Here is a 72,089-nt window from a genome sequence, read left to right as displayed (position 1 = left end):
ACGTGGACTTAGGATCTGATAACCGTAAAAATAGTAGAATCCTAAATATTAATGTTAACAACACTAATACGTAATCCTACCGTTCTTACGTTTAAATCAATTTTTCTTACTCTCAAAACATAATCATGCAATATAATGAGTAAGGATTCGTCCACTCTTAACTCTCTAGATTTAAATCGAATTCAACTAATCAAACCCAAAAGGAACAATGGTGAGAGTAATGATTTGATGTGAAATTTCTATACTACCATTCCCAACACAAGAACAATAATAACAATAAGACATAATTAAATTAAACTGAAATTAAAAGTAATTTAGAACTAAGATTGTGAATAACTAATTATGAATTTAAGACAACTAAATCTAAATAAGAATTTAAGCAATAATATAAATTGAAATGAAGAACTAATACTTTATTCTAAAAACTAAAATATGATTCTAAACTAACTGATTGAATGAATGTAAAAAAAAACTAGATCTAGATCTAGTTTTTTCTAACCCTAAACTCCATTAACATTAGCTTCCTAACCTAACTTCCCTTAACAAAGAGTCAAGCTTTTGTTTTTATACTTCCAGATCCAAAAATCGTGCATGGGCTTGGAGCCATGTTTTGGGCCGGAAAATCGAGCCCAAAACCCAATTTCTTTAGTCCAAAATGGGCTCTTCAACTGTAGTTGGCTTTGACAGATGTTTCGTCTACTTCTGCTCCTCTGATTGGACCAAGTCTTAGACCATTGGAAAGCTCTTTCCGAGCCGGTCGTTTTGACATAAGATACTCCCAATTCTGAGGTCTGAGTCCAAAGATACGCCTTCGAAGTTCTCACGACTTCGACAAGTTTTTACGCCCGTGTTGACTTTTCAGCTTTTGACCGGGCTTTACAAAGGCTTTGTCTCCTTGAATCTTGGCCTTTATTCACAGAACTCCTTAGCAACCGACCTTTGCTCCTTTATCTCGCTAAAGTGGCACATTTCTGCACATAATAGACTTTGAAGCCCGAAATGCATAAAACACGTGAATCGAGATTAACTCTTAATTATTACTCACATAATTGGTCTAAAAGTATGATTGTTAAGGGGTTAAAACTATAGTTTTGGGCTCTTATCAAACCACCCCCAAACAGCATTTTGCTTGTCCTCAAGCAAAGATGAGAAATTAGAATAAGTGACAAAAAATGGAGTTCTATCTACTCTCGTTTCGCTGAGTGCGATTGCATTGACCATATGCAACAAGGCCTTAAACCACTAGGAATTCCCTAGTGGACGAGTTATAGCCTCGTGAGAGTTTTCCAGTGAAGATACTCACAAACTTCATTTATACTACAACGACTAAGAAATAAAACTATTGTTTCCTCTTTTTTTTTTGCATGCAAGTAGGATGTTTTATTAATTGGTAAAAAAAGAATACAACTCAGTCAAAATGGATTTACAACAGACTCTAAAAATCAAATCTGTAGTAAGTCCGTGAGGACATTCTAGGGACCTAATGAAGGGGGGGGTCTATTGGGACTCCAATAGATCTCCTTTTGCAAAGTTGTTCCATGTTTTCTTTGCCGATCCGCCCGAAGTTTGCTTCTCCTCGAAAGTGTATGCAAGATTTTCCAACAAGATCTCCTTGATGCTCTATACCACCCGTGCTCTCAGCCACCATGGGACTTCTCCTTTTGGAATGCTAAGACAACCGCCATAGAGTCACTCTCTATCCAGATTTTTTCTGCCATCCTTTTTCACGCTAGTTAGTTTCGGCCGCCAAAACCAGCGCCAAACTTTCTACGCCTCATAGTTTGTAGTGACCCTAAACCTTGTACCAAAGTGCCTTAACTTCAGCCAGATAGCTCCTAAAATGACTCCCGCGACCCCATTTCCTGGATTTCCGATTGCCGACCCATCCGTGTTAGCCTTGACTACCCCTATATCGGGAGGGATCCAAGACACTTCCCTGATTTTACTCGCTGGTCGCACTCTTCGTTTGATATTCAGTTGGTGCAAAATTTGAAGATCTATGGCAGAATTGCTCATTGTCCCCGATAGAAGGATGCCAGCGGTGCTTACCCCTTTGAGGACTTCACATTTTATCCTTTGCTGGTTTAGCTTCCCATCATCCCAGAAAATGCTATTGCAAGCTTTCCATAGTTGGACTATGATATGGATAGCCGCAACATTCCGAATTTCTTTGCCAGATCCGGGCGTGTCCTCTTCCTGCCTCCATTATTGCTTTTAAGGTGAAGCCTGTGGGCTTTACTCCAAAGTAGGACGATGCCCATTGCCACAGTGTCGTAGCCTCTTCACACTCCCAGAGCATATGCTTCACGCTTTCTGATTCCTTCTCACAGAGCCTACATCGCGAAGCAAGATGGACTCCTTTTCTTTGCACTCTACCATCAGTTGGGACCACTCGATGAATCAGTTTCCAAGCTAGGCCAGCTTGTCTTGGGTGGATATGACGAGCCCACACCCACTTATACCAACTGATCTTGTTTTCTTTTTTTCTAATCATCTCGAACCCTTGTTTCACTGTGAACATCCCATCATGAGAGGGTTTCGATTCTCGTATCGTGGTTCTTCCGTTGGTGGGTTGAGATGATGCACGCCGATGCCGCTTTCACCAAAGACTTCTTGGATAGGTGCTGCGATATGCCATTTGTTGTTGATGATGAGGTCTGAAACCTTTGCCGAGAATTCCTTCCAGTTTATACCCTGAACCACTTCTGCCACTGCTGCTCCTGCCCAAGGTTCCTGCCACAAATCGATGTTTCTGCCCTGTCCCACAATCCATCCTAGGAAAGGCTTCATTTCCTTTAATGCCCATTTCAGCCCCTGCCATATTGATGAATGCTTGTGGTAGGTTAGGTAATTGCCATCTCTCATCATGCACTTTTGTTTCATGAATCTGCTCCACTCTGTCTCCCCATGCAGAAAGTTCCAGGCTAACTTCATAAGGAGAGCAAGGTTCAGTTCCTTGAGCCTTCTAATGCCGAGTCCCCCTTCATCGAGCGGCTTACATACCTTTTCCCATTTTAGAGTGACTGCCTTTCTCACCGTTGGATCCCCTGCCCGGATGAAATTTCTTATGGCGAAGTTCACATTCCTTTATGCATTTGTCCGCCATTTATACACCGACATGTTGTACACCGGAAGATCGCTTAATATTGGATCGTGCGGAACCACTTTCGCCCTTGGAAAGACAACATCCTACCAGCCCATCCGCTAGCTCTCCTCCTGATTTTGTCCACTAAAGCTTGAATTCTTGCACGAGTTACTTTGCCTTGGAAAATGGGTGCTCCAAGGTACCTCTCCGGCAATTGACCGATCTGGAATTCAAACAGAGGCTAACCCGAAGTCCTCTTGGATTCAGACATGGCTTCAAGTATAGCTTTGCTCTTTGATGGATTAAAAACTGCCTGGCCGAGAACTCGGTAAAGATAGAGCATCTCCTTAAGCAGTTTGAGGCCTCGTATATCTCCGTTCGCAAAGATAAATATATCATCGGCAAAAAGGATGTGCGTCGGGCTCGGACAATTTCCAGCTGCCGTCATATGCTTAATCTTTCCCATAAGGAAGAGCCAGTTTATGCCTCTGCTTAGAACATCTTCAGCTATGTCGAACAGTATAGGTGAGAGTGGATCACCTTGCCGCAGTCCTCGTCCAGCTCCAAAAAAGCCACAAGGACCCCCATTTATCATAACAGAGATGTGCGACTCTTTTAAAGTAGTAGAGATCCATGAGCACCAAGTATTATTGAAGCCAAAACGTGAGAGTACTTCGAGGAGGAACTCCCGGTGAGCTTAATCAAATGCTTGAGTAATATCCGTTTTCATTGCCAAATTTCCACCTCTTTTCTTTAGGCCCAGCTCATTCATCATCTCCGAGGCCAAAGCTATTCCTGTTGTGCCTGTTGTGCCTTTGATGAAAGCTAATTGCTCTCCACTTATAATGCGGTTTAGGATTTGCTTAATTCTTAGAGAGAGGATTTTGGTGATGATCTTGAAGAGGAAATTGGACAAGCATATCGGCCTGAAGTGGTTCACTGTCATGGAGTTTTCAATCTTCGGCACTAGGACGAGGAAGCTAGAATTCATTCCTTGAGGGAGTGTTGATAAACGTAAAAAGTATAGTCTACCTACGACATGAACGATGAATTCACAACGTAAGTAAACTAAACTAACTTTCGTGTCTATTATCAAATCTTCTACTCTCGATGCTAATTGCACTAAGTGGAGTAGGAAGTTCGTTCCACTCCTAGTTCCCTAGCATGGATTGTTTCCTAAGTCTAAGAAATCAGTCTTAAATCTAATGAGAGCTTTACGAAATGTTATACTAACAAGACGCGTTATTTTAAATAACTAGATATAATAAATAACAAGATAAAATATAAACTAAAGATAATCTACGAAGCTACGGAAATACGATTGTTGACTCTAGATAAAGAAATAGAGGGGAATTAAATCCACCTCGAATCCAACTTAATAACCTAGTATAGATTGTCGTATCTCGATTCTTACGTTTTAACGGCAAGAATTTCGAGTCTAATCCCTAGTGTTCATGGTATTCCTACCGGATACTAACTAGCATGTGAGGTCGTCCACCCATTCTCATGGCGAAACACGACCTTCTAGAGTGGAATAGATTCTACTACCAAATTCTATACTAACCACTAAGTTTTCATCAAGGCTTCATCAACCCCTCTAATGGAGGTTTAGCCTTGAGTCATCAAACCAACATTTCCCATTGAATCTAAACTAAACATAATGTAAGAAATTGAGATTTACTTAGTTAACAATAATGAATCTAATTTAATGGCTGGAATGGAATAATAACAAGAATTTAATTTAGATCTAGAATGGAAATGACAAAATTCAAGAATTGACAACTAACTATTTTATTAATCTAATCAATCAAGAACAATCATTCAAAGATTTAATCTAAAACAGGAATTGAAATGGAACTAAAACTTAATCTATTAATAAAACTAGATCTAGAATTCTATATATTAATTTAGGTCTAACTAGCTACCATTAACAAAGAATGAAGCTTTTGTTTTTATACATCCAGATCCAAAAATCGTGCATGGGCTTGGAGCCATGTTTTGGGCCAGAGAATCAGGCCCAAAACCCAATTCTTTCGGTCCAAAAAGGCCTCTTCAGCTGCAGTTCGCTTCCACAGACTTTTCGTCCACTTCTGCTCCTCTGATTGAGGCAAGGCTTGGACCATTGGAAAGCTCTTTCCGAGCCGGTCGTTTTGACATAAGGTAGGCCCAATTCCGAGGTCTGAGTCCAAAGATATGGCATTCGAAAGTTCTGCTGACTGTTGCTCCTTTATCTCGCTAAAGTGGCATAGTTCTGCACATAATGGACTTTGAAGCCTGAAATGCATAAAAACACGTAATCAGTATTAACTCTTACTTATTATTCACATAATTGGTCTAACAGTATGATTATTAAGGGGTTACAACTACAGTTTTGGGCTCTTATCAAGTGTGCTATCCCTGAAAAAGGAAATGATAGCATTGCCGACGTCTTCTCCAATAATACTCCAGAAAGAGTGATAAAAGCAGCCCTGAAATCCATCAGAACCTGGGGCACTGTTAGCTTCCATGGCAAACACAGCATCTTTGACTTCTACCATAGTGGGGATAACAGTGAGAGAAGCATTTTCCTCGTCCGTAACAATCTTGGGGATGAGATTTAGCAGGAAAGGATTGATGTTAACTTCTGAGTACTTATATTTTTCCTCGTATGCCTCCATAATGAATTTCTTAATTTTTGCCTGTTGCGTCAGCTTGTTTCCCTGGTTATCCCTGTATCTCCACAATTTGGGACTTAGCCAATCTCATCTTTGTTATGGCGTGGAAGTACTTTGAGTTTCTCTCCCCTTCCAGAGCATCAGTAACTCTAGCTTTCTGCCTCAGAGTCTGGATTTCCACATCTTTAAGAGCTTGAATCGCCATAGCCTTTTCTACTTCTTGGTTTCAGAGTTCGTGAGTTGAAAGGATCCTGCTCTTGCTCTTTTAGTATGGACTCAAGCTCTCCCTCTAGCTCCTTCAGATCTTTGTTTTTGTATTGCGAATACCCGCCAACTCCATTCCTTAAGAACGGTTTTGAGGTGCTTTTAGCTTTTTACCACTTTTCTTATGGGCTTATCATGCAAAGGTTCCTTCCAGCTCCTTTCAACCACCTCTCTCAGATTTTCATGTTGAACCCATGCTTGCTTAAATCTAAAGGGTATGTTGAAGGCTTTGGAATTTTGGTGTTCCAACCCACAATCGGACAAATGATCGAGTGTCTTCGTTTCAGAATCGCTTCTCTCCACCATCGCCGACGTCCAAACCACCTTTGGTTTACTAGCATTCTATCAATCTTTTGGTACATTCTTCTATGCCCCATTCTTTTATTGCACCAAGAATATTTGAAACCCATAGTTGTTGAGTCAGTCAGAGCATTTGAGTGAATAAAAGAGTTGAAATCGACATTCTTTGCTAAACAAGGGGTTCCTCCGCTTTTTTTCGCTTATTTCAGAGACTATATTAAAATCCCCTATCACAGCCCATGGCTCTACAGCCAATCCTAGTAGTGACAGCTCTGCCCAAAGTGCTCTTCTGATGCCATATGCGCTATTTGCGTGGACGAAGGACAAAAGAGATTACTGTTTTCATCGTGGATATCTTTGTTGTGAGAGAGCATACAATGTCACTACCTTGCCCTTCCTCCAACAGACCCAAATATTCCCCACTTTACTAGGAGAGTCATTATGCAAAAACATAGAGTCAAAACCCAATCTGCTAAAGCGCTGAGGTAGCCGAAAGAAGCGGTCTTATTAGCGGCTCCCAATACACACAAATTTGGTTGATATTCCGTGACAATATCCTCAAGGTACATCCAAGGATTTTGTCTTCTTATTCCCCTCATATTCGAATAGTGTATTCATGGGATGATGTTATTTGGAGTTCCCGGCCCTAGTAAAAGGTGGGGTAAGGACACGCGACCGCCACATAGGCTTGTATCCTTTCTTGTTCTTCGCTAACTCTTCTTCCTTTTCCATCTGTTCCCCCCAGTTACCTGACTCCAAAATCTTTTCTGCTTCTACTAGAGCCTGGAATCTGTTACCTTGTGGGCCTGTGTTACGTTCTGCAGGTGAGTTGTGCTGGCTCGTGCCGTCTACCTCCCCATTTCATTTCTCGCATTCTCATCCATTTCCATATTATGCTTCTCCTTTCCATCCTCTATATTTTGGACCTCATTCAACTCCATTTGCCCTTCAATCATCTCCTGTCTATGAACTTGCGATTCAGACCTCCCCAAAACCTCAAGAATAATCTCTAAGGTTATCCCTCGCTTTTGTTTCGCTTCGAAGCGGTTCCCAAAATCCTCTCGATCTTGTGAGCGAATACCCCCTTCGCTCTCCGAAACCTCCTGGCTTTGCCGGTCAGCCTCTTCTACTACCACAACCGTTTCACTTCTATTTACCTCTGCTCTTACGGCTTCTTGCTGCCTTTGCTCCTGCTCCTCCACCAACAAAGTTTGAGTTTCAGAATTTGGAGCTTCCTCATTCACAGTTATGTTCTTTTTCCGCCATTTCTTTTTCTGATTTCTCGTCATAGGTTTCTCCCTCAGCCCTTGCCCTTGGGAAGAGTTGCCCACCTCCGTTTCACCCAACGACTGAGCTACCACTGTTTTCCCTGTTTGAGCCAGGTCCTTTTTCAAGAATCGACATGAGCTGACCAAGTGACCAACTCCTTTGCAATGGGTGCAATAGTCCGGAAGTTTTCCCAGCCTCACTTCTTGCCAGAAGGCAACTCCATGCTTCTTTGATTCGACCCAAATTTTGTCGGGGATTTTTCTTGAGAGATCGATGTCTACCAATACACTCACAAAATACCCCAGCTTTCGCTTTGCTGTGGTTTCGTCAACTATTGTTTCCTCATTCATGTCTCAACTATCTATATATCTCACTAGCAATTGAATAAGAATAACCAAGTCAAAAACCTAAACTAATATATGCATAATAATCAATCATCTATGATACAAATATATATACTATGAGTAATACTATGAAATGCCTAGCGAGTGTTCTTTTTAAAAAACTTCGGAATAAGCGTCCCCTTAAGTAGGTCCTCACATAAATGTCAAGACAAAAACCACTCTGATTTTCCGCTCAAGTTTCGCTACTCCAGTGTGCAGTGGGCACACTTTACCTTACAATCTCAATGACAACAAGAAAGCCGGAGTTGATCAAACACATCTGTCACTTACTATCACACTAACCTATTCCTAATTGAGCTAGAGGTCTTTATTAGGTGTTGCGGGGATTAGGAGATGGTTTAAGAAGGAAGGTAATGGATATTCAAAAGGATAAGTCTGAGATAATAGAGTCTTCATAATATGTAACTTAGAGAAAACCTTGTTATTTTCTTTTGCTTCTATACTTTGTTTCCATCCTTAGCCATATTTTTCTTTTTCTTTTCTTTGGCTTTTGACTCCCTTTTATTCTATTTTTGGAGTTTTTAGTTATTTCTTTTTTTTTCTTTTCCTTGGATGGAAACTTCTTTTTTTTTTCTCAAGCAACTAACTAATTTTTGTTTACACGAGGTTTTTTCTTCTTCTTTCTTCACTCATTCTATTCGGACTTATTCTAGATTGGGTAAGTTGAATTTTTTATTTTGTTTTGTTTTGTAAATGGGTAAAGGAATTGTGGTTTATGGAAGGCTAAAGAAAGGCTCGAGGGGCTTACTAGCGGAAAATAATTCATAGGTTTGAATTTTTGGCTATATCGATCCAAAGAGGGCCTAAATTCTCGCTTTTAGGATATGGCATAGTGATCAAGCAAGTGGACGTGTGATTTCTCTATCCGGATTTTACTTCCCCCTTGTGTCATTTCTCAAATGTTTCGCTCATATAAGGCTTTAGGCTATATTCTCACAGGATTTGTAGAATAAGTACTCTAGCCTAGATTTCAGAAACTTACTACTAACAATCATAGATACTAATGTAATATATTTATAGATAGATGCAAAGATTATTACCTACATATTAACCTAAGTTTCTAACAATTATTCCGATGCAAAAGCTCATTGAGACTTCTAGATTGTTAAGAGCATAGAAAGAAAACAATACCAATATTCCTAAGTGTATAGCATAAACTTATTTATTTATATTTTTGAAATTTTTAACTTGAAAACAAATGCATATTATACATATCTATATCCTAACAGATGTCTTAATTACACGTATTTCTATGCCCCCAAACAAGAAGCATGCTTTGTCCTCAAAGCATTTAAATAAAGAGGGTAGAAAAATACCATGAAAATGAGTGAAATTCTGGAACATCTGCAAAACAAGGTTAGAACATACTAATATAGGAAATAAAAAAACTGATGCAACTCTATAAGAGTTCCACCCATTATGGGGTTAATGAATTAAATTGCTTGGGACATAAGCGCACACTAACTGAAACTAAAACTTACCTCCACTCCAAATTTTCGTCATCCTCCTCTTCTATAAAGAAGTGAGGTTCCTTCAAGATCCCCGCCATGCCATTATAATTTGCCAAGCTTGCCGCCATTTATCATCTACGGATGCTAACCTCGTTAAAGCCACTTGGTCGGATGGGGTGTAAGGTGCAACCCGATGAGGTTGTATCCTCCACCCTTGCCAAGTCATTGCATCTAAAAGATCGAATAATAGAATTGGTGGGTCTCACAATGTCGAAACCCAACCCAGTCCGTGAAACGGGCACAAAAAATAGGGAAGAAATATAGTATAATACGGCAAACTAATATAGGCATAAGAAGATACTTATGCCTCATGCTATGGGCTCGTGCTAAACTAGACATTAAGGTCTTAGGAAGGTCATATAGCAGGCGTTCCTCAGCTAAAGCAAGGAAAACATCGCAAGTGGCATCATTCGCAGAAGAAAAATGCCACTCCCCTAATATGTTTAGCATGATAAAGAACATTACCGTATCACATTAAGGGACAAGCTACTAAGGGCTACGTTATATGTCCCTTGGTCCTCTACACGGAAAATGTCGGACCCATAAGCCTCATGTAAAAAGTCATAAGTGTAGACATGCATATTATCTACCCAATAGCATCATGGGTCTTATATTTCAGTGGGCATGGCAAGTCCAAGAACAAATGCTAGCAAGAACCATAAGCGGTTCCCAAATTTCACGTGTGTGATCACCTCATCTAAAACCAAGCACCATAAGTAGTGCTTTGAAACAAATCTTTGAAAGACTGTTCCAGTATTATTGTAGGAGATGTCATCTCAAAACTACGCTCTGGAATAGCTGCGAATGACCGGACAACAACCCGCAGAAAACTGGAATTTTTCTGGTCCACGGAAGTCGTATGCCGAAAGGCCTCAAGATTTTGGAATTCCAGTGTTTGAGAGCGAAGTCGCCACCTTGGCTGAAAAGCGCTCTGCACAAAAAATTCTGAAAAATGTGTGGGGAGGCGAAGTGCGCTCCTCTAGTTGCAGCACGCCCGAGGTCTTGATTTGTGAAAATGGTGAAGAACAACGGAAACGTGGGAGTGAAAGGTGAGAGATGGAAGTTAGGTGTAGTGTGGGTTGTGAGTGTAGAATGAATGAAGTTTTTAGGTTTTTTGAATTGTTAAAACGAATCGGTGGGTTGCCAAAAAGCTTTAAGGCAATTTCCGGAAACAATAACATTTCCGAACCCGAAAACGGAAACAACTCATATTCTTGATTCTATAACAACCCTAATATCTTTTATACTGGATTTAGACTAGTAACTTCTAAACTCTCTTAGATTTCATCATACCACCACATCTAATCATAGGTATGCCAATTACGACAATATTCTCAACCTTCACTCCAAAACAAACTCTAAAATGGAGGATCTTCTACAAATCATGATAGAATAAATAATACCACCCCCAAACAATTCGGGAAGGTGGGATTAACAATAAAATCTATGCACAATTTGAAAAGAACAACATTATATTAAAATTGAAATTCAAACAACATTTAACTACCAAATTCAAAGTTAACTACGAATTTAACAACGTAACATCCTATCTACTAAAAAATAATAAAAGACAACATCAAAACAACAAACAAAGAGAAATCTAGCTACTCTTAAAGCGGAGCGAGGTGGGGATAAGAATAGGAAGTTTAGTGATCAAGCATGGAAAAACCAAACACATTCCCCAAACAAATTTTTGAAAACAGGTTTGTAAAAATTTGTTTTAAAACGGGTCTTTTAAAGTCGATTCCCTAGACTTAAAGTGATATATATGTATTTACATGCAGTTTCCCATATATCAATAATCTAAAAGTTGTGGGTCTTTCCACAAATAATTAACATGGAATGCACCATCAAAACGTAATTAAGCACCAAGATTTCCTATGACGAGCTTAGTGGAATGAGAGCAAAGCCTTATAGATCTAAAACCTAATCGAAAGCATACGGTTTCTTCTTTGTCCTCCTACGAAGGGATGCCAAGTAAATGACGCGGAGAAAATTGATGGTTGTGGAAGATAATGAGGATGTGGATAATTTTGAGAAGAAAAAATGGAAAAATGAAAAAGTGTCAAGTGGCTTGTCCTTAGGTGTTACTTCTTCACCAGTTGGTTTTAGATAGTTATGAAGCATAGGAGAAACACCAAGGTCAAGTACAAACTCAATGGTTCTTTGAAAAGGTAGAGGGCGGGGGACATGCGTGATGGAAGGTGAATGAGTGACATGAGGATGTGAGGTGGGTGAATGGTGTTCAACTAGTGTTTTAAGGTCTATATCATCAAAGGCCTTGAGATATGCAAGACATTCCTCAATAGGTGGGTAAGAAGATTCACTGGGATGAGGGCTTAAAAATTCTTCTTCCGTCATGAAGGCCAAGAGATGAATGGATGTCAATAGGAGAGAACTCGCGAGGCAAAGAAGGGTTGCAAAAGAGTTGAAGGAAATCCTCCTTGATGTTATCTACGCCTAGGGAGTAGAAATTCGCGGATCCTTGTCTTCCTTCATAAGAGGGTATCTACTAGTGTGGGGACTAAAGTGTCACCGCGACTAATGTGAGGTACAAAACTCTCAATGGACTTCACTTCCCTTCTACAGTGCAAACCTAGTTGTCCCCTGTGGTTTGTCTAAACATGTTAACTTCTACGTAAAGATTTCCAAAAGTAAGAGTCATTGAGCCATCCCGACAATTGATTTGGGCATTGGCGGTTGCCAAGAAAAGGATTTCAAAGATGATGGGAATGGAATCATGAGCAACTTCTCGGTCAAGAATAACAAAGTCGGTTTGGATAGTAAAAATCCTGAACTTTAACGAGAATATTTTCAACTACACCCTTGGGATACTTAATAGAACGATCGGCTAACCGCAAAGTCATTTTGGTTGGTTGAAGTTTTGTTAGACCTAGTTGTTTATATAAATAAAAAGGGAGTAAGTTAACACTCGCCCGTGTCTAATAAAGCAGTTGTTATGAAGGTATCACCTAAGGTGCATTGTACAAGAGGATCTACCGTGGTCCTTGTACTTAACAATTCCGTTATGTTCGGATAAAGAGGGATATTGTTGATTAAGAATGCTTCGTGGGGGGGTATGTTGGTTTTCCTCTTCTTGGTGCACAACTCTTTTAGAAACTTAGCGTGTCGGGTAAACTTTTTTATAGCTTCTAGAAAAGGTAGGTTTATAGTCAAATTTTTAAACACTTCCCTAATCTCATCAAAATTCTTGTCCTTTTTAAACACAACTAGTCTTTGGGGATATGGTGCTTTATCGCTATTTTTTAGCGTAAGGGATAAAAGTTTTATTATTCTTTGCTTTATCTCTAGCCGTTTTCCAACTAGGTGTCCATCTTGTAACCTCTACAGGTGTAGGGTCTTCACTTTCTATTATTGGGTCTTGTAATGTTTTCCCTTTTGGTTGTGGTTTAACCGGTACTTACGGTTGTGGTCTTCGGTTTCTATTATAGTATTTGGTATGGCATCATTTTTAGTTTGTGGGTAATCTTTAGGCATAGTCACTTGGTTATCAACTACATACGATGGAAGGGTAGTGATCGCCAGTAGGTCCCCCTTGGTTTATATTACCATTACAAGAAATACATTTTATTTCAAAAGCGGTGTTTGTTGACTTAGGATTAGGCACTGCTTGACTTGGAAACACGCCGGTTTGGTTATTATTTTTGTTAGAAGACATGTCAATAACCTTTTGGCACAAAGACTGCATCATTTGCATCGTTTGTTTCATCATATTAGAGTTTTGATCATGCTGGTTTTTCATCAAGTTGGAGTTTTGTTGCATAATTTGATTTTGTTTCTCCAACAAGGTCACTACTACTTTGTCTGTAGATGGTTGTATTGGAATTAAAGCTTGTTAAGAGTTCATGTCTTGATGTTGATAGTTCTGGGTTATGGGTACTAAACCTCTATTCTGGTCACCTAAGTTCCCTTGTCCTTGATGTTGAGTTAACTGGTTGAAGTGTGATGGTTGTGGTGGTGTTTGTGCGTAGACAAGAGGACAATAGAAGTCGGAATGCTCAAGACTACAAATGCATTATTACAAGTAGTAGAGTTAATGTTCATGACCGGAGTGGGTTGTTGTTGAACGAGATGGCATCTACTTTTTAGTGAGGGCATCGATAAGAGTTTTAAGCTTCGGGATTATGTTTAACCTCAAGAGAAGAAGGAGAGGCCGGGAGGAATCGTTACCTCCCCAATTGTTGTTCTTCTTAGATTGATCTTCTAAGAATTTATAAGCCTCCAAGGCTCCTTTACTAAGAAAACTACCCCCTACCATGATATCTAGAACATCCTTATGATAATGTGAAAGCCCCCTTTGAAGAAAGCACGAACAAGCGTGTCTTTCGCAAGATTATGATCTTGGGCATTCAATGAGAAGATCGATTGAAACGATTCCGTGCTTTAAAAAAGGATTCATGAGGATTTCGGGTCAAGAAATGAATCTTGTGAAGCATTTCATCTGTCTTTAGTGGTGGGTAAAATTGTTCCATGAACAATTGAACAAGTTGAGCCCATGAGTCCACAGAGTTTGGCGTTTGGGTAGTTAACCAAGACGCCGCCTTTGTCGGCTAGAGGGTGAAAGGAAATACCCTAAGTTTAACTTGATCGGACTTACGCTAGGATGATGGAATGTAGTGAGAACTTGGTCTATCCTACGATGTGTTGGTAAGGCTTCTCGTGGTCTAAACCATGAAAACCGGTAACAAGTTAAATATATTAGGGGATTCAAAATCCCCCACTAGGGTCCGCAAGAACGATGCACTCCACTTAGGGCCATCGTTTAGGGCTTTATAAAAATCGAGAGAGGAGTCTCTTGTTCTTTAGCCATTGATGCAAGTGTAGTGTGTGAAATTCTAGATAGGCGTGTTGTATTTATTTTAAAAAAAACAAGCCTGATTATACTAGAATTAAAACTCCTCTAACAGAAGAGGCGAGGAGTGGAAGAAGGAGTACCTGAATGCTTCCTTGCTACGCGTTTGAATAGCGTCTTGTATACGCGATCTCAGTGTATTTAACAAGTTAGAAACACTGAGTAACTTGAAGACATAAAAATTTGCATTTACGTATGAAAATTGGGCTGTTCACACTGAATTTTCCTTTGAGGGGCTGAAAGTGCCCTCGTTTGGCCTTGCGGGTGCCCTCTGTTTTGTCGAATGTCCAGTGTTTTGGGCGCGGTCGCGCTTGGTTTGGGCGCGGGTCGCGCTCCAGGGTTTTCAAGTTTTAGGCCTTTTATCGTACTCCAAAACATCTGAAATTTTTACAGTAATTTGCTAAGACGTCTATTAAGTAGGCTGTAAAATATCAGATCAATCGGAGCTGTGAAAGTCCCTCTACACCCCTTCAAAGTTTGCGAAACGGTTTTCAGACACAATACAAACAACCGAATGGTTAACCCATCAAAACAAATCCAAAAATTGCCAAATTTTTACTGGAGACTCCTGACAGATCCTAATTGTTCTTCTAAAAACTTTAGAGCAATTGGAGTTCTACAACCTCTCCTTATTGGCTGGTGTTCCAGATATTAAGTGTTTGTAACACTGCAGAAACACACTGGAAACACTCTACTATTTAGGAGGTCAAAACAAATCAAAAACTCATCAAATTTTTACTACAAACTACTGACTTAGGATAGATACTCCTGTAAAAATTATAGAATTTTTAGAACTCCCTAAGTAACCTTACTCGTCTGTTTTTCAAGAACATACGGTGTGAAAACTGAAATGCAGCACTGTAAAGATCGTATTTTTTTCACAAGGTAAACCAACTTTGAAAAATCTTAAAATATTCCAGTAAATCAACAACACATTAAATAATATGTATGAAAATTTTCAGAATTTTCGAAAATTTAGAAATACCTTCACCGCAGTGTTTTTCTCTGTGAATCCGCAGCTGCTATGCCTGAAACAGTGAACAGTTCCGAAAATTCAAGAAATAAGAATGAAAAATTAAAAGGGTGGGTAGGTAGAGAATGGGGGATTGCCCCTTGGATTCAAGCAATTGAATTCTTGTCATGAACGAGATTAAGATGGCAGCGGCGCCATTTGATAACAATGATTTTACGCATTCTAACTATCTATGCGTAAACACAAATAATCAATTTACGTAAATACGTGTTTATATCAATATTTCTACTCTCAATAACGAAGTAATATATTATAGTCAGGATTCGTTCCACTCTTAAACCCTCAAGACTTAATTAGAATTCAACTACTCGACACAAGGAACAATGGTGAGAGTAATGATTTGATATGAAATTTCTATACTACCATTCCCAACACAAGAACAATAATAACAATAAGACATAATTAAATTAAACTGAAATTAAAAGTAATTTAGAACTAAGATTGTGAATAACTAATTATGAATTTAAGACAACTAAATCTAAATAAGAATTTAAGCAATAATCTAAATTGAAATGAAGAACTAATACTTTATTCTAAAAACTAAAATATGATTCTAAACTAACTAATTGAATGAATGTAAAAAAAACTAGATCTAGATCTAGTTTTTTCTAACCCTAAACTCCATTAACATTAGCTTCCTAACCTAACTTCCCTTAACAAAGAGTCAAGCTTTTGTTTTTATACTTCCAGATCCAAAAATCGTGCATGGGCTTTGAGCCATGTTTTGGGCCGGAAAATCGGGCCCAAAACCCAATTTCTTTAGTCCAAAATGGGCTCTTCAGCTGTAGTTGGCTTCGACAGATGTTTCGTCCACCTCTGCTCCTCTGATTAGGCCAAGGCTTAGACCATTGGAAAGCTCTTTCCGAGCCGGTCGTTTTGACATAAGATACTCCCAATTCCGAGGTCTGAGTCCAAAGATACGGCCTTCGGATGTTCTCACCGACTTGTCTAATTGTTTACGCCTGTTGACTTTTTCAGCTTTTGACCGGCTTTACAAAGGCTTTGTCTTCTTGAATCTTGGCCTTTATTCACAGTAACTCCTTAGAAACCGACCTTTGCTCCTTTATCTCGCTAAAGTGGCACATTTACGCACATAATAGACTTTGAAGCCCGAAATGCATAAAACACGTAATCAGTATTAACTCTTAATTATTACTCACATAATTGGTCTAAAAGTATGATTGTTAAGGGGTTAAAACTACAGTTTTGGGCTCTTATCAGGATCCGATACTTACAGCCACACACTCCAAAGGGAGGGCCCGGTTACCTGAATGGTGCACTCACCAATATATGAAAATGAAAGGAAGTACACCAACAATAAAGGTCAGTCCTCATAGACAGGATCCTGTAAAAGGACATCCTCCGTACATCTAGGGATATTAACTCGTGGAAATGTTTTAATCATTGGCCATTAACTGAAAGGTATTGTTGTCCTTGGGATTTAACAAGGTGATTACCCTGAAAGGGGTGACTTCAGTAACCATAAAAGGACCAGACCAACGGGTTTTTAATTTTCCAGGAAAAATGTGCAAACAGGAGTTGTAAAGCAAGACCTTTTGACCAACCACAAACTCCTTATGCAAAATTTGTTTATCATGAACACATTCCATGTTAACTTTATAATCTTTCGCGAGATCATAAGAATCACTACGGATTTCTTCAAGCTCATTTAATTGCAATTTGCGCCTGACACCTGCCTCATCAATTGAAGTTAAGGCTTTTTATAGCCCACATAGCACTATGCTTTAATTCAACGGGCAAGTGACAAAGTTTTCCAAACACAAGTCTAAAGGGAGACATACCTATAGGAGTTTTAAAAGCAGTCCGATAGGCCCATAAGGCATCAGTAAGACGCTTAGACCAATCTTTCATATCAGGATTTACTGTTGTTTCTAATATTTTATTTATTTCCCTATTAGAGACTTCTACCTGGCCACTAGTTTGTGGATGATAAGGAGTTGCAACCTTATGGGTAACTCCGTACTTTTTAACTAAAAAAGCAACAACTCTGTTGCAAAAATGTGTTTCCCCATCACTGATGGCTTTAGGAATGCCAAAATGACAGAAAATGTATTCCTTAACAAAATAACCACTGTCGTATGGTCATTGCTACAGCAAGCCATGGCCTTTATCCATTTGGTAACGTAGTCCACGGCAACAAGAATATAAACAAAACCATGGGAAACAGGAAAAGGACCCATGAAATCAATGCCCCAGACATCAAAAATTTCTACCACCAAAATGGGATTTAAAGGCATCATATTATGTTTAGTAATATGCCTAAGTTGTTGGCAACGAACACATGTCTTGCAATGAACTTGGGCATCTTTAAAAAGGATAGGCCATTAAAAACCACATTGAAGAACCTTAGCAGCCGTTTTCATACCACTAAAATGGCCACCACACTCTTGTCATGGTAGAAGGATAAAACCTCATTATATTCCCACTAGGGAATACAACGATGAATAATCTGATCCACATAATACTTAAAAATGTAGGACTCATCCCAGTAGTATAGCTTAACCCTGGCCAAGAACTTCTTACGTTCATTTCTTGACCAATCATCAGGAAGAATATCAAAATCTAAATAATTCACAATGTTAGCATACTATAGTGCAGATAAAATAGCATAAAGATGTTCATCAGGAAAAGAATTAGGTATGGACTCAGAATTACTATCACTGTCATTAGTATGTATAGTTAAGTGATCTGCAACCACAATTTCTACCCCTAATTTATCCTTAATTTCTAGGGTAAACTCTTGTAGGAGAAGAATCCATCGGATCAATCTCTGTTTAACATCCTTCTTGGCGAGAAGGTACCTAAGAGCTGCATGGTCGGTGTAAACTAAGGTCTTAGAACCAACCAAATAAGGACAGAATTTATCTAAAGCATAAACCATAGCTAAAAATTCTTTTTCAGTAGTAGTGTAATTGCGTTGAGCATCATTTAAAGTTTTACTAGCATAATAAATTACAGTCGACTTATCATCTAGTTTTTTTCCTAACACAGCACCAACAACATAATCGCTAGCGTCGCACATAAGCTCGAAAGGTTTAGACCAATCAGGAGGCTGTATAATCGGTGCAGATGTTAAAGCAACTTTTAAAGTTGCAAAAGCCTGCTTGCAGTCAAAATTGAAATCGAAGATGGCATCCTTTAAAACCAGATTTGTTAAAGGCCTAGCTATTTTTGAAAAATCCTTGATAAAATGCCGATAGAAACCTACATGGCCTAAAAAGGCTCTAATGTCACGGGCAATCTGTGGTATAGGTAAAGACGCTATCTTATCCAATTTAGCCTTATCTACTTCTATGCCGTCACTAGATACAATATGACCTAGCACTATTCCTTTCTTTACCATAAAATGACACTTCTCCCAATTTAAAACCAGATTTTTCTTCTCACATCGTGTCAACACCTGGGAAAGGTTAGATAGGCATTCACTAAAAGAGTCTCCATAGATAGAAAAATCATCCATGAAAACTTCCATAAAGCGCTCAACCATGTCACTAAAGATATGAAACATACACCGCTGGAAGGTACCAGGAGCATTATAGAGACCAAAAGGCATCCGTATATACGCATATGTTTCAAAAAGACATGTGAAGATAGTCTTGTCTTGGTCATCAGGATCGATAATGATCTGAAAATAGCTAGAATAGCCATCTAAAAAACAATAATAAGCATAACCAGCTAGACGTTCGAGCATATGATCTATAAAGGGTAAAGAAAAGTGATCCTTTCGTGTCATGGCGTTTAAGCGTCTGTAATCAATATAGATACTCCATTTCATAGGAACACGAGTGGAAACATATTCACCCGCTATCACTCTCCAAATTTTGACAAAATAAAAAAAAAAACAATATTTGTTCCCGACTATTCGATTTTCGAGATGTGATGCACTCTCAACTTCCAAAAACCCATTATCCATTTAACTATTCCAATTATTGGAAACCAATAAAAAAAAATTATATAAACAAAAGTCTTCTTCATTACAAAAATTCACAAATATGATTAAGTTACAAATTTCTTTTCAACAACTCTTTAATTATAATTACAAATGAAAATACAAAAATATTGTCTCAACTGAAAATCTATTGCACCTCAAGGGAAAACAAAACATATCCTTTAATGCGACGCTAACGCAAACCACAAGCAGCAACCAACCATCTTCAACAATAATCCTGTCTAGACTTATCAACTAGGTTCATTTTATGAACACACCCGATAAGCAAACATGCAAATTGGGTCAGCATTATAAATAATGCTGGTATGAGTAGCCCTAAAATACAAATCATCCTTATACATATACATACACAATCAATAAGGCAGTTAGTTCCTCCATCGAGGCGCATTAACTTCCAACGAATAATACAACATTCTTAACTACACTAATTAAGGAAGGTAGTTCATCCACTGAGGCGCCTTAACTTCCTTTTCAACAATAATAAGGCATTTAGTTCCTCCACTGAGGTGCCTTAGCTTCAAACCGTACTAGATCAATTGCATCTAATAATAAAATAACAAAACTAAAACTTACTCTATACTTACACTGGAATAAGCCTAATCACAGAGTAGGTCACACTTGCATAAATAATCAATTCAACCCACCATTCGGCAGAACCATTGTGAATGCAACATAAATTACAATAAATTATTTATTAGAGATTTAACGTACACTTGGTTATATCACCACATTTATTGTTTAGAGTTTCTTCAAGTGTCTCTAGAATCACGTCGTCTCTATGTCTTATGATAAGAGCCCAAAACTGTAGTTTTAACCCTTTAACAATATTGCTTTTTGATCAATTATGTGATTAATAAGTAAGAGTTAGTACTGTTATCGTGTTCTTATGTATTTTAGGCATTGGAGTCGAATATATGTAGAAATGCACTCGTTTTGCGAGATAATGGAGCAAGGGTTGGCTGTTAAGAAGTTTTATGATTAAAGATCAAGATCCAAGGAGAAAAAACCCATTTAAAGCCTGATCAAAGCTAAAAGTCAAAGTCAACGCGGGCAGAAATAGCGCACAAAAGTCAGCAGAACTTCCTGAAGCCTTATCTTTGGACTTAGACCTCGGAATTGGGCCTACCTTATGTTAAAACAACCGTCTCGGAACGAGCTTTCTAATGGTCCAAGCCTTGACCTAATCAAAGGACCATAAGTAGACGAAAAGGCTGTTGAAGTCAAATCCAACTGAAAAGACCTCTGTGGACTGAAGAAATTGGGTTTTGGGCTCGATTTTTCGGCCCGAAACATGGCTCCTCAGCCCATGCACGAAAAAGTGGATCTTGTCTCCTCCATTTAAAGACAGAAGACTTAGCTCTTAAGCATCAATTAGGTTAGGTAGGAAGTAGCCATTAGAGAAGAATTCTAGATCTAGTTTTTACATGAAATTAATTAGATTTCTATTACATGAAAACTAAACTAGATTATTCTCTAATGGATACTTTCTACCCTAAGCTAATTATGCCTCAAGAGTTAAGTCTTGTTTGTTGAAATGGAGGAGACCAGATCCACATTTTCGTGCATGGGCTGAGGAGCCATGTTTCGGGCCGAAAATCGAGCCCAAAACCCAATTTCTTTAGTTCACATAGGCTTTTTCAGCTGGATTTGACTTCCACAGACTTTTCATCCTTTTCTACTCCTTTGATTGGGTCAAGGCTAAGACCATTGGAAAGATGATTCCAAGCCGGTCGTTTTGACATAAGGTAGGCCCAATTCTGAGGTCTGAGCCCAAAGATACGATCGTCGGAAGTTCTGCTTACTTTTGTGTGTTGTTTCTGCCCGTGTTGACTTTTGCCTTTTCAGCCTTGACCGAGCTTTACAAAGGCTTTTTCTCCTTGAATCTTGGCCTTTAATCACAAAACTTCTTAGCCTTTTTCTCCTTTTCAGCCTTGCTCCTTTATCTCGCCAAAGTGACACATTTCTGCACATAATTGACTTCAATTCCTGAAATACAAAAAAAAACACGTAATCAACATTAACTCTTATTTATTACTCGCATAATTGGTCTAAAAGTATTATTGTTAAGGGGTTAAAACTACAGTTTTGGGCTCTTATCATTTTACCATTTATAGATCAGATGCTCGAACGTCTAGCTGGTCATGCTTTTTATTGTTTTTTAGATGGCTATTCTGGCTATTTTCAAATTATTATTGATATTGATGACCAAGAAAGGACTACCTTCACATGTCCTTTTGGAACGTATGCCTATAAACGAATGCCTTTTGGTCTTTGTAATGCTCCTGGTACCTTCCAGCGGTGTATGCTTCATATATTTATTAACATGGTAGAGCGTCATGGAAGTTTTCATGGATGATTTTTCTATCTATGGAGACTCTTTCATTGACTGCCTGTCTAAAGTTTTGACACGGTGTGAGGAGAAGAGTCTGGTTTTAAATTGGGAAAAATGTCATTTCATAGTGAAGAAGGGAATTGTCCTAGGTCACATTATATCTAGTGATGGCATCGAAGTAGATAATTCCAAACTAGATAAGATTGCATCTCTACCCATACCATGGACTGTCCGTGATATTAGAGCATTTCTAGGCCATGCAGGTTTTTATAGGCGTTTTATCAAAGATTTTTCAAAAATAGCTAGGCTTTTAACTAATCTGCTTTTAAAGGATGCCATCTTTGATTTTAATTTTAACTGTAAACAGGCTTTTGAAAATTTAAAAGTCGCCTTAACATCTGCACCCATTATACAGCCTCCCAATTGGTCTAAACCTTTTGAACTCATGTGTGATACTAATGCTTATGCCATTGGTGCTGTCTTGGGACAGAAACTAGATAATAAGTCCACTGTCATTTATTATGCTAGTAAAACTTTCAACGATGCTCAAAGGAATTATACAACTACTGAAAAAGAATTCTTAGCTGTTGTTTATACTTTAGATAAGTTTCGTCCTTATTTAGTTGGTTCTAAGACTTTAGTTTACACGGACCATGCATCCCTTAGGTACCTTCTTGATAGGATTATATACTAAAAGCATTACTTTTGTAATAACTCTAATTCTTTATATTTTGAATGAGAATCATATGGGCAAATGTTATACATATTATATATGTTATTAGTTATATGCATGTGTATAATACTTTATGTTATAGATGATATGGTGTGTGGTGACACACAGAAGATCATATCATCAGTACCTTATAAAGTATAAGTAATCGTTCACAACCTAGATGGATTTGGACAAACCATTGGTACGGTTCTAGTATAATATGGTATTAGTCTATCTTGATTATAGGATTACACTAGTACACTTTGTGTGTATTGAACAGGACCAAGTGAGGTTGTTTCTCTTTATACTGACTATATAAGAGAACAAACGTCTCTGTTATTATGGATGTTTGTCCTCTTAATCCGGATATAATAACAGGCACATACGTGCATTGTACATTGCTTTAAATCATCAATGAGTGAGATTCATTTGTGAATCAACAAACTCGATGGATTGGGTAATGACATTGTATGGAAGGTGTGTTGTTGATTATAGAAGGAATCCGTGTCTCGTAAGAAGTTGGGCTGATGATGTTGAGGAGCTCATAAGGATTGTCATGTAAACCCTGTAGGTGGATTGGATCCGACATGACAATGAGTTTGAGTGGTACTACTCAAGAACATAAGAAGTTGATTAATGTAGTTGTCAGTAACTTTACTTAATCAATGGGCATTCGATATCTTAAACACGGGGAGATCAACGAGAATATAATATGGAGCCCATAAACGCTAACACGTAATTTGGGATTAGGGCGGTAGTGCAACAATGGCCTTTAGTGGAATAAGCCATTTGTTGATGGACTTGGGCTGTGTGTTCTGGGCGAACATGGGAAACCCAAGCCTATCAGGAGGCCTAACCCTAATTTCACCTCATGGTCCCTGTTGTAGCCTATAAAAAGAAACCTCTTTCTCTGTCCGTTTTTTACACTTAGATCTCAAGGTTTTACTCAAGCAAAAATAGATCCAAAATTCGGCTCTAAGGTTGTGTAAGAGAGAGAGAGGCCAAGAGAGAAAGAAGAGTTTGGAAGACCGTTGCCCACACAATGTCCACTCTGTGCATAGGAATACAACAGAATATCAAAAGGTTGTTGACTTCATAGCTATTGGATTCTCAGAGATATCAAGAAGCTGATTTAAAAGGTAAATTTCTAACCAAAATGTGACACCCCTTATTCCGCTACGCATGGGTGTTTCGCGGTTCGTAGTAAATCATTCGGCAAGACCATAACGGTTCCTACACTTCTCGCAAAGAATGATGCTAAGCAGAGATTAATCCGATGGATAATGATTCTAGACTAACAATAGTTCACATTAGAAATAAAAGACAAAAGAGTTTTCGACCACTTATCTAGACTAACAAATGACGATGATAATGATTCTGAGTCCATACCGGACTCTTTTCCTGATGAGCATCTGTATGCTATTTTTTATGTACCATGGTATGCTGACATTGTGAATTATTTAGATTCTGATATTCTTCCTGGATGATTGGTCAAGAAATGAACGTAAGAAGTTATTGGCTAGAGTTAACCTATACTACTGGGATGAGCCCTACCTTTTTAAGTATTGTGCGGATCAGATTATTCGTCGTTGTATTCCCCAGTGGGAATATAATGAGGTTCTCTCATTCTGCCATGACAAAGAGTGTGGTGGGCATTTTAGTGGTATGAAAACAGTTGTTAAAATTCTTCAATGTGGGTTTTATTGGCCTACTCTTTTTAAAGATGCCCAAGTGCATTTCAAGACGTGTGTTCGTTGCCAACAACTTGGGCGAATCACGAAGCGTAATATGATGCCATTAAATCCAATCATGGTGGTAGAAATTTTTGACATATGGGGCATTGATTTCATAGGTCCTTTTTCTATTTCCCACAGTTTTATATATATTCTAGTTGTCGTGGACTACGTGTCTAAATGGATAGAGGCCATGGTTTGCCGTAGCAATGACCATAAGACAGTTGCATTTTTTGTTAAGGAATATATTTTTTGTTGATTTGGCATTCCTAAAGCCATCATTAGTGATGGTGGAACATATTTTTGCAACATAGTTATTGCATCTCTAGTAAAAAAGTATGAAGTTACACATAAGGTAGCAACTCCTTATCATCCACAAACTAGAAGACAAGTAGAAGTTTCTAATAGGGATATCAAAAAATCTTAGAAACAACTGTAAATCCTGGTAGGAAAGATTGGTCGAAGCGTCTAACTGATGCCTTATGGGCGTATAGGACTGCTTTCAAAACTCCTATAGGTATGTCTCCCTTTAGACTTGTATTTGGGAAAACTTTGTCATTTGCTCGTTGAATTGGAGTACCGTGCTATGTGGGCTATAAAAAGCCTTAACTTCAATTTTGATGAGGCGGGTGTCAGGCGCAAGTTGCAATTGAATGAGCTTGAAGTACCGGATCCTAAGTCCACGTTTAAGCACAGCGCCGATTCCGAGTAGAGATTCTTGAAGGCATGCCACCCATGGGGGGTTCTTCCTCAGGGGAGTCTATGAGGCATGAGCGCTGTCGCAGAAGGACGGATGGCTCGGGCCCATCTTCATCCCAGCCCAATCTTTATCTCAGGGGCCATCTTCATCTCGTGGCTAGCTGTTTAGAAAAATTTGTTGTTTTGATGTTATTTTTTATTATTTTTATTAGTTTGGATGTTAAGTTGTAGAATTCAGTAGTTAAATTTGAATTTGGTAGTTAATTGTTATTTGAATTTCGATTTTAATTTAATTTGGTTCTTTTCAACGCATCAATGATTTTTGCGTTAATCCCACCTTCCCAAATTGTTTGGGGGTGGTATTATTTCTTTTAGCATTGTTGTTATATGATCCACCATTTTAGAAGTAATATTTCGATGATTGTTGGGAATGTTGCCGATCTTGGCATGGCTATGATTAGATATTGTGGTAGGATGAAATTTCAATGAGTTAGGAAGTTGCTATTCTAAATTCAATCTAAAAGATATTAGGTTTGTTTTAGAATAATGAATATGGGTTGTTTCCGTTTTAAGTTTTGGAAATATTTTGTTTCCGGCAATTGCCTTAAGTTTTTTTGGCAACTTGTCGATTCGTTTTTAAAACTAAAACCCTATATATATTTCCTTCATTCTACACTCAAAACCCACACATCTCACTTTCATCTCTCACCTTAAACCTCCAATTTTTCCTCTTGATTTTCACTGCACCCTGTTCTTCACACACGGAGCGCGACCGCGCCCTAGCAAGACCAATTCCGAGCGCGCCTAGCGCTGAAGCGCCTGTAACTCGATTTAGCCTTGAGCGCGACCCGCGCCCTGACCTTCGTAGCCCTGGAAATTTTTGTTTTTTTGTGAGTTGTTCCAGGGTTGTTTGCAGCTCTTATAGAGAGTAGTTATTGTGATGACATCTCCTACGGTCATACCTGAGCAGTCTTTCGAAGACTTGTTAGGAAGCGAGACCTACGGAGGTTGGTTCCGCGACAGGATCTTGCAGTGAGGATGGCGGCATCTACTGGTAAGTGACTACGACTTGTATTCACCTCAACTTACTGCTTATTTTTATAATAATGTTAAATTCTATTGTAACCAAGATGGAGAACAAAAATTCTCCGTCATAGTTAACGACACGACAATGGAATTCAGTAAGAATTTGGTAGCTTTGGTTTCGGGATTGCCTTTGTCTAATCCTACACACACGTGGGGATATATGACTGATAATGCATACCTCTATGACTATGCATATTTCCACGAGTATTATGGGGGAGGGGTGTTTCGTGTAATGGACCAAGGGCGATATAACATAGCCCTTGGTAGCCTGTCCCTGAATGTAGGCACCACCATGTTATTCATCCTGATGAATATTTTAGGGGAGTGGCAGTTTGCTTTTGCAAATAGTACCGCTGGTGACATTTTCCTTGCTTTAGCTGAGGCACGTCACCTATATGACATTTCCAAAGTTTTAGTGGCTAATCTAAAGAGATCCCATAGCATGAGGCATAAGTATCTTCTTATGCCGGTTTTGGTTTGCCACATCATGCACGGTTGTTTACCTGTATTCTGTACCCTGTTCACGAATTGGGTTAGGGTTGAAACCATGAGACCCACCAATTGTGTGGTTCGTTCATTTTGCGTTATGACTTGGCCGGGATGGCAGGTGCAACCTCATTTGGTTGCTGCTTACACCCCATCAGACCGAGTAACACTAGATAGGTTAGCACAGGTGGATGACACACGGGGAAGGGCTTGGCAAGTCATCATGGCGTGGCAGGATGCGAAGGAACCTCATTTCTTTATAGAATAGGAGGAGGATGACGCTTAAACAATGGAGTTAAGGTAAGTTTTTAGTTTCAGTTCGTGTCTGCTTACGTCCCAAACTCATATAAAGTTGCGTCTGTTTTTCTTTATCTATATTAGTATGTTTTAACCTTGTTTTGTAGATGTTCCAAAATTTCACGTGTTTCCACGGTATTTTTGTACCTTTTTTATTTTAATACTTTGAGGACAAAGCATGTTTCTTGTTTGGGGGTGGCATATAAACACGTGTAATTAAGGCATCTGTTAGGATATAGATATGTACAATATGCACTTGTTTTCTAGTAAAAATTTCAAAAATTCAAAAATATAAATAAAAAGATTATGTTATACACTTAGGAATATTGGTATTGTTTCTTGCTCTATGCTCTTAATAATCTAGAAGTTTCACATTAGCTTTTGGGTTAGAATAGTTTTTAGAAACTTAAGTTAATATGTAGGTAATAATCTTTGCATCTTTCTATAAACATATTGCATGAGTATCTATGTGGTATTGGCAATAAGTTTTTGAAATCTAGGCTAGAGTACTTATTCTATAAATCCTGTGAGAATATAGCCTAAAGCCTTATATGAGTGAAACATTTGAGAAATGACACAAGGGAGAAGTAAAATCCAGATAGAGAAATCACACGTCCACTTGCTTTATCATTATACCATATCCTAAGCAAGAATTTAGGCCCTCTTTGGATCTATATAGCTAGAAATTCCAACCTATATAAAATTATTTCAGCTAGTTGCCCCTCTGAGCCTTTCTTTAGCCTTTCATAAACCGTAAATCCTTTACCATTTTACAAAACAGAATAAAAATAAAAATCAGCTTACCCATTCTTTGAATGATTCTGAGAATATAGATGAAGAATAGAAAAGAGAAAAACCTTTGAAATCAAGAATTTGTTAGTCGCTTCAAATAAGAAAAGAAAGTTTCCATCCAAATAAAAAATAATATAAATAAAAAAAAATAATAATAATAAATAAAGAGATAGAACTCCAAATTCAGAATCAGAGGAGTCAAAAGCCAAAGAAAAAGAAAAAACTGGCTAAGGATGGAAACAAAGTGTAGAAGCAAAAGTAAAGAACAAGGTTTTCTCTAAGTTACATAATATGAAGACTCTATTATCTTAGACTGGTTCTTTTTGAATATCCACTTCCTTCATTCTTAAACCATCACCTAATCCCCGCAGCACCTAATAAAGACCTCTAGCTCAATTAGGAATAGGTTAGTGTGATAGTAAGTGGCAGATGTATTTGATCACCTTCGGCTTCCTGGTGTGTCATTGAGATTGTAAGGTAAAGTGTGCACACTGCACACTGGAGTAGCAAAACTTGAGCAGAAAAATCAGAGTGTTTTTGTCTTGACTTTTATGTGAGGACCTACTTAAGGACGTTATTCCGAAGTTTAAGAAATGGACTTGTTAGTACATTTAATAGTATTACTCATTGTATATATGTTTATTCGTAGATGATTGATTATTATGCATATATTTGCTTAGGTTTCGACTTGATTATTCTGTATTCATTGCTAGTGAGATGTATAGATAATTGAGACAATAAATAAAGAAACAATAGTTTTATTTCTTAGTCGTTGTAGTATAGATGAAGTTTGTGAGTACCTTCACTGGAAAACTCTCACGAGGCTATAACTCGTCCACTTGGGAATTCCTAGTAGTTTAAGGCCTTGTTGCATATGGTTAATGCAATCGCACTCGGCGAAACGAGATTAGTTAGAACTCCATTTTGGTCACTTATTCTAATTTCTCATATTTGCTTGAAGACAAGCAAAATGCTGTTTGGGAGTGGTTTGATAAGAGCCCAAAACTATAGTTTTAACCCTTTAACAATATTGCTTTTTGACCAATTATGTGATTAATAAGTAAAAGTTAGTACTGTTATCATTTTCTTATGTATTTCAGGCATTGGAGTCGAATATGTGCAGAAATGCGCCCTTTTTGCGAGATAAGGGAGCAAGGGTTGGCTGTTAAGAAGTTCTATGATTAAAAGTCAAGATCCAAGGAGAAAAAGCCCATTTAAAGCTCGGTCAAAGCTAAAAAGTCAAAGTCAACGCGGACAGAAATAGTGCATAAAAGTTAGCAGAACTTCCGGAAGCCGTATCTTTGGACTCAAACCTTGGAATTGGGCCTACCTTATGTCAAAATGACCAGCTCGGAACGAACTTTCTAATGGTCCAAGCTTTGACCCAATCAGAGGAGTAAAGGTTGAGGAAAACCCTATTAAAGTCAAATCTAGCTGAAAAGGCCTCTGTGGACTGAAGAAATTAGGTTTTGGGCTCGATTTTTCGGCCCAAAACATGGCTCCTCAGCCCATGCACAAAAAAAGTGGATCTTGTCTCCTCCATTTGAAGACAGAAGACTTAGCTCTTAAGCATCTAGTTTTCTCACTTAGCCATTATCCAATAACTTGTTTTAGATCTAATTTTTACATTCAATTAATTAGTTTTAGAACAAAGTAGATTATTATTTAGAATCAGATTTAGTTTTATAATAAAGTATTAGTTTTTCATTTCAATTTAGTTTATTGATTCAGTTCTTATTTAGATTTAGTTGTCTTAAATTCATAATTAGTTTGTTTTAATTTGATAATTAGTATTCATAATCTTAGTTCTAAATTAGTTCTAAATTCAGTTTAATCCATTTTGAATCTTAGACTATTGTTAAATTAGATTATAAAGTTTAATCATTTATTCAATAATGAGTTGTTATATTTGTTCTTATTTAAGAAATGATAGTATAATGATTCCAGGCTAAAACCTCCATTAGAGGGGTTTGAAGAAGCCTTGATAAAAACTTGATTGTTGTTAGCGTAGAATAGTTCGTAATATTCTATTCCATTCTAGAAAGTAATTAGTTCACCATGAGAATGACTTTGATTGCTTCACATGCTAGTTGTTAGTTGGTAGAGATTACCATAAACAATTAGGGATTAGATACACCCAATTGTTATGCGGAAGTATTACAATTCGGATTATGACAATTCCTCGCCAGTTGATTAAGTCGAATTAAGGTGGAATCAAATCCCCCTAATTCATTATCATATTGTCAATTTAGTATTTCCGTAGTTGAATTATCGTATCTTGATTAGTTGAATTACCATCGTAGCATAATTACATAATCCGTACTCTCATTAACTTTGATAGAACTGCTAATCTTAGTTAACGTGAATTCTAAAGAACTAGGAGTGGAACGAACTTTCTATTCCAACTATATTGCAATAGCATCGAGAGTAGAAAACTTTGATAATTAAGCAGAAATAAGTTTTAGTTTTACTTACGTTTGAGTCTCGTTACTTATTCGTAGATAAAACTATCATTTTACATTTTATCATCTTACCTAATTTCCCCGGCTACCACAATCACTTCCCTACGACGAACATGTACATCCACATGCCTCCCCTTACAAAATGAACCACTCCATGCGTAGTTACCCTAAGTGGGATATCGCTTACCAGGTAACCCCCTTACGAACGCCATTATGTGGGTACTGCCACTGTTCGGCATAAAATATCGCGTGTCTCGTTCTAATTTTGCGAATGAGATAATCAAGCCACTATTCGGCTGCGATTGCCCTACACATGGGTCAATCAACATCTTATACACCCTACACAAGGGCCAATCATATCACATATGCCCTTCACATGGGCTAATAACATGAGTTGTGGTAGCTAGGTTCTAGGATTTTTGTTACGTAATTTATTCAAGTATAATACGTATATATCTCATAATCATTTCAATTTATCATGTGCATGCCAAATACATTATTGCACTAAGTCACAATATTTAGAAATATCTCAATACATCTCATAACAACTTTCATTCTTTCACGTATCAAATAAATTATTGCACTAAGCCACAATCCCTTGGAAAAAATCAATAAATATTATACTACCTCATAGTAGCATCTCACAGATAAAAATGATGGAGTGTTTACATTTATTTCTCCAAAAAAATATTGCATTTAATATACATCCTAACATATCATCTCATTTAACATAGCCACAATTTCAACATACCACATAATGTCACAATTGCTCCAAATGTACCGTATAACATTTTTATTACGTTTTAAGAATATCATGTCTTTTAAATTTTCACTCTTGTCACGTGTCAAAAATTGCACAATATCAACGTCAAATCTTTCTTAGATAATGACAAACAGTTTATACAGGCTTCCACAACATGCTACCATTGGATTAATCTATAAAATTTAATATATAAAAAGTAAACAAAGTCAACGGTCAATAGTCAAAGGGTTGACTGGTCAACAGGTCAAGCCCAACCGTCCTAAGCCGGTAGTCATCCAAGCAGGTCCTAACCCAAACCCATGTTTAAAACAGTTCAACCCATTGTCCTAACCCAATTAACCAAAACCAAAGCCCAAAAGTCTAAACCATTTAAAGACTCAAACTGACCCATTATAAGTCCTATGGACCTAGCCCAAACAAAATAGAAACTTGCCCAAATAACTAATAGATTTCGGCCCAAAGAACTAATAAGTTTTGGCCCAACCAAACAAAACTAAAATCTGGCCCAAAGAAAACAAACCCATTGGTTTCGGCCCAAGCCCAAAAGTCTAAACAGATATAGTGAAACTAGAATAAGTCCGGGAGCACCGGATCACATTCTCTTTCTTCTTCCTCAAACAGATCCCTCCACCACTGGATCAACCACCACAAGTTCTACCCACCAGCACTCCTAAGCTAACCGAAATTGCTCAGGGGAAAAACCCCAACTACTTTAATAAAAGCAAAAACTCAATTCATTAAATCAATTCCCTTCCTCCAAACTAGATCTGGATCGTCTGCCATTAACACCCCTTCAGAGCTTCAACAGCACCCCAAACCATATACAACAACCAACCAAAACAAAACCAATTCACCCAACCCGAATTTCTTAACAAAAGGAACCTGACCGTCAGTAGTTCAGATCCGAAAAATCAATCTCCAATCTCTCCCAAAAACTCCACCATTTACAATAACCACACAACTCATTATATATACCAAAGAAAACAAATGTATAATGAATGAAATCACAATCTATTAACAATCATCAAACAATTGGATCTATACTAAGTTCTTGCCTGCCGAACCAAATCTATTTATCCTATTTATTTATTTTTATAACTTTTGTTGTTTTTGCAATTATTAACAGTAAACTTGATTCCAAACATCACCGAAAATTTCAATCCCAATATATAAAAATATATATATACAATCGACAATTTACGTATTATTTTTAAACATGCGAAAATCATACGATGTATAAAAATATCTACTCACCTTGTATCGCGGAAAAGTGTTTATAGCAAAAAAAAAAAAGGTAGAAAATTACGCGAGAAAACTCATTCCAAGCTAGCTTGCACAATCTGCTATGTCTCCGTTCTTCTTTGGTTTAGGCTATTTAGTTTTAAAAACTTAATTTTTCTGAAAACCCTTCATTTTTTATAAATCCTTCCATTCCAAAAATTATCTACCATATATATCAATATGGTAGATAATTATCTACCATAAGCTTAACTTTTTAGAAACTTCCTATTTTACCAAATATATCTATTCATAACTATAGAATATTTTTTTTCTCTATTATAAGTACTATATTTATTATATACCTTATATTAATATATCTTTTGAAAACTTTCCAAATATTAAAATCTCTACACAAAAATTCAAAATTTAAAATATTAATTTTCCCTCCTTTCTCTTTCTATCAAAAAGTCAATCCCACATTTACTAGCTCGTTAACCAAGAAATAAATATCAAATTTCGAAATGCTAAATATTGTTACGAAATAATGGAAAAATAATTTGGGGTCTTACACCCGCAGCATTACGAACAATAGTAACCCCCGATTTCTTAGGGACTAAGTGAATTGGACTTATCCATTCACTATCGGAGATGGGATATACGATCCCGGCATCTAGTAACTGTAAGACTTCTTCCCTAACCACTGTTTCGACCAAATATAATCAAAACACTAAGTGGTGACGAAAGAGATGAAGAATGTATAAAAGTAATTAGAAAAGTGGCGGTAATCAGGAGAATGATGAGACTGTACCTTTCGGTTGCCTACGTACCCAAATTATCGATGGGATCAAGTCTCAAGAATGTAGTTCTGTATGAAAAATAGTTTTGTATTTATATATGTAGAGACTTTTTGTAGCTCAAGTATTCTTTTAGCTTAAGTAATTGTAATTGAACCTGACTCTTAATTGATGATTATCTCTCTGATATGAAACGAATCTAGACATAAATTAATGTATGTAAGTGGCAAGCCATGTGGCTAGGGTTCAACCCTAGACACATGAGTTAATAGGCATGTACATTGATCTATGATATTGCAAATTGGGCATTAGCCCTGTCAATTAAACGAATAAAGTGGAGACCCTTACTAATTGACGTTTGCCACGTAGGTGGGGGTCGAAACACCGCCCCTTTTTTGGCATGCAAACAAAGTTCATATGACAAAGAAAGGAAGAAAAATCGAAGAAAAAATGGAATAAGAAAAGAGTGAGCGGAATGTATAACCAAGTGTCGTGTCAATGTAAATGATATGGCAATGGACTGTCGGGAAAAATACGTGAATTATTGTGAACGAAATAATGTCAAACTAACTTATATAGGATGTAATGTAGTTAAATGAAAGATGGCTGAAATGAGAATTGAAATGGGTGGCACAGAAAAAATTGCAAAAGAAAATGATGGCAAAAAACTGTACCGAAATAATTACGTAATAATAATAAAATTGATTTTGACAACTCATGCCAGTGGAAGATTTATATTAGGATTAGATAGTTAAAATTAAATGTAAGGGTAGTTTAGTAATAATAGGAAGAAAATGAAGCTGAATACGAATTGGATTCGAAGGTGAAGACTTTAGCGACTAAAACTGGAGGCCAACTTCGGATTGGATAAGAGTTCGGATTAGATAAGAATTTGGATGAGATAAGAGTTTAGACTAGATAAGAATTCGGAGTAGATAAGAGTTTGGATTAGATAAGAATTCTCGGATTAGATAATAATTCAGATAAGATAAGAGTTTATATTAGATAAGAATTCGGAGTAGATAAGAGTTTGGATTAGATAATTAAGAGTCCAACCGGCACTGTAAAACTAGATCAAAAAATATTATATAAGTGCTGGCCGATGCAATCGTCAAAGTTCGAACCGGTTAGCGCGCACTATTGTTACAAGGGATTGAAGGGAAATGAGTGTGAAGATGAAGAACAAGGTTAGTATCCGTTTTTATGATGGTATAACAAAGTCTTAGATCAAATAGTAAAGTAACATAAATCTTATGAGGCCATGCCAAATTGCGATATTTGAGGAGTGAATTGAAGGTTCATAATGTCAAAGTGAAACAAAGGCTTGTTGGCGATAAAAGAACAATCTAATGTTAATAATGAGTTGGTGATTTGAAATTTTGAATTGATATTGGAAAAAGAAAAAAAAATGAGGTAAAAAGTATAATGAACAAGCATATCGTAGTTCAACGTGAACTGGAATATTTGAATATGAAGAAATTTGTAAGATATACAAGGCACACCAAAGGTATGAGAGATTTTGGGATTTGGACTTATAGTTGAACTTGGAATTGTGTGGGTGTGACACATGGACGTGGGGATTGATTAGAAGCAAATGAGAAACCAACCTGAACTTACAGAAAATATTAAGGTGTATAACGTCAAGAATCTTACTTTCACTTTTGTCTTTTTGTGGTGGCGAACGTAATTGTTTGTCTCAAATTAGTAGGACTTGTCTTCTCTTTGTTGAATGCCGACTTAGCTAGTATGATGACCTGTAATTTAATGAAGTATTATTCCGGAATCTACAGGGCACGAGGAAAAATCAACAACAATAGGAATTTTGGGGCAAGGCAGTTGTGCAAGCTTGAGAAGAACTAACGATGGAGTGGCAATGATTTTCGACAGCATGAAACAGGTATGTTAGTATTTGTTATCACTTAGCTTTAAATTTTGGGTAAGTCTGAAAGACTAATGAAAATATTTGTATTTTCGTCGCAGGCTGAAACGGCGGAATTATGAGCAAAAGATATTGACGAAAAGTTTCGAGCGGAACGATCACAATGCCGTAGAAAAAATAAAGAAGCTGAAAAAAGTTTCCACTCATAAAGTTAACGTAATGAGAATTTTTGCCGCATGGAGAAACTGCGGTAGTTCGAACAAAATATATGCACAAAGAGTCGACGGAGAAAAGTAGTGCGCAACAAGGTGTCAATTAATGTCGTAGAAGAATGAAAGAAGTTGAAAGAAGTTTCATTGAGAAAGATCGGCTCAATGCTTTAGAAAAAATAACGAAGCTGTCGGAAAGTTTCAATTCGCTCGGAAAGATTCGTTCAGAAAAATCGGCTCAATGTCTTAGAAAAAAATAATGAAACTGTCGAAAATTGTCGCTCGGAAAGTTTCACTTAGAAAGATCGACACAATGCCTTAGAAAAAATAATGAAGTTGTCAAAAAATTTCACTTGGAAAATTTCTCGTACAAAGATCAGCAAAATGCCTTAAAAAAAACATAACGCATAAGCTGTCGAAAATTTTCTCTCGGAAAGTTTCTCGTAGAAAGATCGGCACAATGCCTTAGAAAAAAATAATGAAGTTGATGGAAATTTTCGCTCGGAAAATTTCTCGTAGAAAGATCGGCACAATGCCTTAGAAAAAAGAATGAAGCTGACAAAACTTTTCGTTCGGAAAATTTCTCGTAGAAAGATCGGCACGATGCCTTAGAAAAAAGGGGCTTGCGCGCGAGCGAGAAAAATAAAAGAATCGGATTGTAAAAGAAAGAATGATAGAGAATGTCGGGGTGACTATTCGAAAAGCAATGGCTAAAGAAAAAGTGTCGTTCACCGTTGACGAACTCGAAAAACACTTTAAGCGGAGTCAATGATTGTCGACAGCATTAAACAGGTATGTTAATATGTTTTATTAGTTATCTTAAAACTTTGGTTAAGTCTGAAAGACTGATGAAAAGATTTGCATTTTTGTCGAAGGTGGAAATGGAGGAATTAAGAGCAAAAGATATTGACAAAAAATTTCAAGTGGAAAGATCTCAATGCCTTAGAAAAAATAAAGAAGCTGAAAAGAGGTTTTGCTCAGGGTGATTGTACTGCAATGCCGTAGAAGAAATAAAGAAGTCGGAGAAAATTTTCGCTCAGAAAAATCGACAAAAAATTTCTCTTAGAAATATCGGCCCAATGCCTAGAAAAAATAATAAAGCGGACAGAAAGTTTCGTTGAGAAAGAGCGGCGCAATGCCTTAGAAAAAATAATCAATGCGGAAGATAGTTAACCGAAAGTGCTAAGCGAAGTGAATGCAAATTTCAAAGAAAAAAACGAAGATTTAATCGAGTGACCGTAAGACAATTGATAGAGACAATTGATTAGGTAATTGTGTGAATGTAATACCATAGAGCTAAAACTTCTTTTGATGAAAAATAATAATAAAGTATGGGTTTGCTATTGAATATTGTTGTTGTGATAGATAACATATCTGCGGAAAACTGGCAATGTTGTTGATTTATATAGTTGAAATGAAATAGAATGAGACGTCCCTATGTAGAGAAAAACGCCCCCAATGCTAACTTAACTCGGAAAAATTAGACTAAGCGAGTGTAAAAACGTTCAAACTTCGGCCGAGAAAAAGAAACGCGGTGACTTAGTCGGATATTGTCGTAGTGATAGTAACAGACTAAGCGAGCGTAAAAGCGTTCAAACTTAGACTGACGAAGCTAAACTTGGTAACTTCGTTAGATTTTGTCGTAGCGATAGTAACGAACTAAGTGAGCGTAAAAGCGTTCAAACTTAGACTGACGAAGCTAAACGCGGTAACTTTGTCAGATTTTGTCTTAGCGATAGTAACAAACTAAGCGAGCATAAAAGCGTTCAAACTTAGACTGACGAAGCTAAACGCGATAACTTCGCCAGATTTTGTCGTAGCGATAGTAATGAATTAAGCGAGTGTAAAAACGTTCAAACTTAGACTGACAAAGCTAAACGTGGTAACGTCGTCAAATTTTTTCATAATGATAATAACGAACTAAGCGAGCGTAAAAGAGTTCAAACTTAGACTGACGAAGCTAAATGTGGTAACTTTGTCAAATTTTGTCGTAGCGATAGTAATAAACTAAGCGAGCGTAAAAGCGTTCAAACTTAGACTGACGAAGCTAAATGTGGTAACTTCGTCAGATTTTTTCATAGCGATAATAAGGTTATGATGGAAACATAATTATACCATTGGAACTAACAGAGTGTTGTCCGTTTTTTCGTTCAGTTTGTCTATCGAATAAAGGATGGTATGGTGACGAGAAATTATGACTAATCGTTAAGGCAAAACAAAATTGTCAAATGTCGTCGACGACATATTATTTGCCATTGTAAGAAGTCAACGATGTTGGAATACCAAAACAGCAAATAATGTCACGCCATAAGAAATTTTTAACGTCTATAGCATGGATCAGGGCTTCCGCTCACTTAGTAAAATAATTTGTTGCGACGAGCAAAAAATGACCACTGTTAGGGGCTGTCGAAAATAAACTAACAATGTCAAGGCCCCATTTTGCAAATGACCAAGGTTTATGGATTGGATGACACTTCGTCGCGGGAAGTTTGACCCATATCATCTATCATGTTTTTGATAAGGCACACACTTCTCGGACAAACGCTTAACATCCTTTGGCATGTATGGCCACCAATACCATTGGGTCATTGCTATGTGAGCGAGACTTCACCACCGGGAGTGTTGCTCACATAGTCCTGAATGAATTTCTTCGAGGCCTAGTAAATCGTTCGTTCTGCCCAAACAGCAAAGGATAGGATTGAGACTTGTGCCGCTGCGATAGAGTTTTTGGTCATCAGGAATTCCGGAGCATCGTCAGCTGCATGATCGTCGTCGGTAGATACCGAGACATTATCAGTGACAAGCTCGTTAGAATCATCTGACAACATAAGTGGTTAATCCAATGTTGTCATGACAGCGATGACTTGATTTCCACAAATAAGTATGCGATAGAATCAGTATGTCGTACATCATAATGTGGATACTGTACAATACTGATAGATGTAAATTTTCATGCAATTTGTTGAATTAAGTCCAAATAAATGACTATTCTATCATTGCGAGCCGCATATTATCATTCAAAGTGGCTAGCAACTAATTTAGAATAATTAATCATAACTTAGTCGCCCCCAGTTGAAGAGTTCTGCGCATACTACAAATGACAGTGTCGTACCCGGCCATATTATTTGAAGCGTCAAAACCCAAACATAGAGACCTCGCAATTATGTCTTCATTCTGCTTCAAGATGAAAAAACCAAGACCGGAGCCAGACTTATTATGCAAACTATTGGTGTAAATCTAACAATCAGCTGATATATTAATAAATATTTCAAGTCATTGCCCCCGAGAGGTAATGACAATTAGGGATCGACGTGTTCCTCATCGAGTAGTACGTTCGACATAGGAATATCATCGATAAGAAAATCAGCCATTAGCGAAACCAAAGTTTGTCTCGTTTTAACTGTATGAGTGTCAGAGACAATATTGTAAGCATTAAGGTAACTTTTCAATTCTGCAACTGTATCCGTAGACATTGCGAAAAAACTTGTGCAGTGGATATTCGATAAGTATAAACTTCCACTATTCCTTCTTTGAAATAAGCTTAAGACGTCTGACAGCATGAAACAAGGCCAATGCAATTTTCTCAAAGCAAGAATGCTTGCATTCAGCTGATATAAAAGTCGTACTAACAAATAATATGAGACGACCATTGTCACTATCAAACGACAATGGACAAATATGCATTAGATACACTTTGCTGAGATTCGTGAAAAGTAACCATTGCAAAGTCTGTATTTATTGTCTTGAACTCGTGGGTAATCAATGTGAATAACGAGAATCTAATCATCACCACTTAAACGATCACACATGCAACTATGTTGTTGGCGTGTGTTACGTTGTGGTGTGACAGATACAACACCATTTTCGAGAATTCGTGGATGACATACGTTGCGAACAACGGGAATCTCATCATCACCATATAAACGATCCCATACGCTATGTTGTCGTTGGTGTGTGTTATGTTGTGGTGCGATAGATGTCACATCATCCGTGATAGGTAGGAATGGTTCATTTCAGACGACACTTGTAGTAACTGTTCTATTTCCGATCCGTACATGCTTGAACTTTTGAAGAAGTGCTTCTCGAGGTATTTGACGTATATTATCAGTATTAGATTGCGGAGACCATATCTTCGTGGAAAAGTAGTAATGTCACGCGGTGCTGAAGAGGAGTAAGACGGGGTTTGTTTGTTGTCACCAGGTTGACCTTGAACATCATGGTTGGGTTGATTGACAGTAATTGTATCTGGAACTTGACCTCTTCTAGTATTCGTTATAATTTTTGCAGAACATGATCGAGGGTGTTGAATAAGAACCGCAGACGGCGCCAATTATGTTTCGACCAAATATAATCAAAACACTAAGTGGTGATGAAAGAGATGAAGAACGTAGAAAAGTAATTAGAAAAGTGACGGTGATTGGGAGAATGATAAGACTGTACCTTTCGGTTGCCTACGTACCTAAATTATCGATGAGATCAAGTCTCAAGAACGTAGTTCTGTATGAAAAATAGTTTTGTATTTATATGTGCTGAGTAGAGACTTCTTGTAGCTCAAGTATTCTTGTAGCTTAAGTAATTGTAATTGAACCTAACTCTTAATTGATGATTATCTCTTTGATATGAAACAAATCTAGACATAAATTAATGTACGTAAGTGGCAAGCCATGTGGCTAGGGTTCAATCCTAGACATATGAGTTAATGGTCATGTACATTGATCTATGATATTGCAAATTAGGCTTTAGCCCTGTCAATTAAACGAATAAAATGGAGACCCCTACTAATGGACGTTAGCCACGTAGGTGGGGGTCGAAACAACCACCTCTTTCATGGAAGGGTTCAAGCGACGTTGTGGTTCACGTGAAGTTTTCGCATTATCCTCCAAATGTATGTGATGCGTGCATACACCAGGGACAATCCCTTTAATGTTGTCTAGGGACCAACCGATCGCGGAACGATATTCCCTAATCACCCTAATCAAACGTGCCTCTTCATCAGCAGATAACTGAGAAGATATGATCACCGGATGACTACCATCCATATCAAGCTGGATATATATCAACTCAGCAGGAAGAGGTTTAAGCATAAGGGTGGGAGGAATGGGTATAAAGGATTCTGGAGGATCCTTGTCTTGAGTAGTGAAGACCTGTTTAGGTAAGAGGTCCTCAAACTCGGAAGGTGGAGCGTCAGAAGGATCTAAGACAGGGGTAGACTCGAAAAAGGCGCTGACTTCCTCTAAGTAGGAGTCATCGTCGAAGTCGGAGCTACCAAAGGAAAGGAACGGGTGCATCTGATTTTCTGGAAACATATTGTTGAAATAATCTTGAGCTAGGCTCTCGATCATGCTAACTTTCCCATCTATAGAAGAATCGGTTAATTGTTTCATCATCTTGAAAACATTTACCTCAACAGAAAGATGACCAAAGGACATGGACATCGAACCATCGTGGCAGTTTATGAGTGCGTTGGCAGTTGCCAAGAAAGGTCGCCCTAAAATGATAGGAACAGAGTCGTTAGCGACTTCTGTGTCTAGGATAACGAAGTCTGCTGGGTAGTAAAAATCTTGAACCTTAATAAGTATGTTTTCAATAACACCCTTAGGATACTTAATAAACCGATCAACTAATTGCAACGTCATTTTAGTACGTTGCTTCTCTTGTATACCTATTTGTTTATATAAATAATAAAGGAGTAAGTGAACACTCGCCCCCAGGTTTAATAGCGTAGTCGTCGTATGGGTATCCCCTAAGGTACATTGTATAGTAGGACGACCAGGGTCCTTGTACTTAACGATTCAGTTAAAAAGGCGTCTTTTGGTATATTGGTCTTCCGCCTAGTAGTGCACAACTCTTTTAGAAACTTAGCATGTTGTGGTAACTTTCACTACAAGAAACAGGGTTTTTAGTGACGAAATATTTAGCGACGTTGTGAAAACGCCACTAATTATCAGATTTAGCGACGTTTCTCAACGTCGTCAATTGCAGTTTGGTTTACTTTAAAAAGAGAGCTTTGGCGACGATTTTTACGTTGCCAAATGGCTTAATAAAATTAAATAAGTTTTTTCTTGACGAAAAGAGCATTGGCAAAAATGGTTGAGCTCTAACGAGGATTTTAGCGTGGTTGACAATGACTTATCTCCGACATTATTGGTAATCGTCCCTAGTAATTATTTTTGTCAACATTTTTTTTTCGTCGGTAATAATTTTGTTTAAAATGGTAAAACCAAAAAATGATTGGGGATGCTAATCACACTATCATCGTCGCCAAATAATTTTGGGCTTAGAATTCGTCCTTACCTAAGTTACCAAAATGATTTGGTTCCAAAAATATTTCTGTATCCCGCCCAAAATTAGCGCCCATGTTTTCGCGAAATTTAGAAACAGAAATAGAAAAAATAAGATGGAACAGAAAAAGAAAACCTAGTTATTAGTTTGGAAGAAGTAAGCCGTCTCTCCCCTCTCACGAAAGTTTGCCCACTTTTCTCAATCTCTCGCCATCTTTTTCATATCTTGTTAGAAGAAGAGAAGTTGTTGTTAAGCATGGCAAAGCGTTTGATCCCTTCTTTGAACCGTGTTTTGGTTGAGAAAATCATTCCTCCATCATAGACTAGTTATGGAATCTTACTTCCTGAAAAGACCACCAAGCTGAACTCTGGAAAAGTTTTTTCTGTTGGTCCAGGAGCCCCTACCAGGGATGAAAATATCATTCCTATTAGCGTGAAGGAAGGAGACACTGTCCTTTTACCTGATTATGGAGGAATGGAAGTAAAGCTTGGTGACAAAAAGTATATCTCTTCCGAGATGACAACATATTGGGAACACTGCATGATTGATATGCGCCCTGGTACTGCGGTTTGTCGGCTGAGAAGGATATTTTGTTATTCAGGCAATGTTAGTATGGGATAGGGCTGGTTTAAGTGACTGTTAAACTTTGAATGCAATTCATGAAGAAACGCTTGTCGAATTAGATCTTCTATATGTTCATTTCTGATTCAATGTGATGAAATATTTTCTTTAAGTAAGCCGTCTATTCCCTCTCACGAAATCAAATCGACAAGGTGCATCCTTTCTATCCTTCTCTCTACAACTTCTCTCTTTCTTTCGTGAATGAAGGTTAGATTTATTAGTTGTAAATCTGGCGCGGGGCAGGGAATTCAATCACACCCAATTAATTAATTCAACCACCTATATAACCCCATTCGTTCAACCTCTAGATATTTTCTTAATTTCATATTTATGCTATAGTGAAAAATTGAGCGACTTCGAGTAATTGTAAATAATGGGGATGAGAAATCGATGCATTAAAGAGTGTACGTGTACCAACAGTGATATCTTCTTCTTAGCTAATCAATTTGAAATTAGAAGTTACTACTGATTTGGAAGAAAACTTCTTGTATTGTTAGTTCTAATTCTACTTGGTTTCCTATTTGACAAAACTTACAAGGTTTAGGACTGAAAAGCTTCTTATATATATGGGTCTATAAACATAAATCTTTTGTTTTAAATTATTACTATTCGATATGCATAACCAATACTGACCACTCATGCCTCGTTTTCAACCATTGTCTTTGGTTCAAAATCTTTTCTATGGATCCATCTTTGACATGGTACAATTAAATGATTAATTTTAGATATTAGAAATATTTTTTTATGTCTTATTCTAGTACTAAGTTTGGGATTTTGTCTGTCTTTTGAAATGACACAGCCTGATGATCCCGACAAGAGGCTAGGATAATCGCACTATATCGTAAGAATCATTTAAGTGAAAAAAGGCTGGGTTTCTCCTGAAGCAGAAAATAATTATGTAATTGACTTGTACTTACCTTTTAAGTTAGCTAAATTGTAGTTTTGTGAGATATTTATATCTATTTGTTTTCTTTTTAGGAGAGAATGATGGAACTCTAAAATCAACCTACACTGGAAGGTTCTAATTGTTTGACTGAAGAAGATATCTTTGATAAAAGTCTTGGGTGTAAGACTTGGTTATAAACGGGGTCTTGCTGACATGGCGAGGCACCCCCACCCCGTAAATCTGTGGCTGGATATGGGCATCCAGATGTGGATCAGTTGAGGGCAAGGGCAGACGAGATAGAGTCTCAGCTTGAAGAGTTGCGAGCATGGAAGGCAATGGCTGAAGAAACACAAGCAGCACACAAGTCACAATTTGAACAATAGCAACGCCAGTTAGACTATCTCATGGAGAAGTTTGGTAGTACTCCTTAAATGTGGTATGATTTATGAACTTAAATGTTTTCTGATTTGTGTTGGTGTTGTTTTATTGGGTTTTATGATCATTGTTGCGTTATGTGTCATGCAAGAGAATACACAGACCTTATTGGTATAGCTGTGACAAACCAATTTTTTGTTATGTTAGCCTATGAGGATTAGATATTGATTGTTATAGTTTGTACTTACGTGTAGTGACTACTGAACAAAGGTTGGGTTATGGCGTGGAAAATATTGAGCCATAAATCAGACTTAACAATACTCTCTCTCTCTCTCTCTCTCTCTCTCTCTCATTATTGTGTGTGTGTCTTAGCAATCACAATTTCCACAACAAAAGTTTACTTGGCCAGACCTACTAACCATTCCCCCCATGTAAGTGGTCTCCCTGAAGGTGTTAAACTTGCATCAGAAGGACCACCTGAGAAAATAATTCTAATTCTCATGACAAAATGCCTTGAAGATCAGATGAATAATGTTCTGCAACACCCCTAAACCAGATTTCAGCTAGTAGTTTTTTAACAAACCAACTGCATCGACACATGAAAAGAATAAAAAAGAAACAATGGAAATATATGCTCTGTTCTGTTTTCTCCTCCAGACGGTTTTGTTTTTTGGTTATTCATTATGACTGATTCAGTTACTCTGTGACAAGATATGCATGAGCAATAACACATTCCTTTGAACTTCTAAATAGGAAGTTGTTTTGGCACATGCGGGCATTATGTCATTGTGCCAGCTAACATTAAGCGATATGAGGCAATAATTGTGCCTAATGTTTCTATCTAAAAGTTAACCATTATTAGTTTTGATAGTTAAAAAACTTCACGACAGTTAAATTATCGTACTAGACCCATTTGTTGCTGACCTTAGTTGTTCCTCAGTCATCTGAATTTGTTGTTTGTCAAGTTGTTCTCAGATCCATATATATATATATATATATATATATATATATATATATATATATATATATATATATATATATATATATATATATAATATTTTGCTAAGGTCTTTACGCTCTAAATAGCACTTGGTACTTTTAAAATAGTTATTTAACTCTATGTGTGCACCGGTGTGTAATGAGGATTAGATAATATTGATTGTTTTAGTGTGTACTGCCCTTCATCATAGAAAGAGATGGTTCCCATGCTATCTGATATTCTCTTTGGCCTTTCCACAGTTGTACCTGTACAAGCTGCATTTAGATTTCTTACCTTAGAATATTGTGGAGGGACTTCGAACTATGGTTGGTCGATGTGGGAGTAGTCGTGACCCAGACCCTCACCATATAGGTGGTCGTTTTATTGGGTACCAGATTGTTGGTTATATATATTTGGAGCAGATTTCTTGTAGTGTAGCTTGCAAGTACACAAGAAGGTTCGGCCACGTCAAGCTTTTTATTAGATACATATAACTTTGTTGGACATACACCTCCTACTTGGTGTTTGCATAAGGTGGCTTATAGTTTTGATCATGATAAAATTTTAAGGTGCTAGCTTTATTAAAGGATCATTCTGGGTGGCATGCTGCATATTATATTATCTGACATTGTTGGGGCTGTTGGACTGTTGGTGATACATATCATCGCCTTATATCTGCATAAGGCAAACTGAAAGTTCTTGAAATAGTGATTGGCCCGTGTTTCAAGCACCACTTCTTTGGATGCTTCTTAAACTTAACGTAATTATTAATAGTTCATCGGATTTTAATTTTGATGTGATGAAATTATTATATTTTTGGTTTATCATTTTTTTTTTTGTGGTCTAATAGATAACATTTTTGTGTGTAGATAATCATACGTCAAAAGAGGAGTGCTTTGGTATTATTTTTTTGTGAAGAAATGGCAGTTTGGAATTACAGAAGAGGCGTTAGATGAATCTATATGCTATTTTGTCACTTTTTTGTTTTTTAATGAAGATATTTCATTTGCAAGCTACTTGAGGGATGTTTTGAATTGTTTATGTTACTTTTATAAGATGAGTTTAGAATTAGTTTCTAAATGAGTGAATTGGCTCATTTTTATTTATTGAAAATTTGTTGTTTATTATATATTATAAAATAATTGATGTTATGATTGTTTTATTTAATTTAGGCTTATTTTTTAAATAATAAAGAGGGGGGATAGGTGAAAATAATTTGTACAAGTGGTGCACAATTAGCAACGATATTAGTGATAAAAATAGTCTTCTGAAGCGCATGTAACGTCGGAAACGAACACAACAATCAGATTTTTTTTTTGCTTCCAGCGACGATCAGAACGTTGTTTATAACACCAAAATTTCAATTTTTTTTTTAATCTTTATCGACGATAGAATTCAAATTATTTTTATCTTTAACGACAATAAAAACGTTGCTAATAACAGAATTTTTTTAAAAAATTGTACCTGTAGCGATGATTATAACGTCGCTAATGTTAAAATTTTCAAATATTTTAGAGCTTTGCCGACAGTAGAAACGTCGTTAGTAAGGGATTAATGACGACGATTTTGAAGACATCGCAAAAAGTATATATTTTGCGACGTTATTCTATCTAAAACATGAAAATGAATTAGCGACGAAAATGAAGTTTTGGCGACAATAAAAATCGTCGGTGAAGATCTCATATTTGGCAACGATAAAAAATCATCGCTATATATCTTTGCCGACTATATCATTAGCGATGATGACACGACACTCCAAAAAGCATCGCCAAATCCGATTAGCGACGTTTTTGCAATTTTTAGCGATATTTATTTTTGTCGCCAAAGACCATGTTTCTTGTAGTGTTTTTAATAGCGTCAAGAAAAGGTAGGTTTATCATTAGATTTTTAAAAACTTCTCTAATCTCATCAAAATTAGTATCCTTATGTAACATGGCTAGTCTCTAGGGAAATAGTGGGTTTTCTCTATATTTAACATATGGATCAATAGGAGTTTTAACCTTGGCCATTTTCCTCTTGGGTTGAGGTTTAACTGGTACCTCTACAGGAGTAAGATCATCAGTTACTACTTCGGTATCTAGTAAAATATCAGGTGTAGGGACCACTGGAGGGGTAACAACAGGCATAGTTACGGCGTTATCAACCACTCTACCAGAATGGTGAGTGGTGATGGTATTTAGCTCACCTACGTTGATATTTTCATTACTAGGATTATTGGTTACTTCAAAGGCTGTGTTTGGCATTTTAGGATTAGGTATGGCTTGACCTGGAAACACACCTTTTGGTGGGGCTTTCTCTTGGGCTAACTGCTGGATGGAATGATTAATGGATTGTAGAACTTGTTGGTTAGAATGATGAAAGGATTGTAACAACTGTTGGCTAGTCTGTATGTAGGCGTCGAAATGATCCGGTTGTGAAGGTGTAGTGGTCACAGGTGGTGTGACTAGAACTATCTCACGTTGATTATTAACGAGTGGGTTGCGATAGTTATTAGTAACCAGAACAATACCTCTATTAGCTTTATAATTATTATTATAATTACCTTGTCCTTGTCCTTGTCTCGGTGGAGCTTGGTTGTAATTGGGCACTGGCCTAACATTTTGATTATTAAACCCTGGAGGTGTAACTTGATGATTATTTCTCCAACCGAAGTTGGGATGTTGTCTCCAAGGTGCATTAGGTTCGCTATTAATGGAACAAACATTGTCTAGTTGAGCGGATGGTTGTTCATAGACTAGAGGACAATAGGAGTCGGGATGCTCAAGGCTGTAACATAAATTACATGGAAGAGTGTTGACATTCATGACAGGAGTAGATTGTTGTTGGATAGAAATGGCTTCTACCTTTTTAGTGAAAGATTCGATTAAAGTTTTCAGCTCAGGATCAGATTTAACCTCAAACATACTGGCAGCCTTAACTGTGGAAGAAGAATTACTGGACCGGAGGATGTCATTACCCCCTAGTTATTTTGACGTTTAGATTGATCTTCCAAAAACCTATAAGCCTCTGAGGCACCTTTACTAAGGAAACTACCCCCAGTCATTCTGTCAAGAACCTTTTTATGGTGATGTAAAAACCCTTTGAAAAAGGCACGAACAAGTGTGTCTTTTGCAAGGTTATGATGTGGACACTCGATGAGACTATCAGTGAACCAATTCCAGGCCTCTAAAAAGGATTCATGTGGATTCTGGTGGAAGAAATGAATCTTTTGAAGCATTTCATCTGTCTTTAGCAGTGGGTAAAACTGTTCCATGAATAATTGAACAAGTTTGGCCCATGAGTCCACAGAATTAGGCGCTTGGGCAGTTAACCAAGATGTCGCCTTATCGACTATGGCAAAAGGAAACACCCTAAGTTTAATTTGCTCCGAACCAACAGTAAGATGATGAAATGTGGTAAGAACTTGTTCAATTCTATGCATATGTTGAGAAGGCTTCTCGTGGTCTAAACCATGAAAAAACGGTAACAAATTAAATATATTCGGTGGGATTCGAAAATCCCCCACAAGGTCTGCAAGAACGATGCAAGACTTAGGGCTATCGTTGAGGGCTTTATAAAAGTCAGAGAGAGGAGTCTCTGTTTCATCAGCCATTGTTTTAGGTGTAGTGTATGGTATTCTAGATAGACGTGTGCGTTGATGTTTGTGATAAATAACAAAAGATGGTTTACTAGTACCGGACCTTAATCTCATACAAGGCTAAGGCTAATAAGAAATAAACCACTAACAACAGTCAAACAACCCTGATATGCTAGAAAAAATCATCTAATAGGAGAGGTGAGGAGTAGAAGAAGGAGTACAAGAATGCCTCCTTGCTACGCATTTTAATAGCGTCTTGTATACACAATCACAGTGTATTCACGAAGTTAGAAACACTGAATAACTTGAACGAAGAATGTTAGAAACTAACTTGTGAAAATCGGGCTATACAAGAAGTGGGCGCTGGCGCGCTCTTGCCTGAACCAATGTCCAGTGTTTTTAGGGCGTGCACGCTCCCGAGATAGCCTACTATGGGTGCGGGCGCGCTCCATGTAGAATTATGAAATAAAAGATTTTTTAACCAAACAAACACAGTCAAAACCAAACAAGGGTGGGTGGGTTTAATGGGGTTTTGGTAGGGATGAAAATACTAAAGGAAACGAATTTAAACAGAACTAAGATGGCAGCAGCGCCATTTTATAATACGTAAAACAGTAGTTTTACCTACTCTTAACTATTTATGCTATGAATAAGTAAAACTAAAGCTAAATGCTTATTACTATAGTTATCAAAGTTATCTACTCTTGGTTATCGGGAAATATATGGAGTAGAGAATTCGTTCCACTCCTAGTACTATAAACGTAAGTTTCTGCTAGTTTAATCGATTCTAACAAAATGAATGAGAGTAATGAATTGAAATTATACTAATAAGGCAATTGAAATTAGATAAGATGTTTAACTTATACTATTATAATTGAATATTAAAATGTGAATATGGAGAAGGGATTAAGGGGATTTGAATCCACTTGATGTACTCTTAATATGTTAATGTAGATTATTGCAATCCTAATCAAATAAGATTAAGTGTTCAATCCCTAATTACTCATAGCAATCTCTGCCAACTAATAATTAGCATGTGAGGAAGTCCAACCCATTCTCATGGCGAATCAACTAACCTACTAGAGTGAAATTCTTAAAAAGCAATAATCCGAATTAACACATCAAGTTTTCATCAAGCTTCATCAAACCCATCTAATAGAGGTTTAGCTAGAAGTCATTAGACTATCATAAACATATAAATAAGAATAATACATCATGAAGAACAAACTTGGATTTTATTAATCTAATTGAATAATGAAAAACAATAACTAACTTAAGTTTAAACTAATAACTAAGTCTAAGTTCTAACTATCTATCTCTAATTAATTATATCTATCTAAGTCTAAGTATATTGAGAGTTATGCCTTAGTCCTCTTTATATAAGAGAGGGCTAGGTTTACAATTTCTTGCATGGGCTTTGGAGCCATGTTTTGGGCCCTTAAATCAAGCCCAAAACCTAATTACTTAAGTCCAAAAAATGTTCTCTATTGGAAATTACTGTAGTAGCCTTTTCGTTTACTTTTGCTCTTCTCATTGGGTCAAGGCCTAGACCGTTAGAAAGATCTTTTCGAGCCGGTTCTTTTGACATATAATAGGCCTGATTCCGAGGTCTAAGTCTAAAGATATGGCCTGCGGAAGTTCTATTGACTTTTCTACTCTATTTCTGCCCGCGCTGACTTTGACTTTTCAACTTTGATCGGGCTTTAAAAAGGCTTTTTCTCCTTGAATCTTGACCTTTAATCATAGAACTTCTTAGCAACCAACCTTTGCTATTTTATCTCATAAAAGTGACATGTTTCTCCACATATTTGACTCCAATGCCTGAAATACATAAACTCACGTAAACAGTACTAACTCATATTTATTTTACACATAATTAGTTTAAATGTAATGATATTAAGGGGTTAAAACTACAGTTTTGGGCTCTTATCACTAATCCATATACAAAACCCTAATCGATATACACAAAAAATAACTTCATATCCATTAGACCCGATCACGATGGTAACGCCCACCAATAAACTTGCACCGGGTCAAGTTTTCTGCATTGCAGAACTCGATCCTTGATTCCTCGGGAATAGCAAGCCCACCCAATTACAAACCTCTCTCTAGCATGAGAGTAGTTTCATCGAGGATGTTGCTCTGTAAAAAAAAATGCAAAAGTAATTTAGTATGAGGAGTCATTTAGTATTTTCAGTTTTAAGAGTGGAACTACAATTATGAAATGACAAAACTCACTAGCTGTGTACTGGAACTAGGAAGTGTCTGTAGGGAGAAATGTATAGGAAGTTCGGGATTTATCATTCGAATGTGAGTATTCTTTTCATACCATTCCATGTAGTCCCACTAACACTCCCATGAATAAGTAGCCAAAGGTCCTCGATTTTGGGGTTCGATTACGTGATTGTCCCATGTGGTCCAATATGCCAAAGTAAGATTCCATTTCACCTCGTACCCACGTCCGCAAGTAGTTCTCATCACTTCAATTGGGTGTGGAGGATTGGCGGGTATAAACTAGACGTGACCCAACTGACGCACCGCCCTACAAACAACGTAAAGCTCCATGACACCAAGAAAGCATATAAATCCCTCAAAATATACAATCTCATCCGCCGGGCATGTGGCTCTGACATTGTTGTAAGGCCACCATTCAACCTGTCATATGAGAAAATCAACCATTAATGACATACTCCAACAATCAATTAATTAATAAAATATTAAACAAATCCCTATACTTACCATTTGACAATTTGTATCATCAAGAAACTTTCTATAACACTTCAATGCATATTTTGTGTTATCATAGTGCAGAGCGGTAACTGAGTGCCTACAACATCGAGGCTGGGCCAACTCAAACTCCAAGTTTGGGATTGGCTTAAAGTGCTAGAAGTACTCGTAGATCCACGCCTAGATTTATATACATACACAATTAAAATACTAATAAATAGATAAAGGGTTAACATTGAAAAGATAAATGAAAATACTAAAGATTTACCTGTATGAGAGTGAAATAGCATGTAATGCCTTTCACTTTGGCACCTGTGGCAGCCCCAAGACCGCGGTACAAGTATGCAAGTATTGCTACACCCCACGCATAGTCTTTGATCTGGCTAAACTTCAACAGCAACCTCAAATAACAAACAGGCACTGCAGTCCCAGACTTGTCGAGAAAGAGAATACATCCTAAGAAGAATAGCAAATAACCTCTGACAGCACGTATGTCCTCCTTCAAAGTTGATACCTTCTTCACAGGTTTCCCTTTTGCTATAATATCACTGTCATGCACCTTCCCGGCCATGTGATGCGTAAGGAATTCTAACCTTACTTTGATATGAAGTTGCTGGATTGCAACTCCACCTTAATCCCTCACATAGATATATCAAGAGCACAGTTCAGTAGTTTCTCAGTTTGTTCGAACTTCAAATGAATGTTACCTTTCACAACTTTTCCTTTTATCGAGACTCCTAAGATTTGAGAGACATCATCTAAAGTGATAGTCATCTCCCCAAATGGCATATGAAATGTGTTGGTCTACGGATGCCACCTCTTTACAAACACAGAGACCAACACAAAATCCTAGTGCTCGTATACTCCCATCACAAGATCATACAAGCCCGTTCTTCTAAGCTCGTTTTCAAATCTAGGAGACTTTTTAAATTCTGACTTCAGATTCCATTGATTTAACTTGCTTAGGTGCTGACCACACTTCAAAGCTCCACGCTTCTTCTAAAACAACAAAGAGTCAATGAGGAGATTGTTTCGTAAAAAACCAAATTAAAGTACTAAGTGCATATTATATGATATTAATATTACCTGCCCCTCCCAAACATCGCGAGCCACGTGCACTGCATAGAAATACAAAAACTGCTCGGTATCATGTCGACGCTCTCTATAAGGCCCACCACCATATATGCCTAGTTGGTACTCCTTGTTTTTCTTTAATTTTTTGACAATATTTTGAATTGGACGTACTTCCACCGGTGTTTGCACTGTTTCCTCCACCACTTCCTCAGAATCATCATCCTCTTCCGAATTGTCATCCTCCTCTAAATCGTCATCCTCCTCCAAATCGTCATCATCCTCATCCTCGTCACCCGACTGTTCCCCATCTTCGACATCATCGTCATTACTCTCTTCTTCACCATCCTCCTCTTCCCCTTCCTCATCCTCATCCTTATGGCCATCACCATCACCATCACCATCCTCCTCTCCATCTTTCCCTTCACTATCACCACCATATACATTCTTTGTCATATTTACATCCACATCCACATCTTTATGTAAATTTATATCCTCATCTAAATCTGCATCTAAATCTACATCCTCATCTATATCCAAATCTACAATAGGAGTCCTTTTTCCTTTCCCTGGCCAGCCCTTTATTCTTTTATTTTTCTCTACTAACTCTAAATCACCTACACCTACATTACTCAAATCATGATCATCCGCTTTTCGCTCCCTTCTACGAACGGATGCCGAGGTTCCCCTTCCTCTTTTTTTCTAAGGTAGGTTACCCAAACTACTACTCTCGCCTCTAAGTAATTTCTTAGCACCTGTGAAGATGCTTTTTGCTACATTCTTTACATTCTATGATCGAGGACCCATTATTGCTACAAAAAAATAGTAATAAATAACAAGTATTAGTACCCAAAAGTTTCAATCTAATAATATGAAAACGAAAACGAAAACAAAATGACATTGAGCAATGACTATCGAAACACAATATCGAGCAACAAAACACAATCTATAATGTCAAATTAGTATAACAAATTACAAGCAACAATGCAGCACAAAGATGACAACACTTCACCAACACTTTATACTAACTTAATACAATTTATGTGCATTTCATACAAACTTTACAATATTCTTCATTCAACCAACAATCCAATACAGAGAACTCAAACAAAACTTGATAAACAAAACTGCTACTAATACATAAAACAAACTCAATCCTTTATTGCAATTTTAATATACCAAATAATCATATCATCTCAACTATTTACTATATACAAACTCAAATTTCTATCCATTATAAATACAGACTATGGAAACAATTTCAACATCCACACTATCTAACATCTTTTGTCTACAATTTACACACATTGCACATTGAAAGAAAAATACTCACTTACTGAAGCGTCGACTAGAAGGAGAGAAATGCTACCTGAGAGCTCCAGTGAAATGGCTTCAACCAAACTTACTTCCAATTTTTTCTATTTTAGAACAAATAAATAAGTTAACTCTTAAGTTATTGTACTCCTCTTTTGACCGAACAAGAAAATTGGTTTCCTGAAGCATGAAAATGGTTTGGACAAGAAAATTTGTTTAAGCAAGAAAAGAAAAAAGAAATGGTTTGGACAAGAGAAATTGGTTTGGACTTTGGAGAGAGTTGAGAGAATAACGGTTTGATGGAGAAGAGATGGGTTTGATTTGGTGTTTGAATTTAGTTTGGTTTAGTTTTGGGCCTAAAGTTGAGTTTATGTTGCATATCGCATAGGGTGTTAAATTAGAGTATGGGCCTAAAGCCCATAATTCGAATGTTAAACCCATTCCCAATTTATTCTCTTTTTTTTTTTTTCTTTCTTCTTTCTCTAGGCTTCTCTATCACCTTCCGACAAACTTAAATAGCAAAACCAAACTTCCAACAACCTCAAATTACAAAACTTGCAAATCCACTACAGAAGATGAAGAAAAAAACAACCAGGAGTAAAAAACCATCAACTACGAAATCAACACCTATAAAAGCAGTGGATAGAGAGAAGAAGAGAAAAAATGAGGAAAATGTGAATTTTCAGTCAATGGGGAGGGGGAGAAAAAAGCAATGCCCGGTTGAGAAGGACATTATGGATTTTTAAGCTTGGGCATTTGAGTTTTTTGAGTATTTACGAATTTTGATGGAATATTTTTAGTATTTAAAAATTTTGATGAATGTCCACTGATCAGCTCCTAAATGTGCGTTTTATTACTCGTATATTGCTGCATTACAACCTTTCTTACGCTTCATGAAAAGACAACTCATAACTTTTATTGCCTTTTTCATGTTATAGAGTATTTCAGACCACTAATTATAAAAGTTGCGTCTTAACACTAAAAGGAGCCTTAATCACGCTTATTATGAAGACCAGAAGTTGTTATGGAAAAATGCTAAAAAAGTCAAAGTCAACAGTTAATGTCAAAGGTCAAGGCCAAAGGTCAAAACCCTCAAATCAGAAGACCAGAGATGGAGTCCCTTATCTCAAAATATGACATTCTCCCAAAACCTACCTTGGTCAAGAAGAAATCAAAAAGCAAAAGTGAAGTGTGAGTTGTCTCATTTGTAATGGAGAAGGGCAAATCTGTAAAAGGCAAAAGTAGGGGTATATAATCCAAAAGTAAAGGAGAGAGAAAACATCCATTTTCTTAGGATCCAAACCATTTGGTTTGTTTAATTTTTTGTATAGTTTTTCAATTCAAGTTTTTACTTTATTGTTTGTTTTATTTCCTTTCAATCAAACCTTGTTATTTTAATTGTTCTTATTTCAATCTTCAATCTTGTTTTACTTGTTCTTATTTCAATCTTCAACCAATCTTTCTTGCAATGTTTTCAAGTCGATCATTTCAATACAACAACAAAACCTTCATGTTTTCATTAGCTTAGAACCAATCTAATCTATACCAAGAGTCTACCTTTCTTCTTCACAACTTCCACACTCAAACTCTAAACAATTTAGGATGAACATCACTTTTAAAAAAAACTCTTTTGAAGTTACCATCCACCACTGAATACAGCTTCAAATGGCACCGCTATCATGGATTGAAAGAGTGAGAGTGCTTGGTTGAGAATATAAGAAAGGAGCATCATTCTCATCTTTCCATTTCTATTTTTTTTTTCAATTTTTCATCATTTTTTTTTTCAGTACTGATCCACTTTCTTGCAAATCAGGGTGCGGGACCAACAAGTTGAAGAGGAGTTGAAGACACAGCCAAAAGACGACCAAACTTCACCAGTGCCGGTAGGCGATCACACGAGCAACCGCGAGCTTGCTATGGGGAGACCGCCCAATCACCTCCAAAGACGTGGGCCCAATTTTTTGGCAGCTCAATTGATTTTTGATGAATAGTGGCACACCGAGCCCAAATTTTGTAATAGAGTAGGATAAATCAGTGGAACTTGTTTGTAATAGTTAGAGATAAAAAGAAAAACAAAAAAAATTAGGAAAAATTAGTTTTTAATTGATTCCTTATAATGAACATTAGTTAAACTTGGTTTAAGTTATATACTTACCAAGGGATTAGAGTTTTAATTGCCTTGGGAAGTTCAAGTGCGTAAGGCAAGTTGTGGATCATAGCTCACACACTTTGAATTAACTTGGTAATCAACACTCTAAGTCTATTTGACTCTAGTTAATCTAGATTATCAATCTAAAACTAGTTAATATATTAAATTAGTATAATACTAGTTTAGTTTTAAGTTTGGACCCTTGAAGGCAAAGTTGTATAAATTATCAAAAACCCAACTTGTGGGCTTTTTAAGTGGGATTTTATTGTAACTTAAAACAAGGTAAAGCTCGAGATGTTGGGCCTAATTCTCATATCACACGCCAACCGACGTCGCATTCTCCTAAAGCAGTGCGTAAGCACGGCTTGAGAGGTAAATTCTAAACCTCCTCGAAGCCCAAGTAAGAGGATATCTTGTGTGTTCAAGCATGCATATGTGATTGCTTGAAATTTAATTTTCACACTGCAATTTACATTAGCGCATAAAGCTGAACCCGAGCCACATAAAAACTATTGGGAAGTCATTCCCCAATGTAGGTAAATTGGATGTTGCTTGATTCTTAAAAGCCCTAGACCAAAAATTGAATTAAAATCAATCAAATAGAGCCCAAAGTAGTTACGCTCCTCCAAAAAAGGACAAAAATATAGCAACAAGGATTTAGAGTAATTTGTTAAGTTACTAGATTTCGGTGGACCAACTACCTTCCTCACTCCCCTCTCCCAGATTCATTTTGAGTGAGATTTATGGTAGCACACCACTTGGTGAAGTGACTTCCTACTCTTCTGAGACGTGTAGTAGAGCCATCCTAGTCTCGTGCCGAATTGTTCTGCTGAACAGGGCATAATAATCTATAGACCATGCAAATATTTTCAAAAATCTAAAAAAATGAATTTCTACTGTTTGTGCATCATCATTGGTTGAGCATTCCTATCTTATCAATATGCATCGCAACCGTCATGGAATTACAATGCAAACCCAGAACCTTGTTCTTTTTGGGGTAGTCTTTATCACTGGTTATCTCATTATCCATCATATACCGAATTCGAGTCTACTATGGGAAATCCTTATGATTATGAACCTCAATTTTCAAACTTCCCTAGCACCCCATACACTCAAGAGTTTTCTAATCATGACGACAATTCATGGAGTTCCACCACATATAGTCAACCACCATTCATCTAGCCACCCGATCAGTCAGAGTACGGTTTCACCCAAAACCCATTACCATTCACATCAAATTCATATTCCACTCCACCATCCATCACAAACCAACTCTACCAGGAAATGGCCAGTCAACCAATACTAATTAACTAAGCAATACTAACCAGACCGATTCAAATAATGCCACATCTCAGACTAATATTCTTCCCACCAGTCCAGAACCCAACCGAAAAGAGAAACAAGGTGTTACTATTGTGTGTACCCTACATCATATTTTTCGGTCCAGAACGTACTCGGACCATGGACCGGGAGTGGGACCAGTGCCGGATTAGTCGGGTGGATGTCAAATAAACACTTTTGGATCATCCGAACCTCTAATCCGCTAGAGTTCACAACAGGTCTAGGGCCCATCTGGGTGGCCCAAGTTCATGGGTCTAATCCGTCCGTATGATTTTGATCCAGTAACCCGATCCGCAGAGGCAAGGAATCCTAGTGCAATACGATAAGATCTTGTACAAGGATAGAATGAAATCTTGGGGAATGATCCTATTTTAGATAGGATTATACTAGGATTCATCAAGGAAGGCAATCTCCGAGAATCACTTTCTTGCCCGCCAAGGCAGGAGATTGCTATATATACGGAGGCTTCTGCAGCCTCCAAAACTACATTTTAAGAGACTTGATCCCGGATTCCTTATTGGGTACGTAGGCAACCAGAACTTTGGTGGAGTCTCTCTTCTTCCAAAATACCTAATCCCATCTCTTTCAAGCTTTCGGAAGCACCATTACATCAGGAGTTTCGGATTAACTTTTTGCCCCAACATTCTTTGGCGCTGTCTGTGGGGAACGAACCCACAACCACGTGGTCTTTCGTTGAAGCGTGATATCCTCGGCCTTATTTTTCGTACGTCCCTGTTACCATGGCTGAACAAATTGTGATGAGTAACACAGAAGTTGCCAATCGGCACGTTGCGACTCGGGAGAACATGGAGATTGTTCCAGGAACCACCACAGAGGTGGGGCAGTCGAGCCGTCGTAGATCTTTCTCTTAGAATGGAAGAAACAGACTGTCTGAAGCAATTCCACACACTCTGGAGCCACTAGGAACTCGGGAATCTAATCCCCGTGTCCCTTGCCGCAACGCTGTGTGGAGCACAAGAGCTGCCAGAATACACGTTAGGGATGGTCCTGTTGAACCCGCACACAATGCTACTGCGCGATGTCTTGGAAGGGGTCGGGGAGGCCGACATGGTAACCCACGTGCCTCCATCAGGAACCCACAATACCAATCGAATCCAGCTCTTATCTCTTTTTTGAAAATAATAGTTGCGGAAAATGATAATTTGAGAAATCAACTAGGCAAACAGCCCATAGACCCTGAGGAGAACCAATCGGTTGAGTCCCCTTTGTCTGAACGTAGGCAAAGGCAAAGGGCTGAACCGGGATAGTGCGAAGATCCTAACAATGGCCAAAACCTTATTCACAATAATGGTCGAGTTAGAGATCCAAGCCAAAGCCGGATAATCCACCCTATCGTGCCGGTCCCCACTTATTCACAGTCAAACAATGTCTGGGATCGTTTGGGCAGAAATCCTCGGACACACCAGTCACAACAATCTGGAATGTCAGCAACTACATTGAGTTCTAGTTCATAAATTCTAGCATCCATGGAGGTGTCCGGATCAAGATATAAGTCCCAGCGCACAAATCAGAATGAGAGTCCACTACCTGCTAACAGAGTGGCAGGCAGAAGACGGGGTAGAATCGAACCTCGGCAACGACCGAATCCCAATCGGATCTTAGCCCACGATGAATGGATCTGGAGAGAAGAGAATCAAGATGAAGACAGCTATGAGAATATGAATGAACAAAGGGTTAAGGAATTGATTAACCAAGCCGTGACCAGGCAAATCATCCGAGACAATCCCTTCTTGGGAAGGGCTGTGCGAGGTCCAGAATTTTCACCCTTTGTAAATGACATTAGGGACTGTGTTCATCCTGAGGCATTCAAACAGCCCCCTCTTCTGCCTTACGATGACGTGGATAGTTGTCCGAACGAGCATGTCATGAGCTACCAAGCAGCTATGACCTTATGGGAATTTCATGAGTCGTTAATGTGTCGTATTTTTCCAGCAACGTTGAAAGGATACGCACTATCCTGGTTTAACAAGTTGGCACCGCATTCAATTGATTCATTTACCAAGCTCAGTGATATGTTCATTGAACGTTTTCAATATAATATGAAGACGAAGAAGAGTCCGAGCACACTGTTCAATCTCGCTATGGAGAAAGATGAGACAATTATGAGTTTGGTACGACGGTTCAAGAAGCTTCACACCGAAGTTCAGGATGTGAGTGATGCTTTCACAATACAGGCATTCCATCAAGCGTTGTATTTCGACAGAGATGGACTTTACAACTCTCTTACTCGAAAGCCGCCTACCGCCCTCTCTGATTTATTCACCCGAGTGGAATATGATCAAAAGTTTTGACATAGAAAAGATGGCGCAGATCTCGCTTCCAACGACTCCAAAAAGGATAAGCTTACCAATCAAGATAACAAGAGGAGTACTCAGAATAATACAAAGGCCCCAAATCTAGATGAAAAGGTATTCACCCCTTTGACTATTGGCCTTGCAGATCTGTACGAAAAAAATCAGAACTACGAAAATGTTACTGCCAGCTCGGCCGCTACTAGAATATCCTACAGGTAGGTGGGATAAAAATTGAAAATGCAGATATCACAATGATATTGGGCATGAAACAGATCACTGCAGAGCTTTAAAGAAAGAAGTTCAATGCCTCATTGACGATGGACAGCTTACGAAATTTGCTCAAAACAAAACTCAATCAGCCCATATCAACTTAGCTGAACACATTGTTATCGATGTATGCCACGCACGTGTCGATAACATCTCCCGCCATCGACGAAAGATAGAAACACGCTTGAAACTTCGTCATATACAAGATCATTACCAGGTCGACAGTTTCAATTTTGACCAAGGTATCAATACTGAGACCTATGAAGGCCACGAGTTGAAGTTCACTGAGAACGACTAAAAGGGGGTTTATTACCTTCATAATGACACTGTTGTCATCACTGCATGGATAGGAATCTTTAGGGTGCAGAAGGTTCTTATCGACACAGGAAGCTCAGCTAGCATGTTATTCATCAGGGCTTACTCCAGGATGAAACTGCCTGAGGACCTGTTCATAGAAGATCGTAATCCAATCATTGGGTTCAACGGAGAACCAGCCCATGCTATTAGAAAGGTTCATCTCCCTATCACAATTGGGCATCAATCTGTCGGGATAAATTTTCTTTTGGTGGATTGTGGTTCTTGTTATAATGCAATTTTTGGTAGGGATTGGATCCATGACAATCAGGCTGTTGTATCCACATTCCACCAAGCGTTGAAATTCCCGATGCCAACGGGACTCTGTAAGGTCCATAGTGACTAGATGATGTCACATCAGTGTCACGATTTGACACTGGAAGATATCAGGAAATCAGAAGTCTGGGGTAACATGATCATCCAGGTTGATCATGCCAAATAGCAATTATAGAAATGTTGGGCTTATCAGGTACGAGAAGCCCGATGCTCTGTAGAAGGTCCCTCGATCGATCAGTTGGAAGAAGTTCATATAGGGGGCGAGAGCCACGAAACTACTTTCATCGCTGCCAGTTTACCCCCAGTCGAAAAAAAAGCTCTAATTCACCTGTTATGGGATTATCAAGAAATATTTGCCTGGAATATCGACCAAATGTCCGGAATCGACACGGATGTTGCTTGCCACAGGCTCTATATTGACCCGAGATTCAAACCAATTCGACAAAGACCGAAGGAGAATGGCTCCAGAACGAAAACTGAAGGTCAATGACGAGATTGGTAAATTGCTTGGAGTAGGGTTCATTAATCCCGTCGAATACCATACATCGGTATCTAATATCATCGCGGTTCCAAAGAAAAATGGGAAGTTATGGGTTTGCATCGACTTTACCAACCTAAACAAAGCTTGCCCCATGCATCCATACCCATTACCTCGCATCTCAGATCTAGTCGATGCAACCTCGGGATTCGAGCGTCTGTTGTTCATGGACGCTTTGTCTGGTTATAACCAGATACCTCTGCTTGAGAAAGACCAAGAGCACACGGCGTTCATCATGGACCACGGCCTATATTGTTTTACAGTCATGCCATTTGGTTTGAAAAATGCAGGCGTAACCTATCAGAGGATGATGAATACAATGTTTGCTGACCTGATTGGGCGTATCATGGAAGTTTACATAGATGACTTGGTAGTCAAATCCAAAGAAACACCCAACCACCTTCGACATTTACAAGAGGTTTTCGATAGGCTCGTAAGATACAAATGTTCCTTTGGATTAGCGTCTGGAAAGTTCTTAGGATTTTTTATGACTCGACGGGGGTATTGAGGCAAACCCTGACCAGATTCGTGTCATTCTCGAAATGCCCCCACCATCAAATAAAAAAGAAATTCAGTGGCTCGCTGGTCGTTTGGCAGCCCTGAATAGATTCATATCAAAGTATTTGGATCGATTCAAGCCATTCTTTCAAACGTTGAAAGGTACCTTAGTTTGGAACGAAGACTGTGATAGGGCTTTTAAAAAAATAAAGCTTACTTGGTATCACTCATGTCTTGGTCAGTCCGCAAACTGGCCAAGACATTGGAATTTATTTGGCAGCTTTTGCCATCGCAGTAAGCGCAGTATTGTTTGTGGAAAACTCGGAGGAGCGCCCAATATACTTCATTAGCAAAATGTTAACTGGATCAGAGAGTAGATATTCTAAAATTGAGAAAATCATGCTCGCCCTTGTGCATGCAGCACGTAGGCTTAAGCCATATTTTCAGGGACGTATTGTTAAAGTATATATAGAATATCCCCTTCGCAAGGCACTCGAACGAGCCAAAAAGTCTGGCCGCCTCGCTAATTTGTCTAGTTATCTAAGTGCTTATCACATCTTATATGAGCCTCGCACTACAGAGAAAGGTCATGCATTAGCTTCTCTGATGCCAGATTTCCCAATAGAAGATATCACGGTTTCTCCAGAGTTATTCGAGGAAGAACAACTGCAAGATTTTCCCAACCACCAAGTTGACTCCGTTTAAGAGAATGTCACCGGAGGCGAGGCGTGGGTTGTGTATACTGATGGTTCTAGTAATAAGAAGGGGTCTAGGATCGGTTGTGTGATAGTCGACCCAAACGGTAGCCGAATTGAACGGTCCGTCCGACTTTGCTTTCCTACTTCCACCAATGAAGCCGCAATATTTGGAATGAGAGCGGCGCTCGAAATGGGGGCAAAGGAAATCAATATGGTAACGGATTCTAAGCTATTTGCTTGTCAGTTTGGAGGGTCATCTCAAGCACGAGAGGAACGAATGGTGGCTTATTTAAATGTTATACGCGATCTCGCAGCAAAGTTTGAGTGCATCTCAATTTTGCAAAGACCAAGGAATGTTGATTCAATTGAATCGTGAAGTATCAAGGTAGAAGTCCAGTTAATGCCTAGGATCGACCTCACATTGCCAGATATGGCTGACGTCTATGCTGCCGAATGCATGGCATTCACGCAGATTTATGCAGTCATGACGCGCAGCAAAGCACAGGACAAGCACCAAAAGCATCCCATTCAGGATTTTCCTCGCAGCCATAAGCAAGACACTGACATCTCCCCCACGATGGATACTGATTTGGCAGCGGCAGAAATTGAGGTTGTACAGGAGGAAGATTCTGCAGCTGATTCCGGAACAGATATTGCTGACAATACTCCTGAAATACCAGACGATCAGTTTTCCGACATCGAGTCAATGGAACTTCTACTTCCCGATTAGCGTCGGAATCTAGTTGAATTCTTACAGACTGGAGAACTCCCTGTAAACAAGGCTTTATCTGACAAAGTTAAACGGGATGCGTGGCAGTTTGTGTTGTTACCTACCTCGGAGGAGAGATCCCGCCTTTACAGAAAACCCATGGGTTCGGGCCCACTCCTCCAATGCCTTACTCCTGAACAGGGACAATAGATTTTAAAAGAAATTCACGAAGGCATCTGTCGAAATCATTTGGGTGGTCGGAGTCTCACTCACAAAGCTCTCACCCAAGGCTACTGGTGGCCATATATGCATAAGCATGCCAAACGGTTTGTCCAGATCTGTGTACCATGCCAGAAACATGCTCGGATCATTAAGCTTCCTGCGAATGAGCTTCATCCCATACTTAGCCCTTGGCCATTTGCTAAGTGGGGACTCGATATTGTGGGTCTTTTACCTAAGGCACCAAGTAACGTAAGGTTAGTTTCTCTTGGTCACAACTGATTACTTCACAAAGTGGGTTGAAGCCGTATCCTTGAGTCAGATTCAGTCTTCAGATGTCAAACGGTTCATCTGGCGCGATATTATGAGCCGATTCGGTGTCCCAGCTGAGATGGTATTAGACAATGGACAACAGTTTGATTCTACTGAGATTTACATCTTCTGCAAATCCCTGAAGATACGGCATAACTTCTCTACGCCTTACTATCCCCAGGGAAATTGACAGGCAGTAGCAACAAACCGTGTCATTCTTGACACGTTGAAGAAAAGACTTGAATCAGCCAAAGGAAACTGGGCAAAACAATTACCAGAGGTGCTTTGGGCTTATAGGACAACCCCCCGACATTTAACAAGAATGTCACCCTTTTCATTGGCATATGGAACGGAAGCAGTACTCCCAACTGAAATAATCGCTCCAACAACACGAACACAGGCCATCTCCATAGAGATTAATGCTGACATCTTGTCTCGTGACAAAGCCATGGTGGAGGAGCTTAGAGATGAAGCCTTGCAGAATCTCATGACTTACCTGGACTCTATGAAGCGCAGTTATGACAAGAAGTTGCGCACACGAGCGTTCAAACCAGGCGATTGGGTCTTACGTACAAGGCAAAGGAGCAACGAAGAAGCCAACAGCGGGAAACTCGGTGAGAACTGGGAGGGCCCTTTTATCATTGAAAGGCTCACATCCAAAGGTTCTTATTTTCTCAAGAACTTGATTGCCGATGTCCTAACCAAACCCTAGAACGCGTATCATTTGCGTTTATTTCACAAGTAAATTACTTATCGTTAGTTCCACTAATAAATTTCACATACATTGTACTTTCTTTCCATTTTTTATTAATAAAATTCATTTCCATTTACGTTACGCTTTAATTTCAAATAGGTCGCCTAGTTTTACACTTATTAAACCTGGGTGGTGAAGGCCATCCTGCACTTTAGTTTTGGCTTGCGTAGTGCAGTGGGCCTACGCCTGGTATCATGATTTGACAATGCAAACCCAAGAACGATAATATATCGTTTTTGGTCTGGGTGCAATTGCTTAGGTTACATCACGCATCTACACTTGGTGGCGAAATCTAAGATACACTCAGATTAACCAAACTAGTGAGGCACTTCTGGTTGGCCTTTGATCTCCACAAGGATCATCTTATGGAGAATCTTTGCAAGTTAACTACGCTTGTTCAGCAAGTGACTTAGTTGCATTGTATAGTCGCGACAATAGTAGACCACCATCTAATATTTAATGAGGATGGTTACACATTCAAACATATCCAACTTATTGACAGAGTTTTTCTCTCTCCATTTTTCAAACAAGCTACTTCATGCGAACATACATGAACACCAAATCTACACTAGAACTAGTGGCAGCTGAGCCAAAAGCCGGAATAGTATGGGGTGGTGTTTCTTCCAATTGCACACCCTTCCCTCGATCATTTCTGGGGGCATCTGGTTCTTCCTCGTCCTCTGAGCTACTAACAATTAGATTCCTCCTTTGCGACGGTCCAGGCACTGTTCAGAACAAGCAGAATTAAAGTCAGCTTTTATTTTTGAGTGGCAAAGTCAGCTGTTCCAAAAACAAACGACTTCACCGAAATCCAAGACACATAAAGCCCAGCCGTTCAAGACAAAGTCCCATTCAAAAAAAAAAAAAAAAACAACAGTACCAAAAACCAACGATTTCACCGAAATTCAACAGTCACTTATGTTGACCCTCCAACAAAAAACCAAGCGGCCCATCAGGCATTATACAAACCCTCCACCACCGGCGACCGGCACCGGTAACCGGTTCAGTCATTTTTTGGCCGGTTCAACATTTTTTTGTCGATTTAGCATTTTTTTGGCCGGTTTAGGCATTTTTTCACTCAGTTTCGCGAGGTTTACAGCCGGTCCAAGCTATTTCCAGCCGGTTCAGGCGGTTTTTAGGCTGGGTCAACAATTTTTCTTGCCGGGTCAGCATTTTTCTTGCCAGTTTCGCATGTTTTCTTATCGGGTCTAAAGTTTTTAAGCCGGATAAGCCTCTTCCATGACTATATCACTCATCCCCACCCATTTATTACGCATTTTTCACCACCCTACTAACCCTTTTTACTTTTATCTTTTTAACTTGGTCCCTCTTTGTCACATTTTTTCATTTAAATCCCTTTTTCACGTTTTCTTAATTCTTCAACATACCACCTTCATCTTCGTTTGCTCCTTTATTGAAGAGGGGGCAATGTGTGTACCCTACATCATATTTTCAGTCCAAAACGTACTCGGACCATGGACCGAGAGTGGGACCAGCGGCGGATTAGTCGGGTGGTTGTCAAATAAACACTTTTGGATCATCCGAACCTCTAATCCGCCATAGTTCACTACAGGTCTAAGGCTCATCCGGGTGGCCCAAGTTCATGGGTCCAATCAGTCCGGATGATTCTGATCCAGTAACCCGATCCGCGGAGGCAAGGAATCATAGTGCAATCCGATAAGATCTTACACAAAGATAGAATGAAATCTTGGGGAATGATCCTATTTTAGATAGGATTATACTAGGATTCATCAAGGAAGGCAATCTTCGAGAATCACTTTCTTGGCCGCCAAGGTAGGAGATTGTTATATATACGGAGGCTTCTGTAGCTTCCAGAACTACATTTTAAGATACTTGATCCCGGATTCCTTGCTGGATACGTAGGCAACCAAAACTTTGGTGCAGTCTCTCTTCTTCCAAAATACCTAATCCCATCTCTTTCAATCTTTAGGAAGCATCATTACATCGGGAGTGTCGGGTTAACTTTTTGCCCCGACAACTATAACAAAGCCAATCGCTAAAGCCTATCCTGATACTTCTGACCAATTAAATCTCCATCAAACTCCACTTGACTATCGTGTGAATTCTAAATCTTATGAAGATGACTATATGCCCGAAGTCACAGTTTCTCTCACATGCCGCAATGCATCATCATTCATAAATGAGAAAACTCCGGCAGAAGAAATTCAATAGCATGTATTGAACTCGACACACTCGGAAAATAATATTGAGAGATTTTATGAAGATCTAGGCATAGAGGACAAAGAAAATGAAGTGCTTGGAAAAAAAGAAATACAATCTATGGTAGAAAGTGGATTTCAAATTTGTGACATCCTTACTATTGCATATATAAACCACAATCTTGTGGAAATGCCAAGACTAGATGAAGAATTTTCTAAGTCCTCGAGATCATGTGAAGAACCACAACCCAACTATCACCGTCCCAATTTAACACCTCTTGAAATCCAACCTCCATTTGTAAAAAATTCACCAATTTCTGAGGACAGCACCACGAAACCATTTCAAAGAAATCTCAAATTCGCACTTAAGCCAACTTCCTTTGAGAGCAATCATAATTTTCTAAACCTTCCCAGTAAAGAGACTTTGCCCAATATAGAAACACAAGAGTCCATCAATTCAGTAGTTGAGAAACCTGGTATGTCCTATTCCCCATCATCTGAGCTTCATGAAGGACATATACTTCCAACCTCTCACTCTTTTGGACAATTCAACTATGATGGGTTATTGCATAAGTTCTATGATGGGTTACACAAATATTATCTTATCATTCTACATCTTACACTCCAAATGCATCATTTCATTCTGTTTGGGGGTGTACGCTTTCATATGTTTTTCTATAAAGATCCCCAACTATTTAGATTATTAGTATATAGTTAATAACATATCATCCATCTCATATGCATATTCTTGAGGAATCTGACTTAAAACGATCCCACATATAGTCTTGACTATAAAAGACACATCGTGTTTTCTCGATGTATTCCATGGGAGGGCATCCTTAAGGTAACCGGACAACTCCACTTGGAGTGTGTGGTTGTAAGTGCCGAAACCTTAGCCCACGTATATCTTGCAAATTCTTTATAAAACATTTTTTACTCATTGTTTAAGTAAGTGTGATCCTATAGAGCGAGTATACAATTTTCTTTTTCTTTATTTTACATTTCTTTTTCAAAATAGTTGTTTTTCTCCGCTCTCACTATAAAAGATTTTCGATACATTAATAGTTATGTGATTTTCCAAAAAACAAAATGGGCAATGGATTCCACATAGACCAACCCTTAGAAGTACGCAATCTCCATTCTTCTAAGGGCGGTTTGAGGATCAATTATGTGTTACCAAAGGTCGTTGCCCATATCACCATTCAATTTCTGTCTCAGCTTAAACCATATAGATACTAATTGTCCCTTGCTCACCAATATATCATCACATCAACCATCAAACACATTCAGACAAGGACAAGCTACCTACAACAATCAGAACAGAGCATTGGTCCCATCTCATTTTAACCAGAACTATCAAAATCCACCAAAGAGATCTAGTTCCACCATCCACTAGTGTCCAATCAGCTAAATCCTTCCATTATGTCTTGCATAATAAATCCCCCAACACACATAATTGAAGCCATAGTCTGACTGGATTGGGTTCAATAATGAGCCAACACAAAAGTTATCTAAGATCACCTGTTATGGTTTGTTTTCAAAATTCATATTTAGAAATCACGGCTTTTGAGTAGAGTATCTTAAAATTGATAGGGTTATATACTAAAAGCATTACTTTTGTATTAACTCTAATTCTTTATATTTCGAATGAGAATCATATGGGTAAATGTTATGCATATTATATATATTATTAGTTATATACATGTGTCTAATACTTTATGTTGTAGATGATATGGTGTGTGGTGACACACAGAAGATCATATCATCAGTACATTATAAAGTATAAGTAAACTTTCACAACCTATTAGGATTTGGACAAACCATTGGTATGGTTGTAATATAATCTGGTATTATTCTATCTTGACTACAGGATTACACTAGTACACTTTGTGTGTATTGAATAGGACCAAGTGAGGTTGTTTCTCTTTATACTAACTATATAAGAGAACAAATACCTCTGTTATTATGGATGTTTGTCCTCTTAATCCGGATATAATAACGGGTACTTACGTGCATTGTACATTGCTTTAAATCATCAATGAGTGACATTCATTTTTGAATCAACAAACTTGATGGATTGGGTAATAACATTGTATGTAAGGTGTGTTGTTGATTATAGAAGGAATCCGTGACCCGCAAGAAGTCAGGTTGATGATGTCCCCTTGAAGAGCTCATAAGGATTGTCATGTAAACCCTGCAGGTGGATTTAATCCGACATGACAATGAGGTTGAGTGGTCCTACTCAAGGACATAAGAAGTTGATTAATGTAGTTGTCAATAACTTGACTTAATCAATGGGCATTTGATATCTTAACACGGGGAGATCAACGAACATATAATATGGAGCCCATAACCATAATTCACATAATTTGGGATTAGGGCAGTAGTGCAATAATGGCCTTTAGTGGAATAAGTCATTTGTTGAAGGACTTAAGCCGTGTGTTCTGGGCAAACATGGAAGCCCAAGCCCGTCAGGAGACCTAACCCTAATTTCTCCTCATGGTCCATGTTCTAGCCTATATAAAGAAACCCTTTTCTCTTTGCCGAAATCAGTTCAGTGATTGTTCAAGAGAGGCAAAGAGAGAGAGAAACAGCTGGTAGATCGTTGCCCACACAATGTCCATTCTAAGGAAAGGAATACAACAGAAGATCAAGAGGTTGCTGATTCGTATTATCAGAGATATCACAGCTGATCTAAAGGTATAATTCCTAACCAAAATTGTGAACACCCTTATTCCGCTGCGCATGGGTTTTCACGGTTTGTAGTCGATGATATGAAACCATAACGGTTCCTACAAAAATATCTCTCCATAGTTTTCAAAAACTAGAGGATATAAAAATGAAAATTATACGCCCCGGAGTAACCAAAATGATACCAGATCAACGTATAATTTTATCTTCTTGTCAAAACCTCTATATGGTTAGAGATACCTTTAGATTGAGAAAAACAATTATTCTATAAAAAAAAAAAAAAACCACACACACATTTCATATGTGTCTGTATAGATAGTTGTTTACATACTTTTTATTTTTTTCAATCGTAGTATAATCATAATCATGCATAGATGTTAGATTTTTTGCATTACATATGTTTTCAAAAAAATATACAAAAACCCAAAAAGATTTCATAGTAGAATAATTATACCTAGTATAATAAACAATTTATTTCTCATTCTATATCAAACATACCCACACCCCAAACTTATTTAGGGGTGGCGTATTTTCATCATGAAGAACAGAATACAGGTGCATCACCATTTTTGCTCATGTTTTTATGGTAATCTCTTTCTTTATCTCTTCAAACTTTGAGGACAAAATATAGTTCTATTTGGGGATGGTATAGTAACATTTTGCAAAAACTAAGCATTTCTTTCTTAGTAGTATATTTCTTCCCTTTCAAAAAAAAAAAAAAAAAAAAAAAAAAAAAAAAAAAAAAAAAAGGACCAAAAATATTTTTATGTTTAATATTAAAAAGTCTTGTTTCCTTTTTCTAGGATGAAAAAAAAAATTAGAAGTCTCATTATAGCAATAAGAGTAAGGACTTATTCTTCGTACTTAGACTAATATACGTGTAATAGTTTTTGCATCTTTTTATGAATGACATGCATTAGCATTTGTTTGTATATAGTAGTGAGTTTCCAAAGCCAATGTTAGAACAATTAAGTTCCATATCCAATAAGAATCTAGCCAAAATCTTCATCTGAATGATTATTGATTGCTGACACAAAGGATGTCCGGATAGAAAAACCACACGTCCACTTGCTTGATCACCACGTCATATCCTAAGAGAGAATTTAGACCCTTTTTGGATCGATATATAGCCAAATAAACGTTAAAAACACAAAAAGATAGTTTTTCTCTAGTTACCCCTCTTGAGCTTTCACCCTTTTTAAAAGTTTTTTATTCTTCTCGAAAAATTCCTAACCCGTTACAACACACAATAAAAAGCTTACCCAACTGACAAGTTGAGAACTGGATAGATATCAGGAAAAAAAAAAAAAAAAAAAAAAAAAAAAAAAAGACCTTATACAAAACCAGAACAGTTATTTGCTTCAAAAAGAAAAGAAAAAGAAATAGAAGAAAAGAAAGACCCATTAAAAACCAAAACTCCCAAAAAAATCAAAGGAGTCAAAAATCGAATCTCCCAAAAGTTCAAAATCAAAAGGTGACGATATCATAAATAAAAAGAAACAAAAGCAAAGTTAGAACTCCAAAAATTCAAAATCATATGGAGTCACAAAGCTAAAGGGCTAAAAGAATGTATCACAATTCGAAAGTAAAAGAACAAAACGAGGTTATTCTCTTGTTATAAGTATTATAAAGACCCAATTTCTCGACATATCAGATTTTATTTTTCCCTTCCTTTTTCTTTCTAAACCATCACCCTTGCCCCGTAACTCCTAATAAAAGACCTCTAGCTCGATTAGGAATAAGATGGTGTGATAGTAAGTGGCAAGCGTGATCAATCGACCCCAGTTTCAATTCTTTGGACATCATTTGAGTATGCGAGGAATATAAGTGCCCACTGCACTTGAGAGAACGAACCTTGAGTGAATTTATCAAAGAGTTGTGATTGCAACACACTCCTGTGAGAACCCACCTTAAGGACGTTCTCTAAAAGCCTCGGAAACAACTCTACTATTGCATTTTATTGCTCATGTTTTGTGCATTTATCTTTATATGATTAAATTACTGTATATATGTTATTCTAAGTTCAAAGGATCTTGTCCTTATTCACGCTAATGAGATGTATGAACCTCTGAGAATAAGTAAGGAACCAAGACTTTGTACTAAATAGAAGAAGTTTGTGAGTACCTTCACTGGAAAACTCTCACAATGCTTAAGCTCGTCCACTAGAAAATTCCTAATGGTTTAGGGCCTTCTTGCATATGGTCAATGCAATCGCACACTGCGTAACGATATTAGTATAACTTATAATAAATCACTCATTTATGATCTTAATTTTTTCTCTCATCCTTACTTGAGGACAAGCAAGATGCTATTTAGGGGTGGTGATCAGCTCCCAAATGTGCACTTTATTACCCGTATATTGCTGCATTACAGCCTTTCTTACGCTTCACGAAAAGGCAAATCATAGCTTTTATTTCCTTTTTCAAGTTATGGAGTATTTCAGACCACTTATCATAAAAGTTGTGTCTTAATATCGAAAGGAGCCTTAATCACACTTATTATGAAGACCAGAAGCTACTATAGAAAAGTGCTAAAAAAGTCAAAGTCAAAGGTCAAGGTCAAAGGTCAAAGCCTTCAAATCAGAAGACCATAGATGGAAACCCTTATCTCAAAATATGATATTCTCCCAAAACCTACCTTGGTCAAGAAGAAACCAAAAAGCAAAAGCAAAAGTGAAGTGTGAGGTGTCTCATTTGTAATGGAGAAGGGCAAATATGTAAAAGGCAAAAGTATGGGTATATAATCTAAAAGTAAGGGAGAGAGAAAGCATTTATTGTCTTAGAATTCAAACCATTTGGTTTGTTTAATTTCTTGTCTAGTTTTTCAATTCAAGTTTTTACTTTATTGTTTTTTTTATTTCCTTTCAATCAAAACTTGTTATTTTACTTGTTATTATTTTAATCTTCAATCTTGTTTTACTTGTTCTTATTTCAATCTTCAACCAATCTTTCTTGCAATGTTTTCAAGTCATTTTAATACATCAACTAAAGCTTCACGTTTTCATTAGCTTAGAACCAATCTAATCTATACCAAGAGTCTACCTTTCTTCTTCAGATGTCCCACACTCAAACTCTAAACAATTTAGGATGAACCTCACTTCTAAACAAACTCTTTTGAAGTTACCACCACTGAATACAACTTTACCCACCTCTTGCTCTTAATATTTATGGATTTTCCACGTAGTATGTAATTTTTATTTCTCACGGTTTACTTAGAGGTTGGATTATTTAGAGGAATGTCCATATTGAGTAGTTTGATGTGTGCTTTGGTTACTGTGGCAGTCAAAATCAACATTTCAAAAATAAAAACACAACACGCCCCAAATCTCAAACAATTTTATACCTAAGATACGTGACTTTTCTGGAAAAAATTTTGATAGAGTCTCCTCAGTATTTTCAACATTTCATAAATTTAAAACCTGTCATAACCTGCAAATTAAAACAATATACTTCTCATTCATTAACCCAACTACTTAACCATTTCGACGAATGCCAGAGCAATTAAATAATTGGTTTACCAAAATAAGATCACTGCAACTATAGGACTTAGTACGCTAAAGAACTTGAATGTCTCGACTAATTGCAGATCATCCAAGCACCTCGTACAAAGTCATTATCAAAAACACAAATTAAATATATACTTATGAGTCCGATAGCTATCAAAAGTTTTACATCATTAACAAATGGTACTTACTATAAAACTTTCTAAAAGAGAAACAAAAGAGGTCCAAAGATAATACCTAGGGACTTTAACCCGCTTGATGGTACTTTTACATCATAACCCTCCAATTGGTTTGTGTAACACACATGTTCTGGATACTAAATAGCATACTCCATCTAAAAACTAATACATGATATCCAACCTACAACATTACAATTGACATGTCGAAAGTAACATATAAAGAAATGAAAAGTTTCCATCAGAAAACTAAGCTACTTGGTTGTTGCAGTCCCAAATTACCTACAACTCTATCCAACATAGCAGTCTCATTGATTGGTTGACCTTGTTCATTGACTTTTATGTCATTAGAACTTTCTTCACTTTCATAAGTTGGTGCCAAAAAAAGATCAGACTCACTACTCAGGTCATTGGAGCCCTCTTGAGCAGCACTCGCAGTCGCACCACTCG

General features: G+C 37.8%; 2 protein-coding genes and 1 pseudogene across 2 annotated transcripts; 2 read left to right on the top strand and 1 right to left on the bottom strand.

The window, feature by feature from the left end:
* Positions 1-2,508: 2,508 nt before the first annotated feature.
* LOC147524892 (uncharacterized) lies at positions 2,509-3,680 on the bottom strand. Its single transcript, XM_086577003.1, has 2 exons — positions 3,332-3,680; positions 2,509-3,047 (listed from the first exon to the last, which is right to left on the bottom strand). Exons 1-2 carry the CDS (start codon positions 3,678-3,680, stop codon positions 2,509-2,511), a joined length of 888 nt encoding a protein of 295 aa, XP_086433129.1.
* A 37,601-nt stretch (positions 3,681-41,281) lies between these two features.
* LOC147524891 (10 kDa chaperonin, mitochondrial pseudogene) lies at positions 41,282-41,807 on the top strand (annotated as a pseudogene).
* Positions 41,808-62,658: 20,851 nt separating this feature from the next.
* LOC147524890 (uncharacterized) lies at positions 62,659-63,048 on the top strand. The gene has a single exon (XM_086576981.1). It carries the CDS (start codon positions 62,659-62,661, stop codon positions 63,046-63,048), a length of 390 nt encoding a protein of 129 aa, XP_086433107.1.
* Positions 63,049-72,089: the final 9,041 nt, after the last annotated feature.

This window comes from Coptis chinensis, chromosome 1, assembly GCF_015680905.1.
Source record: "Coptis chinensis isolate HL-2020 chromosome 1, ASM1568090v1, whole genome shotgun sequence".
NCBI classification, from domain to species: Eukaryota; Viridiplantae; Streptophyta; class Magnoliopsida; order Ranunculales; family Ranunculaceae; genus Coptis; species Coptis chinensis.
The sequence above is the reverse complement of the archived record's forward strand: the minus strand, read 5'-3'. Positions and strand labels throughout refer to the sequence as shown.

Bases quoted from the DNA above. Each gene is read 5' to 3' on its own strand.
- LOC147524892 (XM_086577003.1), bottom strand. From the start codon at position 3,680: ATGATAAATGGGGGTCCTTGTGGCTTTTTTGGAGCTGGACGAGGACTG. The intron at 3,048-3,331 runs GTTAGCCTCTGT...TCATCCGGGCAG, and splicing joins TGAATCCAAGAGGACTTCGG to GGGATCCAACGGTGAGAAAG.
- LOC147524890 (XM_086576981.1), top strand. From the start codon at position 62,659: ATGTCACCCTTTTCATTGGCATATGGAACGGAAGCAGTACTCCCAACT.